General features: G+C 40.7%; 2 protein-coding genes and 1 long non-coding RNA gene across 4 annotated transcripts; 1 reads left to right on the plus strand and 2 right to left on the minus strand.

The window, feature by feature from the left end:
* The first annotated feature begins 3,874 nt into the window (after positions 1-3,874).
* LOC124259988 (target of rapamycin complex 2 subunit MAPKAP1-like) lies at positions 3,875-22,027 on the plus strand. 2 transcript variants are annotated; one of them, XM_046694216.1, is made up of 12 exons: positions 3,875-3,947; positions 6,894-7,054; positions 7,942-8,039; positions 9,812-9,928; positions 11,468-11,613; positions 12,376-12,545; positions 12,746-12,919; positions 13,137-13,246; positions 14,028-14,135; positions 14,527-14,661; positions 16,563-16,694; positions 20,439-22,027. In XM_046694216.1, exons 2-12 carry the CDS (start codon positions 6,900-6,902, stop codon positions 20,633-20,635), a joined length of 1,542 nt encoding a protein of 513 aa, XP_046550172.1. In that variant the 5' UTR covers positions 3,875-3,947; positions 6,894-6,899; the 3' UTR covers positions 20,636-22,027. The 2 variants fall into 2 exon arrangements, with proteins under 2 accessions (XP_046550172.1, XP_046550171.1); XM_046694215.1 differs by having other exon boundaries at positions 3,890-3,978.
* A 2,536-nt stretch (positions 22,028-24,563) lies between these two features.
* LOC124259974 lies at positions 24,564-30,262 on the minus strand. Its single transcript, XR_006893970.1, has 4 exons — positions 30,214-30,262; positions 27,965-28,082; positions 25,310-25,424; positions 24,564-24,794 (listed from the first exon to the last, which is right to left on the minus strand). It is a non-coding gene; the product is annotated as an uncharacterized LOC124259974 (long non-coding RNA).
* A 20,510-nt stretch (positions 30,263-50,772) lies between these two features.
* LOC124259992 (mucin-2-like) lies at positions 50,773-60,986 on the minus strand. The gene is made up of 4 exons (XM_046694221.1): positions 60,916-60,986; positions 57,511-57,605; positions 55,177-55,282; positions 50,773-52,136 (listed from the first exon to the last, which is right to left on the minus strand). Exons 2-4 carry the CDS (start codon positions 57,596-57,598, stop codon positions 51,020-51,022), a joined length of 1,311 nt encoding a protein of 436 aa, XP_046550177.1. The 5' UTR covers positions 57,599-57,605; positions 60,916-60,986; the 3' UTR covers positions 50,773-51,019.
* Positions 60,987-71,309: the final 10,323 nt, after the last annotated feature.

Consider the following 71,309-nt stretch of genomic DNA (forward strand, 5'->3'; position numbering starts at 1 on the left):
ACACCAGAATTGTGCATCACACTTTGTACACATGTGGGGAATCGAACCCGGGTTTTCGGAGTGACGAGAGGACGTTTTTATCACTAGGGCATTGGCCTTGACCTACGCCACAACTAGCACAACAACCCGTCCGCTTCTCCCCTGGTGACTATTCAAAATGAATACCAAATATGAATTTCTCATGTCCGCAGAGCAGAGCGGGGGGCGACACATACTGCTGTCCACCTTGAGTAGGGGGACCGAGTAGAGAGGACAGAAGGCCCACGAGACAAAAGGCTCGGTGTCCCGTTGGGATAAACCGACCCCATTCCCGTTGGTCCCGTAGGGACGTTCCGTATCTATCTGGGCCCTCGACTCAAGGCCCAGGGGGTCTGTCGAAACCGGCACCCGGGAACTCGGGCCGTCCTCAGCCCCAAGGGTAAGGTCGGTCACGGGTAAGTCGGGGACGTCAGTGACGTCCGGGACGAATCCGGAGGTCCCGGGCAGCGGGGAGGTGGCCCTGAGGGCCCCTACAACCGCCACCACGTCGGAGAAGGACCGGTGGTCCGTCGCCGACGAAGAAGAGCACCCGTTGGAGAGACGGCGTTCGGAAAGTCGCTGGGAACGAAGGTCCCGTTTCCGCGTCGCCTTCCAAACGCGCCTCTCCAACTGGGTCCACTGCTCCGGTGTCCGATCCTTGCACACAGCACAAGTCGACGACCAAGAGCAGTGTCGGCATGCTAAACATAAGGGGTGAGGATCATCTGCCTTCAGATTAATCCCGCACCCCCGAGCTTCCATACCCAAACATTTCACAGAAGTACGTGATATTTTTAGTCTAAGACAAATAGAGCAAACTGGGCTGCTAGGGGTACAATACCAGGGGTGTGCTCCGTAGTAGCCAAAATTGAAAAGAGGAAGTTGCGTGGTTAGCGCTAGTTTTTAGAGATATCGTGACGTCATCTAACGCGTGACGTCACCCGCCACGGACGAGTGGTGTGTTGCCTCGAGCGCAGCGCTAGAACCATATGGCTGGGAAAATCTTTATGTTTCCCGGTTCGCGGTAACAAATTTCGTGTATTTTGTAAGTTTGGCTAGTATGGGCAAATTGAAAAGGACTCATGATATTAGGAGTAAGTATTGTAATAAAAATCATTTGCAGCGGCCCGCAAATCACACTCCGGCGCAGTGATGACTTAGCATAACATCACTGCCACAGGCTAATTTGCATATCACGTGACCGGACTTTTCTCTTGTTTGTAAACAAACGCGCTTATTCATAATAAGAAGAGACTGGCCTTACGCAAGCTTTTCGGCGCGCTCTTCACAATGTTTTACATTGTTACATATATATGCTTCCACAACTACGACAGTAAGGTTTTTGACACTACATATTTATATATCAAACTGGCTACATCCTTTGCGTATATATATGTGATGTATGTATGTATGTATGTATGTATATATATATATATATATATATATATATATATATATATATATATATGTATATATGTATGTATGTATATATATATAACCCACTAATCCCATCCATTCGTCCTGCAAATGACGTTAGTGCCAAATCAGGTTTTGCACGTGCAGTCGATCACGTGATCTTCGCATCGAAGGTTTCTTCATATGCACGTGTTTGCATTGGCCTCAAGAATTTAAAAAACTCTTTTAAACCACAGTTCTAACGGTACTTGAAATGCCATGATTGTCAAATGTGCAACGTGAACGTGCGGTTGGCATGTTGCAAGCGGGAAGATCAGTTATTGACGTCGCAAGAGCAATGGGATGCCGCCGTCGTACTGTGTATGACTTGCGAGGTCGTCTACAACAAACTGGCACCACTTCTGATCGCCCAAGGTCGGGTCGTCCACGTGTGACTTCACGAGCAGAAGACCGTCAAATCGTCCTACGTCACCTGCGTGACAGATTTCTGCCGGCAACACGAACCAGGGCTGAGATGTTTAGAGGTCGACTGCCCTCACAGACCATTCGAAATCGGTTGCGGGCTGCCAATCTCCATTCTCGACGTCCATATCGTGGGCCAATATTGACGCCGTTTCATCAACGTCAAAGTCTGCTGTGGGCCCAACGTCACCTCCGATGGACCCAGAGAGACTGGAATCGACTCGTCTTTAGCGACGAATCCAGGTTTACCCTCAGATTCGCGGACGGCAGGCATAGAGTCTGGAGACGACGTCGTGAACGGTATGCCCAATGTTGTGTACAGGAAGTCGACAGATTCGGGGGCGGAAGTTGCATGGTGTGGGGTGCTTCCTGTGGGAACAACCGTTCCCGACTTCTGGTCATCCGTGGAAACCTCACAGCTGCTGCTTACCGTGACCAAGTGCTCACCCCTGAACTCGTTCCTTTCATGGCGGCTCATGGCCCAGGTCTACAGTTCCAGCATGATAATGCTCGGCCGCATACCGCGATGTTGACACGAAATTTCCTTCAAAACGCTGGAATCAACGTCATGGACTGGCCATCGAGGTCCCCTGACCTTAATCCAATAGAGTACGTTTTATATATATATATCCATCTGTATATCCCTTTTGTTTCCCCCCTCTTTCTATCTGTGTGCCTGTGTGTGCGTGTGTGCGCGCATGTGTGCGTGTGTGCGCGCATGCGTGCGTGTGTTTGTGCTGCTGAAATTACTAGAAGGATCTTCCGGATATTAAGCTGTTGATTCGCAATAAGATCCGGATCACAACAACAACCAGTCTCAAACATCATTTTCGGGTCATTGCATATGCTTTAAAATTCAGAAATTTGATAAATGCTTTTCAGTGCATGAATTATGAGATTAAAGTTATTATTTGGTGTATCACTATACTGAGAGCGAGTTCCCATCCCTCCTTGCCATGTGATGTTCACTCAGCTATTCTGAACGCTGACTAATAACTTGGTATTCCACTGGATACATCTAAATACATTATTTACCGATTGCCATGGACCAGGGATACTCTACAACTTATATAGTCTCCCTGCATGGACAAGTCATATTATCATATACAACGGAAAAGATACGTCGAACAATTTTTATAGACAAATCTCAATTTTCATCATATATCTACCTTTCCCCAAAGAAGGTGAGGTGAAATTGGGTTTAACGTCGTGCTTGAGAATAGACGTGTATGCGTGTGTATGTGTATGTGCGGCTGCTTGTACTAGCCCAGACTGAAGCTGGTTTTATAGTGCTAGCTCACTGAGATACCATGCCGCAGTGAAGCATGAATACCCCACTCAGACACATTATACTGACTCCGAGCCGAACAGTCCTTGTTGTACCCATTATGCCGAGCGCCAGACAGGGACCAACAAGTACCATATTTTAACGTCTTTTGGTATGACGCGGTCCGGAATCGAACTCGCGACCTTCCGCTCTCCGGGCGGACGCTCTAACCACTACACCACGGAGGCGGTCTTTCCCCGAAGAAAATCAGCTTGGGTCGAAGACTTGGTCATGTTCGAATATTAGACAGGAATCTCCCCCACCGCCAGCCTCCTCTTTTCCCAGGCTCTGCAGTTCCCTTGCAAGAAAATTGTCAATTTCTCTCCCGTCAAGAGAGCGGTTGGGTGGCCTAGCGGTTAAAGAGTTCGCTCGCCACGCTGAAGACCCGGGTTCGATGCCCCACATGGGTACAATTTGTGAAGCCCATTTCTGGTGTCCCCCGACGTGATATTGCTGGAATATTGCTAAAAGCGGCGTAAAACCATTGTAAGTCAGTCATCGCTTCCGTCAGACCCCCGCCGTGATGTTGCTGGAATATTGCTAAAAGCGGCGTAAAACCAAACTCAGTCAGTCAGTCCGTCAGACCCGACCCGACTGTAAATAAACCCCCCACGTGCAGTGCTATTTATAGATCTGTGACCCGGAAGTAGACTAGTTCAAGATGGCGGCGAGGAGGATGGTTAGAAGGGAACGAGAATAAGTTTGCCTGATTAATCAAATACAGGTTTGCAGAAGTACTATTTCATAACATTCAGGTTGGAAATTTTTAAAACTTTTATTCTTGATCAGTCTAAGAGCTAGAGTTGAACTGTTTTCATAGCTATTACACTGTTATGTATAAATACGGTACCTTTCACCGTCACCACATCAGCTGTTTGTGTTCGGAGTGTTAGACGGACGGATCGAATATTTACTGTTACGGTAGTTCTGTATCTGTCTGTCAAGACTGAAGAATAGTAGTTGAAGCTAACTGTTGTGAAAGAGCGGCACTATCAGGGACTGGACTGCATGCCACGCTTTGCAGTACATGTTTATAACACCGTAAAACATAGTTCATATGAATAGACTCGTATTCCAGCCAAGGCCTACATCGATCGAGCACACCTTGGTATAGTCCAAAGTCGTCTAGTTATATGCTGGACTACGTAAACCAGGGAAATCTTGTGGTAAACGTGTTATTGTCTTGGAAACGAAGTTTCGACGAAATAATAACCATGATAACAGTCTACCAAGATCTGCTGGCCGCCTTTACCATGTTATGTCCACCGGTCCATTATCCATAGTGTATACCTACTGCTACGACATGTTGTACCCCATTACTTCCAAACGATTAAATTTGTACTTTTTTAAGTACACCAGTTATATCGATTGAAAATGTATTATTTGCCATTGTTATTAACATGTGAACTAGTGGTGGTCCGATTAATTGAAATAATTGAAGATTGGTCGCGAGTGACTAAACGACCAAGAAATCGAACATGTTTTCTCATAATCGAGCTCAACCAATCTTGGAACACTTGTTTGCATCAACAACATTTTTCACAAGGTTGCTTTTGTCTGTGTCATTAAATTTACATTTCATAAGCACAACAAGCTTGTTCCAAGTCATGGTTGAATGTATCTTAAAGAATCCAGGAAATCTGTGTTCCTAACATACTAATAATCCTTTAAATATGCTAATGGATTTTGTTTAATTTGCAAAAAAAAACAAATTACTACATGTTTTTTCTTTCTTTTTTACAAAGACAACAGGAACATTTGATAAATGACGCTAACCAATTATTTTCCATGATTGATCGGTTGTAATGGATCAACCATCAATTATGATATTTTAACCAATTCCCAACACTAATGTGAACATGATAGGGTCGATATAACAGCACAAATAGGGACACCAGAAATGGGCTTTACACATTGTACCCATGTGGGGAATTGAACCCGGGTCTTCGACATGACAAGGAAACGCCTTAACCACTAGGCTACCCCACCGCCCCTTTTTTAACATGAACACAAAAACTTACTGTATTCAAAATGTTCAAAAGTAAAATGCTTTAAAGCAAGACTGTAAATGGCGTCGGAGCAAGAATGTAAATATTCAAATGTTTTGTAGTTAGCATGACAAGACATGATAGGATTTTGGTAAAACATTATGAAGATGTGAATCATACCTATGACATATTAACCAGAGGATGTTCAACGTACAGTACAAGTCGGTTATAGGGCTGGGACGATTCACCGAAGCACCGATACATCACGATACATTTAAGTTTGATACAGCTATCGTATCGTTGACTGGTGTATCGATACTAAACGATACACAACTTTTTTTCAAAACAGTATAAAGTTCTTATCTAGAGAAAAATACGCAAGTATGATAGAATAATGTGCTTGTTTATTACAATAGTGTTATTGTTATACACAAATACCTTGAAATAGATCATTTTAAATCTAAATTCTGTGTCATTCTTTCAAGGTGTATGTATCGTGATAGCAGATACGTATCGTATCGCAGGTAAAATATCGCGATATGTATCGTATCGTGACATAGTGTATCGTCCCAGCCCTAGTCGGTTATAGGTTGCAGTTTTGCAGCTTTTGCCTTATATGCACCGAGTCAGGCACACAAGTCGACAGGGCTCCAGATAATTTTTCAACATCAGGAGTACGTACTCCTTATTTTTTTCAATATAGGAGTACTGGAAAAACTTAAGAGTACATTTAGAGTACTGAATGGAAATTAGTAATCAGTATTCTTGTGTTTCGTTTGGTATAGGCACCACAACATTGCTACTCTTGTGTAAACAGGTCAATAAACAATAAAACAATACCTTTTCATCTAAATACGTCTGTAAATGATTCGTACACCATTGCTGTGGTGCGTATCTGCTACGTTTTCAAAATTATTTCCTATCGTATCGTGCATATTTTTTATCCGTACATACGTCGATACGGCCCTTATCTGGAGCCCTGAGTCTATACATACTTAATAACTTATCAACCTTGTACTAAAGTATGATTGGTTACGTATATACTGTGCCCATGAATATCCAGGTTAGAATTGGTCTTCAGTAACCCATGCTTGTCGTAAACGGCAACTAACGGGATCGGGTGGTCAGACTCGCTGTCTTGGTTGACACATGTCATCATATCCCAATTGCGTAGATCGGTGCTCATGCTGTTGATCACTGGATTGTCTTGTCCAGACTTGATTATTTACAGACCACTGCCTTATAGCTGGAATATTGCTGAGTGCGGTGTTAAACAACAACCAACCAACAAATTTATATACTGATAACAGAGATTGGTGCCTTGGGGTCCTTTTGTTCAATGCCCAGATCAACAACGCCAGCCCCTTATTATCTCTCCATGAGCATTCAGCATGTTCAGACCTTTTTCTCCAATACGATACCTATCTGCATCTCCATAGGATATGTAGCAGTCTGTATTCTCTGTATGAATAAGTGAAGCACTCAGACCGGCATTTCTGTTCATTGTAACAAACTTGAACAATCCTTCACTGTATCTTTCTAAAACTGAAAGAGCCATGTACATTAAAATTACTGGTATGTTGGCTTTGCAACATACAAAAAACTAAAATTAATATTTACTCATGTTAATATATTAAGTTATCTTTTTCATAAAATGACAGTTATTATATCTGATTTTACAGATCACCATGGCGATGATGGATGATGTAGATTTCCTCATCTCGCACATTCGGAACTCCTTTATTACAAGTGATGACACCGGCATGTGTGAGCTGATTATAGAGATGGACGAGGCGGAGCGGCCCAACACTCGAGCAGAATCATTCAGCACATACGCTCACTGGTAAGCAGTATTAGAACTCCACCAGATCTGTGTGACGCCACCAGGGTCATGAAGGGGGGTCAACTTGAATGTCACATCAACAAATTATCTCCCTTGTTATTGACACGGGACACAAAATCATCATCTCCTACAGGTTTATCTACAGTGATGAAAGTGGTAGGTAACAAGCAATGTGGCATATCCGTATATGATTGAATGTTACCAGCATAATAATGTTACTTTAAGGGTCAGCACGGTGGTTATTGTGTTGGGAATTGGTTCAAATCTCATAATTGATGATTGGTTCATTACTACTGATCAATCATCGAAAATAATTGGTTAGCGTCATTTATGAAATTTGTTAATGCACATAAAAATAAGGAAAAAACATGTAGTTCCTTTAGGGGTTTTTTGGCAAAATTTCACATCTCTAAAGGATGACTAGTATGTTGGGAACATAAATTTCTTGGAATCTTAAGATAAATTCAATCATGACTTGAAATGAGCTTGCAGTGCTTGCGAAATGTAACTGACAAAACCAACCATGTGAAAAATATTGTTAATGAAAACAAGTGTTCCAGAATTGTTTGTGTTCGATAAGAAATATGATCGATTGCTTAGTCGTTTAGTCACTACGACCAATCTTCGATTATTTCAATTAATCGGACCACCACTGGGTGGTTATTGTGTTCACCCATCGTGCCAAAGGCCCAGGTTCGATTCCCCACATGAGTGCATTGTGTGAAGCCCATTTCTGGTGTCCCCTTACTGTGATATTGCCGGAATATCGCTAAAAGGGGCTTAAAACCCAGCACATTCACTACTGTTACTTTCGAACCATGGTCAGCCTGACTCAGGTTGAACATGTGTTTATTTCCATGGAGGTCTAATACTGTTGTGTCCTACAGGAACACTTGTGACTCCCCTCCGAGCCCCGTGGACAGCGGCTTGGACACCTCCGATGAGCTGTCTCACTCCTATGACATTCTGCCCGACATGGACTATGGTAAGTATCAGGACTAGTTAGTTCACAGGCTTTTATAAAGAAATCAGTTATGAAAAGTAATCAAATTATATCTTAAATGAGGTATTGTTTGCATTCCACCGAAATACAAACTTCCTAACCATGATTAATAATAATTACAAAATTGGAAGACTTATGTGGCTACAAATTATTAACATTGTTCACATGACATAACATTTAACATAAGCAACAATATACATTCTCAGGGACCCGTGAAAATCCGGGTAATAATTGGTCTTCAGCAACCCATGATTGTCGTAAGAGACGACTAACGAGATCGGGTAGACAGGCCCGCTGACTTGGTTGACACTAGTGCTGGTATTGGCATACAACCTGCGATACGATACTTGACGATATTAAAGTTTATATTGCCAAAGTATTGTGCACTGAAGCTGCGATAGGATACGAATCCCGATATAAGGGTGGCGATATGATACGTATCACGATACTAGAATCTTTAATTCTAACACCAACTGTAAAGCATCTTAAGATCAAAACAAAACCATATTAAAGTATTTGGTCCAATTCCGCCAGCTTTTTTTAATGTTTATTCGGTAACGAGATAATTAAGTTTATATACAGACTTTGTGAATGTTAATAACATGCGATCGCTATGTCTAACACAGTTCTTGAAGCAAGAATTTCCGAGAAAACATTTACGTATGGAGAGAAAATATTTTAATCATCAAACAAAAGTAAGTCTTTTTTCTTGACAGATATCGCAATTTGGCAATATTCAAAGTCAAACATCAATGTATCGTGGACCATTTGAAGTATCGTATCGGGATATACGGCAATGTAAAACTTTATATTGATTCACTGTATCGGGGACCCATGGATCGATGCATATGGATTAATCGTCACACCACTAGTTGATACATGACCCTCGGGGCGCGGTGGGCGAGCATCGGGCGCCAGGCTAGTAATCCAGGGAGCTTGGAGGTGCCGGGATCAAGCCCACCTGTGACCGGGTGTAAAAAACCTTGGAGTCAACTTTGTGTGCAGACTCTTTCAGTGTTGTCACAACCCCTAGTGTACAGTACACAACCCTGTGCACTTAAAAGAACCCACGAATCCGTTGGTAGATGACCAGATAGTGGCCACATGAATATGTGCAAACACCTAGTTGCGGGTATGGCAACGTGCAGTAAACTTGGACAAAGTACTGTGACTATGCGTCCCAGTCCACCCAGCTGTGAATGGGTAATCGTAAGGATGGAAAAGCCACATTAACTCAGTGCGCCTAGTAGGCAGCAAGAGTTATATACTCCCTAGGGAGTTGAGATTGAAAAATATGATGTGCCGTTGTGATGGATATCCAATGATCGAGGGAAAATAAAGCGCCTTTGAGCAGTTGTACTGGATATCGGCACTATACAAATGTTTGTATGTATGTCATCGTATCCAATTTGCAAAAATCGATGCTAATGATGTTGATGACTAGATCATAGATCATCTGGTCCAGGCTCAATTATTCACAGACTGCTACCGTATAGCTGGTATATTGATGTGGCACAAAAATCTGTTTCCCCACACAATCCCTTTGCAGGCTCAGCTAATGTAAGACCTTTGGGTCTACTTGTCCAACTCGACTCGGATGTTTTACTATTAGTTAAAACACGACCTGCTCTGCAGAACTTGATGCATTAATGAATTGAACGAATCTTTCTATATGCAGTTTTAATACTGTGTTACTGAGAGTAGAAGTCAGTTTCTCCCCACTATGGACATTATTCTAGGCTCTGTGCTTGCAGGTGCCCACCGACGCCGCTCCAACACGGCTCAGCGCCTGGAGCGCCTGAAGAAGGAGAAGCGGAACCAGTGTAAGGTGAAGACTATATCATGGAAGGATTCCCAGACAAACTACTCAGGTGAGCACCTTACAACAGTACAAGCCACGACCCTGTTAGTCCCAAACCCTTCATGGATGTCAATATTTGCCCCCAGGTTTTCATAAGAAGTTTCTGGGGTACAGGGGTAGCCTAAAAAGCATTCAGTGAAGACCCAGGCTCGATTCCCCACATGAAGCCCATGTCTGGTGTCCCCCATCGTGATGTTGCTGGAATATTGCTAACAGCGGCGTAAAAACCGAACTCACTCACTCATAAGAATTTCCAAAGTGAATACATGTCCAATAAATAGAAAGAAAGCTTTATCTCTTATTGTATTATCAGGGTGCCATTTTATTTAGTACCTGCACCGAGTGCAACCTGGCTTATTGGTTTGGCTGCACCATCAAAACTTAAGTTGCACCATAAAGTTATGTCACTGGTTCTAATATGTAACATAAATACTTGTATATCAGTATTCATAACAAGTACTCAGTATCGGATACATTCAACAGAACCAGATCCCATGATGATAAATGATGGATGATTCTGTTTCAATTTTGCAGTACCTTTATTTATGAATCTCAATCATATGATTTACTGATTTATGACTGCACAAATATCTATGCTTGTAACAAGTCATGCGGGGAGAAAAGTATTACTTCCACTCACTTTCTTCCCAATTAAAACACGCTGACAGCTATAAAATGTTGGAGGATTTATTGTTACCTGCACCGAGTACAACTTGTTACTGAAGGTAACCTGCACCAGCCATTGTTAACTTGCACCAGTGCAGGTTGTAAATAGCAAAATCACACCCTGATTACTATATTGCTTGTTTATGACTTGAGTTACTTTTCCATGATGCAGGTTTTGGTTTTCACATTTTTATGATGACTGAATTGAAGAAAATTAAGAGTCTGGTGATATTCCAAATTTTGGACAAATGGTGATTGTTTTCTCTCCGTTTGTCTGACAAGGGCATTTCGTTTCAAATCTTTAATATGCCCCTGTAATGATTCCTATTTGGGGTGGCTGTTTATAGCTCAGGGCCTGAAGTGATAAAGATAATTTATCACCATTAGTGGTAACTATCAAGGAGATTTTAACTTTTGCAAAAGTCATGATAGATAGTTAAAAATTATTGTGGTACTCTTGCAATACAGAGGGACCATCTGGAGAATATTTAAGTGCAACCAAAAGTTAAGTCTGGATATTGTCCAGATTGGGGATGTCGGGTAGCCTAATGGTTAAAGTGTTCGCTCATCACACTTGAAGCCCCGGGTAAGATTCCCCACATGGGTACAATGTATGAAGCCCATTTCTAGTGTCACCTGTCATGATATTGCTGGAATATTACTAAAATTGGCGTAAAACCATACTCACTCGTTCAAGTTGTCCAGATTAGCGAGATTCCCAAGAGTAGTGTCCCTTGGTTTCATCATATGCCTGTAGCCTGTCTAAATCTGAACAAAGTTGAAACATGTCTATCAACATGATTAATCTGTGACCACCCATAGACAAATGCAGCATTCAGTATAGTGTTCATGTTAATGTTGGCAATGTCCATCCCTGTACCAGCTGATGACAAGGGGCACCTGTTTGAGAAGAAGGAGGTACCACCACAGGAGCGCACCAGGAAGGGCAGCTTCCTCTCTCAGCAGCTGGACACTCATGGAATGAAGGGAGATAACCCATTCACAGAATATGCCAAGTTTGATGGAAGGGTAGGCGTTATGTTTGTTGTATCTGAAAAGGAAAACACTTTGGTGAACTGAATTTTTAGTGTATAGAGAGAATTCATGTCAATTCATAGATATTTAGCCTTTGTTGATTTTACTGTTTAAGTTGAATTTCTAGTAGATAAAAGGATTTTGTTTGCTGCCTGACACCAATTATTAACTTATCATGATCTAGCTGAATATTGCTTAATGTTGCGTTAAACAGTGAATAAAAAAACAAACCTTAAACCCAGTCATGGGAATTTGAAAGGTCACTGTTTTGATGCAATGTAATATACTCTTAATTCATGTAATCCGATCCACAGCTAACATAGTGTTTGTTTAGTTCAATACATTCTCATCCCTGTAAACCCAGGTTCATGATGCGGAATGTTCAAGTATAGTGGAACACATTAGCAAGATAAGTTCTGGGTCTGGAAATAGCAAAATTATTTGTGGTGTGTACATTAAAAGCATGTTACTAATAGAATTTCCCTCTTTGATGCTCATGCTGTTGATCACTGGATTGTCTGGTCCAGACTCGATTATTTACAGACCGCCCCCATATAGCTGGAATATTGCCGGTTGCGGCATTAAACAACAAACAAACAAATATTTGTGTATATTACATAGAAATAATCATCATGAGTTACCCATCAACAAACCAATAAATAAGAATGCAAACAAAATACAGACATTCTAATTTCAGATTGTCATATATCAAGGACACATCAAGTTATTGAAAGGCTTTCATTTTGAAAATTTCAGGCGAGTGCAGGTATTGCAACCAAAAAAATCGACATTTTCCTTACTATGGCACCAGCAGATAGTAGAGCCTATCCAATGCCAGTGGTTGTCGTGGCAACAGCTAAAGTGGAGGAACTAATTGGTCTGATTTGCTGGCAGTATACACACGAGGCCCGCGAACCCAGGATGATGTGAGAACAAACTTTCTCGTATAACCTCTTTGAATAACTTTTTAGTAATTCTTTGGGGTTAAAAAATTCCGAAAATGTACTAATTACTGACATGCCTGTTTAGCAGAGATGATTTGAATCCTCTGTCTGTCAGATAATATTATGGTTTCTCTTTAACATCTCAAATAGATATGTGTTTGTTACGATGTTGCTGGTTCCAGAGAGGACACTGGTGTCTACTGGCTGCACATCGCTGAGGACGACGGCGAGGTTGACATGGACTTCCCCAGCCTCGACAAACGGGAACCCGTGTCAAAGTTTGGATTCTCAAAGCTGGCATTAGTGGAGAGGGCACCTGCTCACCCAACACCAAAGAAGTCTCTTGTAGTCACAATGTGAGTAAGCAAAGTCACTTATAGTCACAGTGGGAATCCAATTCAGTCATAAGTAGTGGGTTTAAAATTCACATTAAATTAACCCATTGCCCAAGTTATAAGTAGTGAATGCAGTGTTAATTATGTTGATTAAAATTCACATTTAGATTGTAGGCATAAAAACAGTGATCGTTGATAACTATGTTGAAAACCTCTTGTGTATTTTGTATGTTTGTAGAAATGTTCCGAGCCGAGGATTCAACAAGTTCCAAGTCGAAAACATGCATGTTCCTATGAAAGACATCCTCAACAAAGTTCTCAAACGACGCAAAATCAAAGTAAAGCCAGGTAAGGGAGGTACTAAAATGTGAAGCTGTAGAGAAGATACCAAAATGTGAAGTCAGGTTGTGAATAGGGGTGAAACAGTATACCACGGTATTAGTAGAGCTGCAGTATTTTGCCTTGGGTTCGGTATACCATAATGCGATAAAACAAAAACAGTATTTTTGGTTTTTGTACCGCCATTTTTCTATCCAATCATAAAATGACAGTTTTGTTAATTCAAAATAACAAAGATTATGGTTATTGTTTTCCATGCTATTAAAAAATGTAAGCTTTTGCTCACAGGGGCTTGTAATGCTGAAAATGATACGTCCTAGGTCCAACACTCGTTCACTCGTGTATTGTTTTCAGCTATACAAGCCCCTGTGGTTTGGCTTTTGTTGTCAATTTTCTGCATTATGATCATATCTCATATACTGACGGAACCGAAGGCCTTGTACTACAATACGAACCGTCGCGTGGTAAGAGCGTACCGTTTCACCCCTAGTTGTGAAGATATAAGAATGTGAAATCAGGTAGTGAAGATCCAAAATGTGAAGTCAGGTAGTGAAGATACCAAAAGGTGAAGCTGTGTTGAAGATATCAACAGTGTGACGCAGGAGGGAGGCACCAAAATGTGAAGCCATGTAGGGGAAGTACCAAAATGTGATGCCAGGTAGGCAGGCAGGCAGGCAAAATGTGAACTTGGAGCCAGGTGTGCTGTTATACAGATTGTTGGATTTGAGAATCTCTTCTTGAGTCTCAACTCACATGTGGATTGACTGCACCATGTATCTCTGTGTTGCAGGTTTGAGTTACTACCTGGAGAAGCAGAGCGAGCCTGGGTCTGTGATTGATCTCGAGTCCACCCTGGCCGCAACAGACACTATGGAGTTTTGTCTCGTCAGGGAAAACAGTGAGTACAATACCTTGGTAGTATAACCTGTGTTGTTGATCCTGTGCTAAATGTGGTTGTTTGTGTTGTTGATCCTGTGTTGACTGGTTGTTTGTGTTGTTGATCCTGTGCTGACTGTGGTTTGTGTTGTTGATCCTGTGCTGACTGTGGGTGTTTGTGTTGTTGATCCTGTGTTGACTGTGGTTGTTGTGTCCTGTGTTGACTGTGGTTGATCCTGTGTTGACTGTGGTTTATCCTGTGTTGACTGTGGTTTATCCTGTGTTGACTGTGGTTGATCCTGTGTTGACTATGGTTGATCCTGTGTTGACTGGTTTATCCTGTGTTGACTGTGGTTGATCCTGTGTTGACTGTGGCTGCTCCTGTGTTCACCGGTTTTGATCCTGTCTTGTAGGTCAGCGAGGGGACTTAGAAGAGCTGTATCCTGTGGATTCCTCGGACGTGGCAGAGTCTCTGACCAGCCACCAGTACAAGTCCTACATCGTCAACATGGTGCATAAGCTGAGGACCAACACAGAGGTTCAGCTAGGTAATGTTATACCAACACTGACTGGGCTTCTCTCTACCTCTACAGTTAGACATCCAGTCATCATTAGTGTGGGATAAACACTGTAAAGTGTGCCTGTGCAGTAAAGTTGTCATTGTCTTTAAGTTTAACAACATTTTAATGAGTAGAGATCTAGTCATGTTGCTTAACGTTCGTAATAAAGAATACTAGGCTTGAGCAGCTGTAACTGGGATATGGTAATGTGTCCCAATCCACACAGTGTTTGTAATGTTACAACACAACTGTATAGTTTGTAGGTTTGTTACAACCTATGACAACTTTAGAGTTTGTAATAGGTTTACCAATGACGTTTGAGCTATGACAAGTGAGTTGATAGTTTGTCATAGGACTCAGCAATATTCCAGCTATATGTTTGTCATAGGTCTGTAAAATCATAGGTTTACAAATGACGAGAGTCTGGACCAGACAATCCAGTGATCAACAGCATGAACATGTATAGTTTGTCAAGTAGGGAACCAAATGACATGTGTCAACCAAGTCAGTCCATAGGTTTACAAAATGACCAGCTATGACAGTCCCGTAGGCTTTACAAATAGCTATACGCATAGGCTTTTACACAAGCAGTCAGCCTTTATGACAACAAAATGGGTATAGCTGAAGACCTATTCTACCCGGATCTTCACGGTATAATTACGTCATAGAGCTATGACAACTGTAGAGCTATGACAAGTGTATAGTTTGTCATAGGTTTACAAATGACGTAGAGCTATGACAAGTGTATAGTTTGTCATAGGTTTACAAATGACATAGAGCTATGACAAGTGTATAGTTTGTCATAGGTTTACAAATGACGTAGAGCTATTACAAGTTTATAGTTTGTCATAGGTTTACAAATGACGTAGAGCTATGACAAGTGTATAGTTTGTCATAGGTTTACAAATGACGTAGAGCTATTACAAGTTTATAGTTTGTCATAGGTTTACAAATGACGTAGAGCTATGAACGCTTTACGGATCAGGTCCTCATGATAAGTCAGTTTTAGCATGGAAACAGTTTAATTTTTGCAGCGTCCTTAAAGCAAATTTTAGACAATGGACAGTAACGATTTACAGGGCTACAGATAAGGGGCGTACAGGCGTAATGTACGCCTCAAAATCAATTAAGTACGACATAATATAAGATTTAAAGCGTATCGTGAACGCACATAAATACCTTTGTACGTCTAACATTTAATTTCCGTGAGTATCGTGCAAATGGAAATCTATTTCGGATAAATACTTGTCAAGTTTCTTTTGCAAAACACGATTTTACACATGAGGAAACCCCGACAGTAGGAATCCCTTGCGTTGCCATGCAACGATATGCGTCACTATTTTTCGATTGGCTAAAAACTACACTGTTCCTATTTATATCCAGTCGGACCTGACATTTCACGCATCACACGGTTGCTCAGTTATTTCTCACGCGTCTTCAAATACAAATACATGGTTGGAAATAGTGATCGATGAATCGTCCAGACAAACCACATCACCAACTCGCTCACACAAAAACATGTCAGTACTCCTTCAAAATTCTCAGTACACCTCCACTTGCAATATGATGTGTAAGTACACTCGCACCCCCAAAAGTTATCTGGAGCCCTGGTTTATGGGGAACGTTTTTCAGTATGTCATTAATGTTCTTTTCCCTCAATGTTAACTTGATAGCTTAATTCAAGACATTTACAAATTATTGTGCACCATAGTATCATTCAAATGAGATCTATTACTTTGATATGATTCCACGCTATGTTAACATCAATTCAGCCAAAGAAACTTGCTTCACAACAGATGTGATTTCAATATGATTGCTGCACCCCCATGTCAGTCAAGCTCACAATAAATGTGTATGTCACTGCAGTTGTCTCCCTTTGTTGCCTCCAGGTGTTAGTGGTGAGAAGGTGGAAATAGACCCAGTCACCAACAAGGGCACAGGGAGGCTGTTCAAGCAGAAGGCTGTTACTTATGATGCTGACACTATTGCCGACTGTGATATTGTGGAAAATAGGTCTAATGGTAAGTATATTAGCATGTCATCATATGTGAGTGCATGGGAGCTCATGATGACAACCCCTTGAGTCATTCGTCACCACTCGCCCCTTTCTGTAACCTCAAAGGAGACTCGTCCCCCACTCGATACTTGTTATGTGCGAAAATACGACAAACCAATCAGAACGCGCGTAAATGAGCGCTGTGCTTTGATAAAAATAATCCCGAGTACTTAAATCGTTTATGGCATTATGCCATTGTTTAAAGAATCATGAAAAATATATATCGTCATATTGAAAGTATAAATGATGTAGCTAAAAGGATTTTGCTGGCTATTATGAAGTTTTTAATAAGAATCATGCGATTGACGGTGAGAGATTCAAATACACGCACATGCGTTTGTTGACATAACAGCTCTCATGGGTCCAACTGAGTGTATTTCTGACGAGCTTGCGGGCTTGTTATGGAGATTGTACGTGCGCTTCGACCAATTTTCAAAACAATAATATCGTATTTGTATGTAACTAATCAAACTTAATCTTTAACATTGGGCTTATATTTCATAGCTCTGGGGATATTTTAGTCTGACTGTTTTTGGTCATTCATATTGTTTTCAGCGAATTCATTTGAAATTCCACCTGGGGTGCAAGGTTACACAAATGTTCAGTTTGAGAAATATTTCAAAGTCATTTTTGAGTATCTGCTTTGGGATTTAATGTAGCTAAAAAAATATTATTTTATTTGTATATTCAATAAAACAATTCCCATTCGTGATTATTAAACCTTATTTAGAAAATTGGAAATATAAGGTGAACAGCTGGTAATAATTACATAAGAATATGTCTTTCACAAATATGTTTTTCTCCTTCTTTTAGTTGTATCAAAGAGGTTTAATTCTTTAACATAGATAAGAAAAAAACAACAGAACAACAACCTAGCAATGTACATGTACTTCGGTGATGTTAAGAAACATTGGAATCAAACGGATAGAGTTATCGTTCTTGTTTAAAGTAGTTCTGATGTTCATGCGCCAATATGAAATCCTTCGAGAGGGGCACGAGTCGCTATTCGGCTTGTCCTGGAATAACACGAGTGGGTCACGAATGCCCCATGATTGTCTTGTCCAGACTCGAATATATAGATCAAATGTCATACAACTGGAAGTTTACTGCGCAGAAGATGCAATGAGAGGGTCTTAATGACAAGAGTGAATGAGTTTAGTTTTTATGCCACACTCAGCAATATTTCAGCTATATGGCGCCGTTTTGTAAATAATCGAGTCTGGACCAGACATTCCAGTGATCAACAGCATGAGCATCGATCTGCGCAATTGGGAACCGATGACATGTGTCAACCAAGTCAGCGAACCTGACCACCCGATCCCGTTAGTCGCCTCTTACAACAAGCATAGTCACCTTTTGTGGCAAGCATGGGTTGCTGAAGACATATTCTACCCCGGATCTTCACGGGTCCTTAATGACAAGATGTTATTTTTTGTCAGCCATTATGTTTTAACATAATGGTGAAAATAGTGAGTGGGTGAGCTTAGTTTTACGCCACTTTAAGTAATATTCCAGCAATATCATGGCATAGAACACCAGAAATGGGCTCCACACATTGTACCCATGTGGGGAATCAAATCTGGGTCTTAGGCATGACAAGCAAACACTTAAGCCACAAGGCTACCCCTGAGCCCTGGTGAAAATAAGAAATGTCATTAAGTGGAGGCAATTATGGCTTTTGTGGCATTTACTCTTTAAGATTTTGATGACGTAACATGGTCTTTTTGCCTAAGCCTAGTGATATTACATTTAAGCGTCGCTTTCTTTCCTTTGGACCAGACTTTGTGACATTTATTTCTGCTTGTCACCACTCTGATACCTAGGGATCTTGGTCATATCAGTCACTGTATTGTCCAGTCCACACACTATGTGCAGGCCACTGGCATACAGCTGGGATTTTGCTGAGATGGGCTAAAGCACACACACAAAGTGTACCTGACCAACCGTGGAAGGTGTATTGATGACAACTTCCCTCCATCCTATTAAGGTGTTCAAGTTCAGTTTGAACTGGATTGATATTATGAACATTAATTGTCAGTGATTCCAGGATTTGACGAGCTGACCAGCAAACATTTTTACCATCATGTTTTCTTAAATTGAAAATAAGGCCATGTCCAGGGGCTCCTTTCATGAAGCAACCTTTACTAAGGTTAACCTTAACTCCCATTCTTTAACATTGCACTAAGGTTACCTTAGTGACTTACGATCACCTTAGTGCTTTGTGAAAGGAGCCCCAGTACTAACTTCTGTTTCTTAATTGGCTGACAATAGACAATGATGGAAAGTGCGAGGTTTGTGTTGCAGTTTCATGCTGAACAACGGAACTCAGAGGCGGATACAGCTTTTTGAGAATAGGGGGATGCACAGTTCATTTTCACCTGTTAAAGTTTTAATGGTCATTTAATAAACTTTCTGGATCCGCCTATGCAACTGATTTTGTATTGTCAGCACTTTTTTGTGTTAATGCTTAAATATGTCTTTGAAGCTATTGTTGTTGATTTTTTTATTTGTAAGAATTGACTTCAACAGGTTTTTTTACATTTTTGCATGTCCAGAGCTGCAGATAAATTTTTGGGTCATTGAGTTATGTACTCCCGTGTGTTCATCTCAATTGGGTATCCTAATTGTCCTTTGAGTAACCAAATAAATTGTACCCACCTCACTCAAACTCAATTGGGTATTTTGCTATTTTCCATTAATTTTAATCTATAAGAAAGTTTAAATGTTAATGTTTGTTATTTATATTTATTCTGTAATATGAGAAACTGTAAGAAAGACTCCAAGTTGCCAAGTTCCTGAAATAGAACCTCTCAATATACCTCAGTTATTTTATCAATCCACCGGTACGAAAGCTAAGATTTGAAATTTTTGTGTGTACGCATGTAAGATCACATTTATTGAGTTTTTACAAAATTTCAAGCGTACTTGTACACAATAGACTTAATAGGAATTGAGTTTTCCCATAAATATTTGCGTAATGTACGCAGATACGCAGCTTATCTGTACCTCTGCAATGTCAATATCACTATATGCCACACAGGACACTGTGCCCGCCTGATGTACATTTAGACCTATATAAATGCAAGAATGCATAGCAGTCACTTATTAAAGAGGGGGTGGAGGGGTAGCCTAGTCATGAAAGAGTTACCTTGTCATTCGGAAGGTTTGATTCCTAACATGGGTACAGTTTGTGAAGCCCATTTCTGGTGTTCCCCTCATGGTGATACTTGAATATTGGTGAAAGCGGCATAAAATAAAACTCACTCATTATATATTACTAGGGGTGGGTATTGCAGAGAATTTTCATATTGCGGTATATTGCAATGCAAAAGCATGTATTTCAATACGTATTACAATATATTGCATGAAGTATTTTTAAACAAAAAACTACTTATAATCGAGTTAATTCTTGATTTATAGAGCAAAAACACAACAAAATCACTAGGCTTGATTAAGCTTTAATAACAACTTTTAATCATGATAAAATAAAAATGTGAATAATATTTGGCACAAATGAAACAAGGACATATCCGAAGATTTCCGAGTGTTACGAAGTTTTCCGAATGCAAGTCAAAATACCAGTTTTCGATCAGCGTATCGCAATACGTATCGTTTTCATGTCTGAACCGGTAAATACCAGTAAACCGGTTACATTGCGCAGCCCTATGTATTACATATATGTTCTATTGACGAGATGTTCTGTTTGTAGGCAAGTGCGTGTTTCGGATGATGTACCAGACCAATCATGACTACAAGCATCATGACTTCGAGGTGGAAGAGGAGGTGGCCAGTGAAATTGTTCAGAAAATAAACAACATTCTCGAGCTGAGGCTTAGTCAAACACGTAAAGACTTTGTGGCAATCAGAGACAGGAAGAGGAAGCGAGACTCACTCAGATACAGTTGATACTGGGAGCTGGACGATAGACAGGCAACATGCTGACTCATCATCTCATGGAGGACCAATTGTAACCTTTGAGATAATGATTTTCTTATTAGACCTCGGATATGTATCTAACATACTGCTAGTCATTTTACAGGCGTTACAAGGTCACAGTTAGAAACATCCACTGATTTATTCTGTTGCTGAAGGGATATTTTTGGAAGCACTTCGCATGTAACCACACAACTCTGGATGACATGATCTTCTAGTATATTTGACATATAACATTTCGTAAAATAGTTAGTTCTCATTTTGCACACTTTTATACAGTAAATGGGAACTGTTAAAAAATCTACAAAAGTGTTGATAAATGCTGATTCTGAACTGTCAAAACAGAATTAAAATAGTGAGTGGTTCTAAGGTTCTAAATGAAAATATAAGGTATCATTTCCATCGTGTGGTTGCCTCAGACCTCAAGACATGGTATGTTTATCTTTATTCTCAGGGCAGAGGGGTAGCCTAGTGGTCTAAGCATTCCCTTTCATGCTGAAGACCCTGGTTCGATTCCCAACATGGGTACAATGTGTGAAGCCCATTTCTGGTGTCCCCCGCCATGATATTGGTGGAATATTGCTAAAAGCGGCATAAAACCATACTCACTCACTCATTCTCAAATTTCCTTGATGTCCAGGGTTCACATTTCAGTAAATCTACAGTAAACAATCTCAAAGTAAGCACCCTTGATTGTCATTAACATTTTCGCGACCAGTCAGACTTCAAAATAAGGAAAATGGGAAATGACTCACTTTTAATAGACACAAAGACATCCTTTCTGTTAAAAAAGAAAGACTTTTTCATGCTGGTCTGTTTTTCAAATTGAATTTCTGGCCAACAATATTGTAAACATGTTGATGTCACTGACCTGTGTTCTAACACAGTCTAAGTAAACTTAGGCTCAGTATTATTCGTTACACTGCTATACTAACAAAACCTTGGAAGGTAGACGGTCGCGTCAGGTAACCTTTGAGCGACCTATGACCGTCCAATCAAACGCGAGACGTCCGAACGTCTTTAACCAGTCAGACATCAGCTACTATTTAGGGTTCGTCGGGACTTACAAAATGTATTTTCTCTTCCCCGGTCGCCAGCACTGATCTCGCAACAAATGAAAACCCGCATAAAACATAGATATAAGACCTGCAGAATGTACGCTTTTGGGTTTCTGTTGACGTGGTTATCATTAGCTAATATTTCCGCAAGCTGACATCCTTGAATACTGACAAAAGCTATTTTCAGCAAGTGTTTACTCACTGTTGCGTGCTTCATGTGCATCACTCGGAAGCGATCGTACGTAAAATACGAGTGTAGCATTCGGAATCGTTCGGGTAGAAAACTTTTTTCGAGGTAAAAGTTCAAAAGGTATGTGCGAATGTCAACTTTCGCGATTTGGTAAGCTGTGTTCTGATTGGTCAATTGAAAAGGTTACCTGATGCGACCTTCCACAAGGTTTTGTTAGACTCAGTATAACAGTGTAACGAATAATACTGAGCCTAAGACTGTGTTCTAACTCACATTCTTATTGAAGTTCTTGAAAGGCAACATGAATATATGACACGTTTTTTGGATAACAACTTCTTTTTATTCTTTCTACGACGTTCAGAGCTAATATTCTTGCTCCTAGCGAATAAGTATCGAAACGTCACATACCTGCTTGATGATGATACAAGAATCTGTATCGAATTCTACGAATGATTCATATGATGAAGGAATGACCTGAATAAAGACATAATTCATCCATAAAGTTTGTCCTTAAGGATGGGTAATTTGAGATCGGAGAACCACTAATTTGATCAAGCCGTTAAATTCTTTTCATTGTAATGTTAGACCAGGAGATATGGAGGCTGAATACTCTGTGACAGTTGCTGGAAGTAATTTTGTGGGTAATCTGAGCACATGCTATACTGTATGGACCAGGGCTGTGTTTGAAATGTTATATTATATTGAGATATTTCGTTTCAGAATGCCTTTCATTTTTAAACAGTGATGTTTCATGCTAACATGAACATCTACTTAATGGATGTGACTTTGGTATATAGCAAAATATATATTGAAAATGTCTTTGTGTGATGTGTGTCCTGTGAAATAAATACATCTGTGATTACAGTTACCCCAGTAATGTTGTTATTCACCATCCTCGGTTATCCAGGTGTATTATGATAGTGGGATAGCTTCGAGGTTAAAGTGTTCGCTCGTCACACTGAAGACCCAGGTTCGATTCCCTACATGGCTACACTGTGTGAAGTCCATTTGTGGTGTTCTCCCAGTGATATTGCTGGAATATTGCTAAAAGCTGTGTAAAACCATACTCACTCACTCACTCAAACAGTAAATACCCTTGACCCATATTGCCACCAAAAGTTGACTTAGATGTGATGAGGAGGTTCAAGTTTCTTACCAGGAATGCATTTATATTCTATGTGCCATTCACACTGCACACAATACGAAGTGGCAGTTATTGGGCACATCACAAAGTGACCAAGAATGTTAGAAATTCTACATATTTTGGGGGACTTTTTATTAAATTGTGTGCTCAGTCTTCTCTTTAAAAAGAAATAAACAATACCTAGTATTCATTGTTTCTTCATTATAGGATGGTGATGCAATACACTTGATAGAGATATGATAAATGTACACTACATTCTTGGGGAGCACGACTAGACCAGTCCTGTAAGGTGCGGCAGTTCGCTGTGCGGAGTTGCGTCCCTTGAGCACACCAGACACCTATGATCATGGGTTTGAATCCTGGAAGGCCCTGATCCCCGTTTAACTTAAATGCTAAACGACTGCGCCCTACATCGCTGCGGGCTTTCGTCCCCCCATAAAACTGACATTGTGCAAAGCAAGTGGAATATTGTTCTAAGTGGGTGGAACCAAACTGACTCATTCTTTTTGATTTCCGTGACATTTACGTAGATAAATTCTCTCTGATGTTGAAAAGTGTCAACTGTTTTATAGTCGGTGAAAAGGAGACCGAATAACGCCTTTCTTTATGTTTACTAATATGAAACCCTTATATTACAGCGCTAGTTAGCTAGTTGTTAACTTCACCGAAATCCTGGTATCACACCCCACACCCACACCCACACCCACACCCACACCCACACCCACACCCACACCCACACCCACACCCACACACCCACACCTACACCCATACCAACACCCTTCCAAGGCAATAAGTTGGACTTGTTCAGTTGAAGGAAGCTTTCTTTTCTGAAGCATAACTCACAAACATCTCTCAGGAACCTTTCATATTCTCATTGACCCGAGAATATCCGGGTTAGAATTGATCTTCAGTAACCCATGCTTGTCGTGAGAAGCGACTAACGGGATCGGGTGGTCAGGCTCGCTGGCTTGGTTGACACGTCATCGGTTCCCAATTGCGCAAATCGATGCTCATGCTGTTGATCACTGGATTGTCTGGTCCAGACTTCATTATTTACAGACCGCCATCATAGCTTGAATATTGCTGAGTGCGGCGTAAAACTAAACTCACTCACTCATATTCTCATTGGGCATGTCTTGAACTGGTGCATTTTGTAAAACAAGAATATTGATTTTCTTTACAAACGGCTGGTGTGGATTAATGTGATATCTGTCTACCACAGTGAAGATCAGAGTGATTGTATGAAACAAACGCGTCACCATAACCAGTTCACGAGACCTGTTATTATCCGTGAGTGAATGCCTTGTTCGAATCGGTACATGGCCAACTGGAATGGACTTGGCTCAAGGACGCTGGTGATTCAGACACTGACAGCGCGGAGTGGTGCTCATAACATCAATCACTGGTTCGTCTGGTCCAGACACATATACATGTCCCCGTCGAATAGCCTGAGAGCAGCTGATTGTGGTGTTAAACAAAGAAAAGAAGGGTACAAATAGACAAAATCAATCGCCATAAACGTAAGTTTATTTGAAGTATCAGCATCATGACCACAGGACCAACCAGCTGGGTGCCTCATGTCTATCTGAAGACTTGGCGCTCAATCCTTGCAACCAGCTGGGTGCCTCATGTCTATCTGTCTTGGCCGCTCAATCCTTGCATAGTAGTCGATCCACTATGGAAGTAGTCTCTCTCACCAGTGTATTGCAGTCAAGTGTGATAACCGTACACATCAATGTCCTGGAATATAGGCAAGTATACCATCAGGTTATTGTTTAGAGAGACTGTGATTTCTTCAATTCAGGGACGGTTGGTCAGTCCGTGTGCTTGTGTCTTCGTGCGTGCGTGCGTCTTTACGTAATGCAGCCGAGATCAGGACTGACTGACTGACTGACTGAGTTTGGTTTTACGCCGCTTTTAGCAATATTCCAGCAACATCACGGCGGGGGACACCAGAAATGGGCTTCACACATTGTGCCCATGTGGGGATTCGAACCCGGGTCTTCGGCGTGACGAGCCAACGCTTTAACCATTAGGCTACCCCACCGCCCCATCCGAGATCAGGAAATCCCGAGACGCCTGAGCAATAATCTAAGCAACAAGCATACCTTGAAATGCATCGACTGATTCTGACCTCACTGCACCTTTATCGTCTCCCGACACTCATAGTCCACAAGGGCTGCCGTGGTCATCATAGTCACGTCCAGGCGATGCAGGACAGAGATTTAATGCTAACAGCGCTGTGGAAAACTTACTGTGAAATACACGCGTTGATTCCACCGTCAATACACGTGAGCGTCACCCCGCAGTCCTTGGCCTCATACGTCATCTGATGTCCGATCCCACGGTTCATCACGTCGCATTGGTTACCTGGAACACATAATACACTGTTTCTGGGAACTGAACTTTATTTACACTCAGGCCACTATCAGCGGGGTGTCCTCCCATTACACAGACAGGCAGTTCGCAGACGCCTTAAAACAACATTTACGATTCAATGAACGGATTAGCTACTACCTGTTACCTATACATTATAATGGAATAGTCCAAATAAAAACGCATGAACAAAGTGAAGCTATATTTACTTTGAAAGATAGCCGAAAAGACACTCATTCGAATTTTTATTGCTGCAATATGAAAACAGTTGATTTTCATAAACATGTCGGTTTAACCTTCTCGTCAAAAGGGAGTTGGCATCATCATACTGAAAACATTGTCAAAAAATATCTGAAATGACTGGAGTATTTCCTACTAAACACCAGTTTTTATTCAGGATTTACTCCCACCTACAGTAGGCAACCGGACAAGCTATGAGTTAAGAAACTCTGATACAGTACAACCAGAAATTATTGAGAATTGAAATATTGTAATTTTTTTTTTTTTTTCACTCATTACTCACGTATTAAATGTGAATATTAGCAGAACATAACTCCAGATTCAAAGACAGGTGAACAGTTAGTATTTTGTCAAGTCACCATGGGCAGCAATGCAGGCTTCAATGCGGCGGGGCATACTACTGATCAAAGAAGTTAGAAAACCGTGGTTCATGCTGTCCCAGTATCGGACCACCTCTTCTTTCATATCAGCAATGTTTGTCAGATTTTTCTTATTGACACTTTCCTTCATAAGTCCCCAAACATTTTCTATTGGATTTAGGTCAGGGCTATAGCTTGGCCAATCTAATAATGTCATATTTTGGGTCCGAAACCAGGCCTGTGAATGCTTTGAACGATGTTTTGGGTCGTTGTCCTACTGGAAAATCCAAGAACACGTGAGCAGATGGAAGTAAATGTCCCTCGAGAATATCTGTGTACCGCTCACTGTTCATATTCCCTTCAAATACACAGAGGGGCATTGCCCCTAACACAGATATGCCACCCCACACGTTAAATTTCGGACTGTACTTTGGGCGCTGATACAAAGGTTTTTCAGTTTGTTTGGTCCAGAATTTCAGTGTATTAGGAAACAGCCTCACAGAACTTTCATCTGAGAAAATCACATTGTCCCTGTTAAAATTTCTATGCTGTAAGCACCAGTTCAACCTTCGCTCCTTTTGTTCAGGTGTCATGATCGGTGATGGAATTCCTCGACTTTTCTGTCAACTCATTGCATGCAGCTCAGTTCTAATTGTCTCCTTACAGACAGCCACAGTTCCTCTATCAATCATATCCAGCCTTAAGTTTTCTAAACTCCTTCGTTTGTTTTTAGAAAGAAGAATACCAAGCCGCCTCCTGTCACCGACAGTCAATCCTCTGGGCCTATCTGCGCCTCCCTGGTGCTCAATGCCATATCCAGTTGCAATATTTTTCAAAACTCGATAAACAGTGGACAAAGGGATGCCTGTTCTACTTGAAATCACTTTAGCTGAACTGATGTCCTTGTTATAATACTCTAAAATCAACTTCCTCTTCTCTAAATCATCCATACTGAGGATCATTGAAAATGTCGTCTGCTAGCAAGTAAACAAAGGGGGATAACTCTTCACAAACTAATGAAAAAAGAATTAACGGAGTTGTCTCTCTTGAATGAAACCAAGCACTTGATAGCTGGTCAAGGTTGTTTATACTAGAAATCCAATTAAACATATTCCCAAAATTCTCAATATTTCTGGTCACACTATAATTTCTGACTCGCCCTACTCTTCTCACTAGACCAGTGGACGGTTCCATTATACCCGTAGGTGTTGCCCTAATTAACTTTCTAGTTCAGTGTCTGTCAAATGGGTGTCTGTCAAATGGGTGTCTGTCAAATAGGTGTCTGTCAAATGGGAGAGAACCATCAGCGGCATTAGAGGTTCAACATTTACAAGATATAGGGTGTACAACAATATTCAGTTGTGAAACGTGTTTGTGTTTGTGACATACAGGTTTTAACACATTGTGGATAAAGTTCGTAGTTTTCGACTAATGAAAATTAATTTCATTTCAGTATAAATTGTTTTGTGAATCAACTGTTTTCTCTCATTTTCGAAAACTTGAGAGATAAATCAATTTCAAATTATAAATCTACGTTTAAGTAAAAGTTGTGAATTTTTGTGATCCTCAGCAAAGTGTGAGTAGTATTTTACCCACGAAGTGGTAAACAGATCTGTCGACGTGTACCATCTCCAGTTATATGGGTTTTGGTCTTTAACATCGTACTCGACAATATGACGCCTGTAAATAAGGTCGAGTCAGGACCATCGAATCCAGTGCATGAGCACCGATCTACTCAATTGGGAACCGATGGCATGCATTAGACAAGTCAGCGAGCCTGACCACCCGATCCCGTTAGTCGCCACTTACGACAAGCATGGGTTGCTGAAGACCAATATCTAACCCGGATCTTCATGGGTCCTCATAATGATACAAACGTACTCAGGACGAAACTTTGACAGTTTGAACATGGACATACATATACAATGCAATTACCGTTAACTTTCACTCTCATCCCCGATATGAGGCAATATCGTGAGTACGACGTGACGACGCACCACAGACACGTCAAGAGGAGACAACTCAGAATGTTCATCTTCACGGATCAGAGTCTCTGAAGTAAAAAGACAACCAGATCAGGAACAATTACACTCTTCAAAAAAAGAAACGAATAGGTAATTTTGAGAATATTGGTCTCATGTAGCTGCGAAAAACACAATACAAATATATTATTTCTTCCAAAAGCGTAACCGGTAACCGGTACTTACCGGTTATCTGATATATACATTATCTTGCACCAATATGTGAAAGTAATTATGAATTGGCTGTATCTACAATATTCACCAACATCAGATATACGAGAGATATACGTTACATACTCATAACGTACAGCTTCTGTTTTATCTACACCATACCTTGTATAGCAATACTGGGAAAACATATCCAATATTTTGGACACTTTTCAAATGTTTGGGTTAAAAGACTGCCAAAAATTCATTAAGCCGAAAAGAACTGGATTACCACTCACAACTTGCAAATATAGCATCTAAATACTTCTATGGCGAAACACGTAACTATATGCCACCATTTTTTATGTTTACAATATAAATCTTTTGTGAAAACTAGAATTTTGGTTTAACCTAAATTTACAGTTAAACAGCAATCTTTTAGAAAATTATTTTACGACGTTGCTGTAGACCAGAGATCGTTTAAAAAAACAAACAGTACATGATCTGTAGTATGAGAACTGACAGGAAGGTTCAAGATTTCCGGGTTTCAAATTCATTGTCACTTGGTTGAATAATAATGGACTTAATACGCGTCCCTGTCGAACCCAGAATGATCGCATGTAAATGGGTACAATGAAACCGAATTATTCACTATGAATCAGGAAAATAGTCTCCTCAAACACTACGCTGCAAAGATCTCAATATAAGGAACCGAAAGGACCAATGTATTTTTAAATAACTCCAGTTCTGTCATTTATTCCGAGATATTTATTGAGTGAGTGAGTTTGGTTGAAAGCCGTTTTGAACAGTATTCCTTGTATACCACGGTGTTCACCACTTAGATGATGCCCACGAGGTTGGGAGTGGTGTTTGCAGACTTGAAATATAAAAACAGCCATAGGCGGTTAGATCCCTTCTACAGTGGACTTTCTATAATCCGGCACTCACTGAGACCGGGAAAAAATGTCGGATTATACAGAGTGTCGGATAATTCAGTGTCTCCTTGCTTGAATACTTTTCAAACAGTACCATCCATTGTAATTGGCTTATATCATGAAATTAATGTTTAATATCTATTTTCTTGGTAAAAACAAGGGTAAAAACAAATCCACCTGATTGTATCAAGGACTGGTATAGACTTGCAAAGTCCAGCTGTCTTGTGACAGATAATTCAATGTTTAAATGATGATAATATAGAAGAACGCTGCCGGGATCCCCAACATATGTCGGAATTCACAGGTTGTGGGATAATTCAGATGTCGGATTATACAGTGTCCACTGTAATTAATCATTAACGTATTCCTAGTAATATATTTTAGGACACCGTATTTCTAACATCTACCTAAACTGAACGATCTTCTTCAAGAAAAACGCATTTTGTATCATTGTAGGCTGAGAAATAAGGTTTCACAGATTTTCTGCCGACATATTGTATCGGTAGTAATGAAAACTGTTATAGATCTGTTATATGCATATGTTATAGATAATACTTTATCACAAAGCAATAGTCATGACCCCTAACTTATATTGTTCAGGGCCCCATTTCACAAAGCTCTCGTAAGCCTAAGATCTCGTAACTTTTCTCGTAGCATTCGTACCTCATATGTTACAGTATAGGAGGTACGAATGTTACGATAAAAGTTACGAGATCTTAGGCTTACGAAAGCTTTGTGAAACGGGCCCCAGCATAGTATCAAGGTCACGATCCACAAAGCGTTCGTAACGTTACGACCTGTCGTAACTGTATAGTTTATCAAAACCTTAAGAATGTCGTAGCGCTACGACCTGTCGTAACTGTATAGTTTATCAAAACCTTAAGGATGTCGTAGCGCAATGAATGTTTTGTGAATCGGGACCCAGCTCTTTAAACCAATCATGAAATGTCATAAAAAGAATCTGGGTATAAAACCCTTGAAAGAGATTAAGACATAGGGAGCCGACGAAGTATTTGTTTGCAGTACTGAAATGGAACAATCTCATCATGAGTGTACGTTCAATAGGAATGTATGTACCAACCTCCAGTTGCTGTGTGACACTCGGGCTCCCTGGAACAACTGCAGTGAAGGAGTTACTCCATGTGGAGTTGATGAGCTGTTAGAGCCAGGTGGGTGTGTTTACTCCAATAATCCATACATTGATTTGTCTCAAGTGTGACTCTTTTAAATACCTGTTTTTATTTACAACGTACATTTGACTTCAACACGAGGCATCTGTTTATGATATTGTGGTTCTGGTCTGTTCTGGGCTGCCATGTTAGCTCTGATATGTTGGACTTGAAGAGATGTCCTGTGGCCTTGAAATGCAATCTGTATGTTTTGGGGTTAAACATATACATATGGATCATGATACATATTTCTTATGAAATGTGTACTTATTTGACAGAGTCATTGCGTCCACAAGCTGATTTATCGATTGTAGGTACATTGTCACACGTGAATACTGTGTCGTGGCGACCCAGACAAGGAGTAGAATACAGAAGCCTGGGGGACAGCCAGGGCACGGACAAACAAGAAGAACAGAAACCTAAATCATGACAAGGACACGGATGTAGACAAGAAATAAAACACACCGGAAGCATGATAGGAACACAGATATTGACAAGAAAAAGAGCCCCTGATACCTGAAGGCTGACAAGAACACAGACAAAGAGGAGAACACAGACACCTGTAGTTTGACAAGAACACAGACTCCTGAAGGTTGACAAGGACACAGACACAGACGTGGAGGATAACACGGAAACATACACTGGCAGCATGACAAGAACACAGACAAAGAGGAGAACACAGACACCTGTAGTTTGACAAGAACACAGACTCCTGAAGGTTGACAAGGACACAGACACAGACGTGGAGGATAACACGGAAACATACACTGGCAGCATGACAAGAACACAGACAAAGAGGAGAACACAGACACCTGTAGTTTGACAAGAACACAGACTCCTGAAGGTTGACAAGGACACAGACACAGACGTGGAGGATAACACGGAAACATACACTGGCAGCATGACAGGAACACAGACAAAGAGGAGAACACAGGCACCTGAAGCATGAAACGTGAACGTGGACACAGAACAGACATAATACATGTTTGGTATCTTTGAACCATTATAGTTATCATGAGTGCTGCTTTAAACAACATTACTGAGGTATGATAATAATAATCAATATTTTCTCACATTTTTACATTATAGTGAGTGAGTTTAGTTTTACGCCGCTTTTAGCAGTATTCCAGCAATATTACGGCGGGGGACACCAGGAATGAGCTTCACACATTGTACCCATGTAAGGAATCGAGCATGGGTCTTCGGCGTGACTAGCGAACGCTTTAACCACTAGGCTGCCCCCACCGCCCCTTTTAACTTTATAGGTTTTAATGATTTCTTTTAAGGTTACAGATGATGTATAGAGGGGGAGTGCAATATTCCAGCTATATGACGTCGATCTGCAAATAATCGAGTCGCATTTATGTGATTGCCATCATGAGCATCGATCTATGCAACTGGGATACGATGACATGTGTCAACCACGTCAGCGAGTCGGACCACCTGATCCCCCTTGTCGCCTCTAATGACAAGGACGGATTGCTGAAGACCAAATCCAACCGACTAGTGATGGCATTAACTGACTGACTGAGTTTGGTTTTACGCCGCTTTTAGCAATATTCCAGCAACATCACGGCGGGGGACACCAGAAATGGGCTTCACACATTGTACCCATGTGGGGATTCGAACCCGGGTCTTCGGCGTGACGAGCCAACACTTTAACCACTAGGCTACCCAACCGCCCCGATGGCATTAACCACAAGGCCCTTGATAGACTCAGGTTCGTGGGGAACACCTTAGGTGTCACCCATGTAACTGGCTGCACCTTACTTGGGATCATTATCATTATTATTGGGATTGATATCCATCCATCAAATTAGCGAACCTGACCACCCGACCCCATGCATAAATGCGTTGGCGATTGAGTGATTGAATTTAAATCAAAGTGTCATCGGCATTATTTCAGTACAGAGCGATGACAAGTTGTAATATCTACAAGCTAAAATTATATGACAATCATCGGCTAACCTTTACATATCGTAGGTCTTTGACATGTGCGGACATGTCCTGAACTTTAAGTAAATCGCATTCTCTCCATGTCAACGGATGACAACGGTTGGTCGAACCCTTGAGGACCCGGGTTAGAACAGTATACAGTACACAACCCTGTGCTCTTAAAACAACCCACGAATCCGTTGGTATATGACCAGATGGTGGCCACATGGATACGTGCAAACACCTAGTTGCGGGTACAGCAACGTGCAGTAAACTTGAACAAAATACTCTGACAATGTGTCCCAGTCCATCAAACTGTGAATGGGTACCTCGTAAGGATGAGAAAGCCACAATAACTCGGTGCGCCTAGTGGCTGCAAGAGTTGTATGATCCCCAGGGAGTTGAGATTGATGATACGATGTGAGGTTGAGATTGACATCCAGTGATCGAAGGAAAAAGTACCAGCGCCTTGAGCATGTACTAGTTGCGTGGATATGTGCGCTATAAACATATCCAGTGATAATAATAAATAACAATTGGTCTTCAGCAACCCATGCTTGTCGTTAGAGGCGACTAACGGGATCTGGTGATCATGATCGCTGACTTGGTTGACACATGTCATCATATCAAACTTGCGTATATCGATGCTCATGATGTCAGTTACTGGATTGTCTTGTCGAGACTCGATCATTTACAGACCGCCGCCATGTAGCTGGAATATTGCAGACAAGAAAACAAACAAAACAGGTTGGTCGACCTGACCCAGAGGTGACCTGTCCTGTTTGACTGCAGTGCACACTTATCACGTGACGCGGAAAGCACGTCACTCAAGGACCATCAGCCTGCTGACAATGTGACACCATCTGGACCTTGTTCTACGAGACGACTTCAGAACGTGGAGCGACGTCAATCGATACTGAAGTAGGGACTTAGAGCAATCCGAAACGAGGCACACTCGGACAATCATGTGCAATGACAATGACTATAAAACATGTAAAAGGTCACGCGCAAATCAACATTTTGTCACATGTTTGTCGACATATTGGAAGTAGGGAAAATACCGAGACTGAATGGTGCCAATCTCAGGGTCACCATAGACGTCATTAGGCTGGAGAGAGTCAGTCTGCAGGTGCACGTGATATTCAACTCACACCAGTGTATTATGATGTAAGCAGTGTACCATTCCACGTTTATGGGATCGGTATAGGGCCTGTAAGTCTCGCGAGGCGCTACTTCCGGTACTAAGATGGTTCCCGGCTCCCTTTGCGCGCCAAATTGCGATATGCGAGGCGGAGCCCAGCTTACTTCCGGTACCAGATTTCCAGTGACAAACGTATTTTCAAGAACCAGTTCTGGTTCCACATTGCCCGAGGGCCAAACAGGACTGTACTAGACCAGATCAAGTGTACAACCATGCTTGTCTGTCACATCAGCTGACTGTCATAATAGTTGGCTAATCTGGGGATGGTTAGATCGGAAATTTGTTATTCCTGCAAAGGTTATCGGTTCCTTACTGACGACCATGAGGCCATTCGAAAAGGTATGAAACGTTGATTGTCAGCAGAAGAACAAAAGTCTCGCGAAGTGCCGTGACCTGCTTACGTGCCCTATACCTGTTTGAATTAAATCCAAGATTTTCCGAGAAATGGTAGACCAAGAGTTACCGACCCTGCATAAGATTGCTACACCTGGGTCTTTCATGTAAGACGTCACTGAGACAACCGGACATGAACCTGGTATTAGGAAATTATTGGACCAAACAATCCGGGATCGTCTACGGACTTTGGAAATTAGACCCAGAAGGCCAGGATTTGTCCCTGTATTGCTACGTTTGTATTGGCGACAACATGAACAAATGGTGGCGGCGAACCAAAATGTCTTCTCGTTATGCGATATAATATCTCAAGCAAATGTGACACTTACCTAATGTTTAAAAATACCGAATTCTATCTATCATGTTTAAATGTAGAAAGGTATAGAGTAAGTTTAGCACGATTCCGATGCTCATCTCATGAATTTTTAATTGAGCTTTTAATTATGTAATTCAAATGCAATTGAAGACGAGTTTCATTTTCTTCGTGTATGCCCTAACTACAGTAATCTTCGAAGCAAATATATAAATGAAAAATGTTATGTCCATTCCTACAGTTTTCCCTACTGCTAAACAGTTCAAATACTAAAGAAACTGAAAACCTGTCCATGTATATTTCCTACGCATTTGCACATAGAAAGCATATTGTTCCTGAATGTGTATTAACAAATGTATAAAGTGTACTATAGGCCTAAGGCCAGTTGAGTACCGGAATAAAGATTGATTGAAATGTACATATTGCACTGAATTGCGTTCGGCAGTCAACAGTCCAAAATGGGATTGTGTTTAACGCAATATCCTATCCTGAATGGTGGTGGATCACAGCACAAATAGCTCATGCCACTGCTGACTTCATAACTGACCCGTCATAGACTTGCCGATAGAGCGTCTGTGGGATGAACTCGATACACCAGGACGTCAAGGCACATCTGTCAACGATGTTGAAGAATGCTTTGACTTGGTCAGTCTCAGTGCCTCTTAGGTGTGGTATAGTGAGAACAGCACACGGTTGTTCAGGAACGTCTGTGTTCTTGTCATGCTTCTGGTGTCTGTGTTCTTGTCATGCTTCTGGTGTCTGTGTTCTTGTCATGCTTCTAGTGTCTATGTACTTGTCATGCTTCTAGTGTCTGTGTTCTTGTCATGCTTCTGGTGTCTGTGTTCTTGTCATGCTTCTGTTGTCTATGTTCTAGTCATGCTTCTGGTGTCTGTGTTCTTGTCATGCTTCTGGTGTCTATGTTCTTGTCATGCTTCTGGTGTCTGTGTTCTTGTCATGCTTCTGGTGTCTATGTTCTTGTCATGCTTCTGGTGTCTGTGTTCTTGTCATCCTTCTGGTGTCTGTGTTCTTGTCATGCTTCTAGTGTCTATGTTCTTGTCATGCTTCTAGTGTCTGTGTTCAGACTGTATGGACTTGAACAATGATGGATCAGTATATTCTCTTCCATCACCGCTGTATAGATGTACTGTCCCAAAGTTCCAGCCGGCGTAAACCTTTCTCTGAAAGCGGCCTTTTGGGACGGCTAAGAACATTATCCGGTCATTATGGCCTCCATGAGTGCATAAAATTCCTTATGAAGAAGGCCCCACCTCACAGGGTTTCCTGATATTGATTATGGCTGACATCAATGTCAGGCCAAAAACTAAATGTTGTTTTTCATCGCCACTTAAAAACGAAAATATTTGGGTAGGTCGAATATTTGTTCGTTTTTATTTCGTTTACAACCCCAAAATAAATTCAAAATTATACTTAATGAGAACAAAAGTATATAAACATATATAAATATATAAAAAGAATTATTATTATGAATGGTCATGACGTGTTAGAGTGATTGGGTGAGCTTAGTTTAACGCCGCTTTGAGTAATATTCCAGTAATATCACGGAATATTTCCTACCACCACCAAGATCTGCACCCGAGGCGGCTCCGCTCAGGCTCGCACCCCAAGCTTCCACGCTCACCTCGGCGAACCTCCTACTCCTTGCGGCGTGACTGCCACGAGGGGTTCTTTAGTGCCGTGAAATCGGCTTCACACATTGGGGGAATCGAACCCGAGTCTTCAGAGTGACGAGCAAACGGTTTAACCACTAAGCCACTCTACCGTCCCATGACGTGTTAGGAGAAATGTACAGCTTTGGAAAGGTAAAACACTGAGTAACTTATTGAAATTGAAATTAAGGATTGGTCAGTGATAAGAAACGAAATTCTTTTTCACCAAGCCTGAAAATAATATTTCGTGTCACACCAAAACAACATTTAATCGTGTAACCATGCTTCAAAACAGCATTCATATGTCAATACAAGCACAGCTGACGTGACAAGAACGACAATTCATGAAGGTACGTAGTTTTTATCGTACACCAGCGTGTTCCTGGCCGATGGAAACTCCGCCATAATAAAAATAAAATAAACACAACAGCGCTGCATGATATGGATCGGCTTCACTCAAAGCGGTCGTCATGGCAGATAGCCATTTTCTTTGACAAATATGGCCCTAAAAGGTTCCAGATTTAACACCGGTCAATACAGGTTTCACTGTATCGGGGATCAAGTGTGGAAGTCAGTAATACAAGATGTTAATACGCCCTGATCATCAATACATATTGCCAGTATGCGATCGTTGAGTCTATAAAACACGAACTGAGTGGTGTTTATTGTCAGTAACAGATGGAGATTGTTGTGTCTTTTTAAGAAATCCTCCTTCAAAACTTAAAGCTGGCTCGCCTTCAGTACCACAGTCACACCGCATTAACACGTTCTGTTTCTCTGTGCTGTAACATAGGGCTCAGGTACTGTAGCTTACCTGTAACAGCTAACATAGACCGCAACTCATCAAAACCTACCGTCATCATTGATATTCAAATATTATCTGCTTTCTGTGGCGGCCATGTTGAAAGTCGTAATCGAAACCTCGTGAGTACAGGTTTCAGCTTCATTGGTGGTATTGGGTTTTGTTTTTTGAAAGGAATGATGACGTTGGAGAAAGAATACGTCGACGGTGGGGAATAGCTAATTTCGAATATCGGACGGAGCAGATTTCACAAGCCGTAAAAGGAAAACGAACGGTGAAAGGTATATGAAGAGATCCGTGAAAATCAGGGATGACACCAGGTGTTGGCAGCAAGAAATGCTTTTTCAGACAATCAGAACCATGGTTCACAGTTCAAATTCCTGTCAACGTCACAATTGTAAAATATCGAAATTTACCATCCAAAACTGTGTTCCACAGGAGATATCGCTTGTGTAAGATCATATGATATCTCCTAGGAGATATCGTTTTGACAGTAGATTTTGTACAATGCCCTGACAATGCTATGACGTCATCAACCTAATGACGTCACAATGCTGTGACATCCCTGCACTGCAAGTCTAATGATAGTACAGTGTTGAGAGATGTACATTTTTCAATAAAAACTAATGAAGAATGATTTTTGATGATAAATAGAATCTCACCCTCGTGTCTACTGATATCAATTATATCAACACTCGTTGATAATGGTAAAAATATCCTCGGCAATCCTCGGATATTTGTAACTTTATCAACTCGTGTTGATATAATTGATATCAGTAGACACGAGGGTGAGATTCTCTATATACCAACATGTATGTTGAACCCCACTACTAATAACACAGACCAAATTTTATTACATTTTAAGTATTCAGTAGTAGCCATAGTTTTCTTTTAATGTGTTTGTGGGGGCGGCCTGAAACTTCAGAAGGTTGAAACGTCTTGAAGCAAATGTGCTCTCTGATGGGCCGTATTGGCATTTGTTTTCAAAACAGTCAGCAGCAAGGATTATTTTGTTATAACTTGGGGTAGAGCAACGATATAAGCCTGTGTGCGATCGTGGGTGACTCTCACAACAGGGCCTCTCACAGTGTACCAATGTATGGGGGAATCTAACCCGGGTCTTCAGCGTGACGAGCGCGTGCTTTAATCACTGCACTACCGCCTTGTGAGCTCGTGGGGATCATGAAGAGCGTGTTGAGTGTTTTTGGACAACTGGTTATAAACTACCGGTCAAAAGAACGTTATCACATTTAATGTAATCGTATAAAAAACTGCTGTTAGGTTTGTACCGAAGCAGAAAACATTTGCCAAAACGCAACATGGTCCCGATAGCAAGCAACTGTCCGAAAACCTCGTACGAATATATCGTGCATTTTTCAAAACGTGATAAACGTAGCTGTGGGACATTTGCATGATTAGGGCATAAATATACCAAGACTTATGCAAGGGCATCGAGACAGGGCGATCGGTATGGCCAATATGGAGGCTTCACAACGTCAGCTGGCAAGAACCTTCAACTGCAGTCAGGTTGCCATCAGCAAATTGGTAAAAGGCTACCAGCAAACAGACCAGATCTAAGACCGCCCATGATCGGGAAGACCAACAGTCACGACAAAAGACCGCTACATCTGTCAAATGCACCTCTGGAACAGATTCGTGTCGGCGACGTAAACGGCGGCGTCAGCACTAAGACCCATCTACACCGTCATCGCAGACTGCCATGGGCAATAACTACGTTGGTTGCAGCATCGTGACTGGGAGAGGGTGCTCTTTACAGATGAAAGTCGGTTCAGTCGGTTCAGAAACGATGGCAGAGTTTGTGTTTGTCGACGTGGAGGAGAGCGACTGGCGCCGAACTGCGTTCAAGAAGTTCATCCGTTCGATGGAGAAGGCGTCATGGTAAGGGGCGGCATTTGTGGCCAGAACAAGACTGGTTATCATCCTAGGAAATCTGAATGCCATCCATACGGGGATGAAGTGTTGAGACCTTTTGTGGTGCCCAGCCAAGGGGAGTCATTTTGCAGCACAACAACGCAAGGCCTCACACCGCCAGCATTGTTCGAAAATACCTTCACAACGTTAACGTCAACGTAATCCTTTGGTTAGCGCAAACTCCAGACATGAACCCCACTGAGCATCTCTTGGATCATCTTGATCGTCAGCTGAGACAGCCTACCGACAGGAACTTGAACAGGCACACTTGGACTTATGGAACAGAATTCCTGCTGATGTCATCCGCCGACTGACGATGTCAGTGAGGAGAAGTGTGTTGGCGTAGTTATCGTAACTTTCACATACGTCTTTGTTTCGATTTTATGGTCAAGTAAAGTAGGTGATATCTTTCTTTTGCTCCCAGGTTTAGAAGACATACGTTCAGGATTGGCCGATGCACCATTGCCAACATAGGTCGTGTGTCACCCATTATTTATCAAATTGTACACTTGGAAAAATGTATTGTAACATCTGTCATTTTAATCCCCATCATATCATAATTACTGTTTTGACACACCATACGTTGATTTTAGATATGGACGTGCTACGATCAAAGGCGAGTATCACGTACAAAACGTGTATCCGTCATTAACAAATATCAACTTGCTGTAAACTGTCCTTACAGATCGATAACTTAGAAAACCAATTGATTTCGCTGATAAGAAAACATGGGGTCTCCTCAAATGTGCTCAAAGGTAACACGTTACCGGCAGGTTGAGTGCTGGCATGTCATTGAGGACTGCTGGAAGTTTTTCCGATGACAAACGTTTCATACCGGTTTTCCAATGGTAACTTATGGTGATCAGTTGACAGGTCGGCGACGAGTGACAACCACTTGGGAGGATACAGCCCTTCTCAGAATCTCAAGTCCACATAGTGTAAGCTAACAAAGTGCCAGGCAGCAAGTTGTGAAAACTACCTATAAAGCATGATTGAAATAGTGCCTGTAAGTTGTTCAGGCACTTCGCGAGACCTTAGTTTTTCCGGTGACAAACGTTTCATACCTTTTCCAATGGTCTTATGGTGATCAGTTGACAGTAAGGAACCGAGAATCCTTGCAGGAATAACAAATTTCCGATCTAACCATCCCCAGATTAGCCAACTATTATGACAGTCAACAGCTGTGACAGCCAAGCATGGTTGTACACTTGATCTGGTCTAATGAAGTCCTATTTTGCGATTACGCAATTTGTAACCAGAACTGGTTCTTGAATATACCTTTGTCATCGGAAATCTGGTACCGGAAGTAAGCTGGGCCCCGTCTCGCAATATCGCAAGCTTATTACCGGAAGTAGCGCCTCGCGTATTGTGTTGACATTTCTGTAAACGAATAACGTACATTCCCTTGTGCACCTGTGCACTTGGGAAATGTGGACGTCATACACTGGAAATGGTGGTATGTCTTATCACGCAGCTTGGTACTGATGTTGAACTTTTATGTTTGCTGTTTAACGCCACGCTTACTTCAAGGCAGTATTGAAAAATTCGAATCTGGACCTAATTGTATAGATACACCGATATATACACTTAGGAGACGATGACAAGCACCAATCAAATCGTCGAGACGTACCACCACGTGCCGTTGGTCAGATCTTGCAATCAGTGTTGCTTGCTGATCTGCCCTGGATAATACTTTAACCTGTGTATCTTTCAGGGTTTGCTAAATACATGAAATAATCCGGGAAAGAATTAGGCTTCAGCAACCCAAAGTTTTCATAAGACACGGTGAACGAGATCGGGTGGTCAGGCTTGCTGACTTGGTTGATGCAAGTCATCGTATACCAGTTGCGTAGATGGTATATGGATGATAACTGTATATGACTTGAATATTTAGAGCAGTGGCGGATCCAGGGGGGGGTGGGGGTGGGGGTGTCTTACCCCCAACCTATTTTGAAAATGACTTAAGACCTCATTGAAGATTATGTTTGCGTTGGCGGAGCCAATGCGGGGTTCAGGGGGTTCGAACCCCCTGAAACCACCACCACCCCCCTTTCATAATTCCTGGATCCGCCCATGTAGGGACTGCCTTCATAAATCTGTAATATTGTAGAGTGCGGTGTTAAACAACAAAAACAAATACTTGATACGGTAATGTAATATAGAGTTCCGTATTAGAATTGGTTTTAACGACCCAATCAAAGCTTGTAGTACCAGGCTGACGCATGCCAGAATTCCAGTTCCGTAGATCCACTTCATGGAAAGAAGATCAGTAATGCAATGGATCCTGACCAGTGACCAAATGCATAGATCGATGCTCATGATGTTGATCACTGGATGTTTTGGTCCAGACTCGATTATTTACAGACAGCCACTATATAGCTGGAATGTGGAGTTCACGAACATTTCATGAAAATGCCTAAAATGATTCACAGAGGAAGCGTGCTTGATGGGCAAAGTATATTACGTGCGCTTGTGATATATGATCATTCAATATATGATGGGTTTTAGGATCAAACACATTATTTTCATGGGTCTAGACCTAGTGAATGTATATTAAAGTATAAGAATGCATAACTGAGCCGGGATAAAGTGGTTGAGCTCCAAATCATAATGTAAAGAAGTAAATATTTGAGAATGAGTGTCTTCTGTTTCAGACTGTAAATGGTTATAATTTTACTCTTGCGTTATTCACTCTAGCGTAAACTGTTTGATGCACAAAGGAAAATCAAGTGATTTTACATCGTCGCTCAGTCGAACAGCCAGCCGCCTATTGTTATAATTATAGAGTTGTCAATGAAATTTGTGTTAGGAAACTTGAGTGGAAAATATCTCATGATGATATTGTTACCCGTTTCCCACACATCTATTGATATTCTCATACAGTATGGGCCTGTCGAATTCCACTTTGTTATATTTGAAGTCTGGTCACATATGTAATATTGCTGGTTATAGGACATGAAATATCAGGGTGTACGGAACATTGCCCACAGGAACTTTGACCACAAGGAGCTCAGCCCAGAGGAACGTTGACCACAAGGAATACTGCCCATAGGAACGTTGACCACAAGGAACTCTGTCCATAGGAGCTTTGACCACAAGGAGCTCTGTCCACAGGAACTTTGAACACAAGGAGCTCTGTCCACAGGAATTCGCGACTTTAACCACAAGGAGCTCAGCCCATAGGAACGTTGACCACAAGGAGCTCTGTCCACAGGAACTTTGACCACAAGGAGCTCTGTCCACAGGAACTTTGACCACAAGGAGCTCTGTCCACAGGAACTTTGACAACAAGGATCTCAGCCGACAGGAGCTCTGCCCACCACAATTCTTACAGGGAAGGAATTTTGCCCATGATAATAATAATACAACATTATATAAAATAATAATTATTATTGTCTTGAACTACACAGAAACAGTATATAATATAGCGCATTGATGGAGTAACAAATATACAGCACTTTAACAGTTTTAGTTCAATATAATACAACTAACCATTTTAGTTCAGTCTAAAGGTGGCACCAACAGACTTCAGAAATTCTTCCATTGTATTTTTTCGTTGCTGATGTGGTCAATGTATAGTTGTTTCAGTCTTTTATGAAGAGTCACAGTTGAAATTCGTATTATCATTCGTGGTGGCAGGTCTTGTGTTATCCGGAGTAAAGCTGTGGGTACCAAAGCTTGATCCTTTTGAACTGATTCGATTGCCACCACAACACGACCAATCATTTCATGGTTCCATGCTTCACAGCTGTTGTTGGTACGATGGCAATCTTCAACAATGACTACGCGAACATTCCTGGTGGAAACAGTGAGTTGACAGAAGTAAGGTAACAAGTATTGCAGTTCCTCAGGGCACTCAGGCTGCATCTCTGACAACTTCACAACGCTAAAGCATCTTTCATCCCACAAAAAACCTTAATGTCCTCGTCATTTTTGTATAGTTGTGAAAGGCCTTCTTCCCGAGTGAGATGGTAGAAACAACCTGGAATGTGGACATGCTCACCAAAGATATATCTGACTGCCTTGATCACAGCAAGCTCAAAGTCTAGATTCATGTGCAAGGGAACACAGTTGAATCCCAGCTGTTCACACTTGTCTGCTGTGAGGAGTTCTTTATACTCATTGAAGATGGTTATGGTTAGAATGTACAATGTGAATTACCCCCCATCCTAAATTTTATGTACATACAAAGTGCCCCCCCCCCCCTACACACACACACACACCCGCAAGCCGTATGTCATGACGACCCCTTAGTAGATGTGTGCAACATTGATGACCTCCACCCTACCTCCCCAGAACAAAGTGGGTGACACACACACACGCACACGCACGCACGCACACACACACACACACACACACACACACACACACACACACCGCAAGCCGTATGTCATGACGACCCCTTAATAGATGTGTACAACATTGATGACCCCCACCCTACCTCCCCAGAACAAAGTGGGTCACACACGCACGCACGCACGCACGCACACACACACACACACACACACCCGCAAGCCGTATGTCATGACGACCCCTTAATAGATGTGTACAACATTGATGACCCCCACCCTACCTCCCCAGAACAAAGTGGGTCACACACGCACGCACGCACACACACACACACACACACGCACAAACAAACAAACAACTACCTTTACATTCATGGTGAAGTGCCATTAATGTATGATCTCTTTTAAAACTATATATCCTTAGCAGTGTAAGTATTCAGGTGTGTAGGTAGTAAGGTAAGTATTAAGGTACGAAAAACATGACATTGGAGGCAAAGGTCCCTCCCGGTAAAAATTGTGGTGGCCAGAGTTTCTGGAGAGCAGAGTTCCTGTAGGCAAAGTTCATTGTGGGCAAAGTTCCCCAGGGTAAAATTCCCGGATTCGAATATTAGTCACCCTACATCTCCGTGCTGTATATTGGTAGAATACTTTGTCTATGGGGCAACCAGACTATAAATGTGGGGAGTGTTTGTCTGTGATAGAGTCGTATCTGTGATAGTGTCGTATCTGTGATAGTGTTTCATAACCACATGCCCACGATATGGAAAGAACCATACAACGGATGTATCAGAAGTCAATCGAGTCACATTGGCGTCATTTTCAAGATGGTGGCACTTTGGATGAGTGCGGTGTTAAACAACAAACCAACCAACCATTTAGAAATACCTGTGAAAATCCGGAGTTCACACCAACCCATGCTTTTTGTTAAAGGCTAGTATAGATGGAGTGCGTCATCTCTAAATGAGCCATTAACAACAAACACACATCCATATTATAGACAATATTTCATGCCCGCTTGTCTTTGGAGAGTTATATATATCCTGCTTTATTAGGATTCATATTGTTGTGTATGTATGTCTTTATGTAAAGGGTCGGTCGGGTAGCCTAGTGGTTAACACGTCCGCTCGCCACGCCGAAGACCCGGGTTCGAATCCCCAAATAGGTGCAGTGTGTAAAGTCTGGTATCTCCCGACTTGATATTGCTAAAAGTGACGTTAAACTAAACTCACTCACTCACGCATTCACTCTTTATGTAAATATTATGGATTGTTTACGCCAAATGAATTCTGTTTCAGCTGAAAATCCAGATTAGTTATTTTCTGGATTAAAGTGTTATATTGCATCAGTAATAATTACCTCACTGTTTTGGTGTGCATGGCATGCTTACGTTTCACCTTTTCACGAACACAAGGTGTTATGGCTGATTTGCAGCGAATCTTTCACATACCTTTTATCACTTTGATTGTGTTTTGTCTTTTGTTTGCAAACGCCGCAATCAGCAGTTGCCCATCTGTCTGTAAATAATCATGTCTGGGCCAGACAATCCAGTGATTGACATCATGAGTTTTGACCTACATAACTGGGATTCAAACACAATTATAACCAAATGAGCAAGCAGAGCACCCGATCCCGTTCGACACGCATGGACTGCCCAAGACCAGTTCTAACCGGGATCATGGCGCTCGTCGCCATTTTGAGATATTGCAAATGAGACGTTAAATGTCAGCATACATTGAATTTCCTAACCTAGGGATTTCGGGTTAAAATAGCTATCAAAAACATGTTTATCGTATATCAGCGGCGGTAAACGTTACTCATTCTTATTTGTGGTGTGTGTGGATTATGACTGGATTATCTAGACACACACCATCGTGATACACCTGCAATATAGCTTTGTGCAACATTGAATACCAAATATGACCTGTAGGCTGCTTCTTGAAGTTACCGTTATGTCAAATACCGTTATGTCAAGTACAAGAACAGCTGCCTAGCAAGCAATTTTTCGAGTAAGCCCGATAGGTTGCAAAGCTTTATATTTAGATAGTATTGAGGTCTTGCCCAACTTTCATTTTTTTAGACCTGAAGTGTTATAGTTTGACGTTTGATGATTTCAATAACTTCAAAATGTTGTCTCAATATTTTGAAATCATAAAAAGGATAACTTTGTGTAGTCTACCGTTAATTCAGACAGAAAAAGCATTTGACTGAAATGTGATTTCCTCATTAGGGGGATTACCACTTTTTAATTGTTCTGATATTTCAAATACGAATTCGTCAAACTAACTAAAACAACAGTTGACTCTGTTAAGGTTTATTTTTTTAATTATAAATACAATTTCTGGTTTAATCTTGAACAAAATTAGAAACATTAAATCTGTTCCAAAAAATGGTTAACAAACACCAAGTCTGATCAGATGACTGTATGCGAGCTTTCCTTAACGTCTTTTGTGTAATATATGACATTTTTCGAGCCCATTACGACCAGGCTGTTAATGATTACAGAATAGTGCCGCTTTTTAGCAATAGTCCAGTAATATCAAGGCGGGGGACACCAGAATTGGGCTTAACACATTGTACTTATTTGGGGAATCAAACCCGGGTGTTCGGCATGACGAGCGGACGCTTTAACCACTGGGCTACCCCACCGACACTTTACATAAAGACATACATACACAACTATATGAATCCTAACATAGCAGGATATATACAATTTTCCAAAGACACACATGACGGCAGTGGCTATAATATGGGTGTTGTTGTTTAATGGCACACTCAGAGATCTCCATCTCCATCTATACTAGCCTTTAATGACAAGTATGGTTGGTAAAGATTAGTTGAACCACGGATCTTCAGAGGTACCTCTAAATGGACTAAACAGATTGATGAACCACCACAGGTATCAATAGGAATGTTGTCTACGAACGAATCAAATCTTCGTGCAACCTTAGTCTCTAAATCATCGTAGAATCAGGAATCTGAAAAGCGTATTTTTGAGAAACAAATTCGTGTGGAATTTAAATAACAGGAAGAAAAAACATTCAAATATGAGGTCGTCCGAGTAGGTTTACCCCGACGAAGTCAGTCTGGTTTAGAATAAGACGAGTGGCACAAATAACATATCTTCTACTCTTGCATACTTTGCTACATAGTGAAGAATAATAGAAGACTTCACGTGTTGGAAGAACTCTCTGAAAAGCCTCGGATATTTGTAACTTTATCAACTCGTGTTGATCTAATTGATATCAGTAGACACTTGGGTGAGATTCTTTATATATGCACCAGCCACCAAACATGTCTACGTGTACTGTCCTACTCTCTTGTCTTTTATGAAATGAATTATAGCACATTTTGTGTTGAAGATTATTTTATGTATATTACACTCTCCATCAATCTGCACAATATATACCCGTAAAGGTCCGGGTTAGAATGAGCCTTCAGTAACCCATGCTTGTCGTAAAAGGCGACTAACGGGATCGGGTGGTCAGGCTCGCTGACTTGGTTGACACATGTCATCGGTTCCCAATTGCGCAGATCGATGGTCATGCTGTTGATCACTGGATTGTCTGGTCCAGACTCGATCATTTACAGACCGACGCCATATAGCTGGAATGTTGTTAGGTGCGGCGTAAAACTCACTCACTGTACAATATATGCATCTGGCCTCTCAGTATATGTGTAAATACCGGCTGATAGACGCACCATTCCCTGGACGGTGCTGGAACCTGGAGGTGGAACGGACCGCTTTTCACGATGAAGCCAGGGTTCGATTCCCATTATTGAATACAATGTCTTTAACCCATTCCTGGTGTTCAAACCCAGTCTGCAGCAACTATTCTGCCCTGGATTTCTCTTTGTGGAAAAAACCTGTTGATTCAGAAAACCTTATTACACACTTTCCCCGAATTGACGATGCAGACGTTTCTGGCCCGCAAAAGGGACGCAACTCTGCATGGCGAATTGCCGCCATGATAAGAACACGATTTGTCGACTGAACATGCGGCCCCCCACTTTGCAGGGGAGGGGAAGGGAGTGACATAAATTTGGGTGGGGATGCAATATCGACCACCTCTGCGTTGTGTGTATCGTGGTCTTCTAATGAATCCTCTTCACGCCAAAGGAAGTCTAACGTTTGTACAATACCGTTGTTTGCGTTTGAAACAATTACTGTGTTCTTATGACCTTGGACTACGGTTTCAGCAATCTTCCAAAACATCCCCAGCGACCTCAACTACGGATACTTGTTTGGGCTCATTAAACAAATACCATGACTTCCCTCTGAATACAGATCCAGGCTAGAATTTGTCTTCAGCAACTCATGCTTCTCGGGTGGTCAGACTCGAAGACTTGGTTCACACTTGTCGTATCCCAACTGTGCCAGATCGATGCTAATGACGCTGATCACTGGATTATCTGGTCCACACTCGAATATTTACAGACCAACGCCATACAGCGGGGATATTGGTGAGTGCGGCGTTAAACAACAAACAAATAAAGAATCTTACGATCATGGTGCCTTTCATACTGGTGATCTATAGCCCGTTTTAAATTTTGTGTATCATGGTCTATAAGTTACATATTATATTTGTCTACGAGTAGCTTTTAAAACAATTTGTGATATAGGATCTGTTTTTGTACTGCCCTTCGGTGACAGCTTTTAAGTCTTAGCCTACACTGTTCCACTCACAACATGGCTGAAATACTGCCGACATGACTTTAAAATTTAATTCACTCACTCACTATTGCTATCGAAAGGGCAATGTCGCTTTTCTTTCAAGATGGAGTTCAAGAACATGTTATGCAAATGTCATAAAACGACAAGCAATGGAAGCGGACTTGCAAAGTAAGAGATTTTACGTGCGCATCTGATACATGAGAGCGATTGACATTCAATAAATTATACTCAGATGAGTTTTAGGATCAAACATTATATTCTCATGGGGTGGAGAAAGAAATAACGTTCCCTTTGTCTTGCAAACCATATTGAATGCATATTGAAGTATAAGAATGCATAACTAAGCTCCAGTAAATGCATATAAAATATAAATGTTTAAGCTGAAAATCGTTATGTAAAGCAGTTAATATTTGAGAATAAGTGTGTTCTGTTTCAGATTTTGAATGGTTTCAATTTTACTCTTGCGTAACCTGTGACGTACACAAACGAAATTGTAATGATTTTACATCGTCGCTCAATCGAGCAGCCAGCCGCCAATTGTAATATGGATTTGTCAATGAAATTCATGTTAGGAAGTTTGAGTGAAAAATATCTCGCAATTGAATTGTTACTCGTTTCCCACACGTATATTGATGTTCTCATACAATATCAGCCTGCTACATTCGAGTATGTTATATTTGAAATATGGTACAAAATTCATGGTCACATATGTAATATTGCTGGTTATAGGACCTGAAATCGATAACCTCATCTCTTACATTACTGTGAATATTAGTCACCCTACATCTCCGTGCTGTAAGTAGGTAGAATACTTTGTCTATGTGGCAACCAGCCTGTAAATGTGGGGAGTGTTTATTGTCTGTGATAGTGTCGTATCTGTGATAGTGTCGTATCTGTGATCGGGTTTCATAACCACATGTTCACGATATGGAAAGAACCATACAATGGATGTATCAGTAGTCAATCGAGTCACATTGGTGTTATTTTCAAGATGGCGGCTCTTTTGGTATCATGTGGTCGGTCATGTGACCGGATGCGTAGCCATTTTGACGGATCTTGCTTGACGGAACGGGATCTAGCCGGAGGTGGGAAAACGACAGGTTGCAGGAATCGGAAGGTATTCGGCGGGCTGGTGGAGAGATGACGGGAGGGCAATGGAGAGTGTTTGGGGGTCAGCGGGTGAAGAGTGTATTTTTTAGTATGTGTTTGTTCAAGCATTCTTTTGAGATGATTCGGGGTGGCCCTGAAGAGTTCCGTTGAATAGTGACTCACCCGGACGAGTCGTCTGTTTTGGTGGTGGGGGTCGCTGGAGGTCGTGATGGAGTCTTCCATAGCTTCTACCAACTGCAAGACACGCTGGCATTGATTTTGGAAGAAGTCTGTAAATGACCTTGGATGATTGTTACCTTGTCACTCAACAGCGTGAACAGGAGATCGCCTGCAGTTTAATACACTTTATTTCATGGGAGGTTGACCTGTCATGCAACTGGGGCTGGACGTTTTAGGGTCTTGTGGGGGCAGTTGATACTGCAATGACCTTCTTTGTTCCAGTAAACAGCAGGCATATGGACAGTCGTATTAACTGGGATGGCTGTCATTGTTTGCTGCTTAGTTCTGTGGGCATCTGCAAAGACGATCTAATGGAACACCATACACTGTACAGTTCACCATAGGGCAGTTCAGATAACTACAGTCATCTGTTTGACACAGTTACGAGGATGTCTGTACACTTTGAGTCTCTGTAAGCAACTGTTGGCGAGAGCTGGAAAAGATTGAGCTTTTATTGCCGGTACATGACGTTAATTTGGCGTCAGTGGCGTCACCGTCGCCCCAATTGTCTCACGCCACCATGACGTCATGCCGTTTTATATACCTCGAGCTCAGGATGACCTTGTCAGTTGCAGCCACGCCGGCACCTTCTAATATAAAAGAAATGGAGGAAGAAGAAGAAATCCGTAACTCATTACTTGACGCGGACTGACCGAAGAACAGCCAAGAAGTACTACGACAAGCACCTCAGGTTCAGATGCTGAATCTCACGTCTCACTTTGGAACTTAAAGGAATTATTTGTTTCTATCAAAACTATATAAGAGACTAATTGATGGTCTAAGTCCGTCGTATTCTTAAACATTTCATATCAATAATTATCTGCTGCGGGTGAGAGCTTAAGAGCTTTCGAAATTATCCCTTAAATGTATATACATCGGAAGAAACAACTGACTGACGTAACCAATCTGTCTATCTGTATGTATGTATGTATGTATGTATGTATGTATGTATGTATGTATGTATGTATGTATGTATGTATGTATGTATGTATGTATGTATGTATGTATGTATGTATGTATGTATGTATGTATGTATGTATGTATGTATGTATGTATGTATGTATGTATGTATCTATGTATGTATGTATCTATGTATGTATGTATGTATGTTATTTGTGCCACTCAACCAAACTGACTTTGTCTGTGTAAACCTACTCGTTGCCGGGATGGACGAGCTCAGAATTTAATGTTTGGTTATCCTGTTATTTAAACTCCACACGATTTTGTTTCTCAAAAATACACTTTTCACACTCCTGATTCTACGATGATTTAGAGACTAAAGTTGCACGATGATTTGATTCGTTCGGAGACAACATTCCTATTGATACCTGTGGTAGTTCATCAATCTGTTTAGTGAATCCATTTAGAGGTACCTCTGAAGACCCGGGGTTAAAAAAATCTTTACCAACCATACTTATCATTAAAGGCTAGCATAGATGGAGATGGAGATCTCTGAGTGTGCCATTAAACAACAACATCCATATTATAGACACTGCCTTCATGTGTGTCTTTGGAAAATTTGTATATATCCTGCTATGTTAGGATTCATATAGTTGTGTATGTATGTCTTTATGTAAAGTGTCGGTGGGGTAGCCCAGTGGTTAAAGCGTCCGCTCGTCATGCCGAAGACCCGGGTTTGATTCCCCAAATGAGTACAATGTGTTAAGCCCATTTCTGTGTCCACCGTATTGATATTACTGGAATATTGCTAAAAACCGGCGTAAAACTAAAATCTCCCACTCACTCACAATGACACTAGGACTACATTATCTAAACACCATCGTGATACATGTGTACAACATTGAATACCAAATATGACCGGTATGTGATATGATGAAGTTACCGTTATGTTACGTTGATCAAGTACACAGTTACCATGGCAGCGTTTGAATTTTCGAATTCGAAATTAAATTAAGAAAACACTTGTTGCTGTTGAAGGTTTATTTGATTAAAGGGGGCCGTTATGTGATTTCTTTGAAATCATAAATACCATTTTAATTTTAATCTTGAACAAAATTAGAAACATTAAATCTGCCCAGAAAGACAGTAGATATATATTATTAGAAAACAGTAAAGGACACCAAGTCTGGTCATATGACTGTATGCGAGCTTTCCTTAACTTCCTTTGAGTAATATATATGACACGTTTTGAGCCCATATTGACCAGGCTGTTAATCAGAAATGATTACAAAGTTATATTTTCGTCAAGTATGGCGAACAAAATAGAAAATTTCTTGCCACGTCGCATTTTTGATGCGATGTACTTCAACAGCTGGCTGTTGTCATTTTTCGTCTTCTTCCTCTTTTCCTCGACTGTATTTCTTCTCTTCTTCAACGCTGATGTGAATGATCTACCAACCTCTTCATTTTTCCACTCGTCATTAAGCTCACGCTTCTTCCTAACTAACGTAGGGGATGTCGTTGTTGTAGTTGGAGGAGCTGTTGTAAAATCAGCAACCACTACATCCTCCGTTGTGGTCGTGTCCGGGTCTGCTGCTGCTGCCCTTGTTGTTGTAGTTACTGGAGGCGTTGTAGGTGCCGTTTTGCAAGTGGGAGGTGTTGTAGGTGCCGTTGTGGAAGTGGGAGGTGTTGTAGGTGCCGTTGTGGAAGTGGGAGGTGTTGTAGGTGCCGTTGTGGAAGTGGGCAGTGTTGTAGGTGCCGTTGTGGAAGTTGGAGGTGTTGTAGGTGCTGTTGTGGAAGTGGGAGGCGTTGTAATTGTCGTTGTAGTACTTGGAGGGAGTGTTGTAAAAATATCAATCACCACGTTCTCCGTTGTGGTCGTGGCCGGCTCTGCTGCTACCGTAGATGTTGTAGTTACTGGCGGTGTTGTAGGTGCCGTTGTGGAAGTGGGAGGCGTTGTAGGTGCTGTTGTGGAAGTGGGAGGCCTTGTAGGTGTCGTTGTGGAAGTGGGAGGCGTTGTAATTGTCGTTGTAGTACTTGGAGGGAGTGTTGTAAAAATATCAATCACCACGTTCTCCGTTGTGGTCGTGGCCGGCTCTGCTGCTACCGTAGATGTTGTAGTTACTGGAGGCGTTGTAGCTGTAGTTGTTGTTGTTGGAGGGACTGTTGTAAAATCATGATGATAAGTGTCTTCTGTCGATGTAGTTATATCCTCCGAGCGTTCACGTCGGTATATTAGGTCAACAAGTCGAGCGGACACAGACCTTGGGGAACGTCGTGCAGGTTGATGCAGGTCACGTCGCCTTCTCTTTGTTGTGCAAGCTAAGGTAGAGGTGCTGGTTTCTTGCACTAGTGCGGAACATTCCTGGTCGATGGAAAGGCAACTTTGGTCCGCCTGGCTTCTGGAAAATATAATTAAAATCGAAATGTTCATCAAATATGTAAAATATTTCAGATTGGGGTAAGTATTCTCAACAGTGTTAGCCTTTGGACTAACCTCTACATTACTGGCGTGGTGGGCGAGCTGGCTAAAGCGCCAGGCTAGTGATCCAGCGAGGTTGAGGTGCTGGGATCGAGCCCACCTGTGACCGGGTGTAAAAACCTTGTAGTCAACTTTGTGTGCAGACTCTTTCAGTGTTGTCACAACCCCTAGTGTACAGTACACAACCCTGTGCATTTAAAAGAACCCACGAATCCGTTGGTATATGACCAGATGGTGGCCACATGAATACGTGCAAACACCTAGTTGCGGGTACACCAACCTGCAGTAAACTTGGACAAAGTACTGTGACTATGTGTCCCAATCCACCCAACTGTGAATGGGTACCTCGTTAGGATGAGAAAGCCACAATAACTCGGTTCGCCTAGTGGCTGCAAGATTTGTATACTCTCCAGGGAGTTGAGATTGATAATAGATGTGCCGTTGAGATTGACATCCAATGATAGAGGGAAAAATACCAGCGCCTTGAGCATGCACTAGTGCGTTGATATGTGCGCTATATAAATATACTATAATAATAATAATAATAATAATAATAATAATAATAATAATAATAATAATACCCAATAGGAACCAAGGAATACGCAGGAACCACGGAATACGTAGGAACCACGGAATACGTAGGAACCTCAGATTCTGAATGTCCCTTCTCACTGGGTTTCATTTTCAAGTTAAAGGAATTGTTTATATCAAATATATTCAGAGACTAAGCGTTAGTCGTATTGTACCCGTGCGGTAAATCGAATAAAGGTCATTGTAACGAAAGGATGCTTTAACTCAAACTGGTCGCTCGTCATGACAACCGCTTGTCACTGACCCAAGCAACATATCCTTGTCCCAGTAGACGATCATAGTTCGCATGTCGATACCCACACACTCTTTTCACGCTTTGGTAGTCAACTGCAGATCATGCGTAAGGGAATATATTAAAACAGTTTGTTGCTGGATGTGTATTATAATCCCCGAGGAGCTTCTAATGACGTCATTGCCGAGGTAATGTAATGTCATATTAGGTATCGATACCTTCACGAGAGACGAGGAACCAAGGAATACGGTGGAACCAAAGAATACGTAGGAACCAAGGAATACGCAGGAACCACGGAATACGTAGCAACCAAGGAATACGCAGGAACCAAGGAATACATAGGAACCAAGGAATACGCAGGAACCAAGGAATACGCAGGAACAGGTAGGAACCAAGGAATACGTAGGAACCACGGAATACGTAGGAACCAAGGAATACGTAGGAACCAAGGAATACGCAGGAACCATGGAATACGTAGGAACCAAGGAATACGGAGGAACCAAGGAATACGTAGGAACCAAGGAATACGCAGGAACCACAGAATACGTAGGAACCAAGGAATACGTAGGAACCAAGGAATACGCGAGAACCAAGGAATACGTAGGAACCAAGGAATACGTAGGAACCAAGGAATACGCAGGAACCACGGAATATGTAGGAACCACGGAATATGTAGGAACCAAGGAATACGCAGGAACAAAGGAATACGCAGGAACCAAGGAATACATAGGAACCAAGGAATACGCAGGAACCACGGAATATGTAGGAACCAAGGAATACGCAGGAACCAAGGAATATGCAGGAACCAAGGAATACGCAGGAACCAAGGAATACGTAGGAACCAAGGAATACGTAGGAACAAAGGAATACGTAGGAACCAAGGAATACGTAGGAACCACGGAATACGTAGGAACCAAGGAATACGCAGGAACCAAGGAATACATAGGAACCAAGGAATACGTAGGAACCAAGGAATACGCTGGAACCAAGGAATACGCAGGAACAAAGGAATACGTAGGAACCAAGGAATACGTAGGAACCACGGAAAGTAGGAAGGAATACATAGGAACCAAGGAATACGTAGGAACCAAGGAATACGTAGGAACAAGGAATACATAGGAACCAAGGAATACGTAGGAACCAAGGAATACGCAGGAACCAAGGAATACATAGGAACCAAGGAATACGCAGGAACAAAGGAATACGCAGGAACCAAGGAATACATAGGAACCAAGGAATACGCAGGAACCACGGAATATGTAGGAACCAAGGAATACGCAGGAACCAAGGAATATGCAGGAACCAAGGAATACGCAGGAACCACGGAATACGTAGGAACCAAGGAATACATAGGAACCAAGGAATACGTAGGAACCAAGGAATACGCTGGAACCAAGGAATACGTAGGAACAAAGGAATACGTAGGAACCAAGGAATACGTAGGAACCACGGAATACGTAGGAACCAAGGAATACATAGGAACCAAGGAATACGTAGGAACCAAGGAATACGTAGGAACAGAGGAATACGTAGGAACCAAGGAATACGTAGGAACCAAGGAATACGCAGGAACCAAGGAATACATAGGAACCAAGGAATACGCAGGAACAAAGGAATACGCAGGAACCAAGGAATACATAGGAACCAAGGAATACGCAGGAACCACGGAATATGTAGGAACCAAGGAATACGCAGGAACCAAGGAATATGCAGGAACCAAGGAATACGCAGGAACCACGGAATACGTAGGAACCAAGGAATACGTAGGAACAAAGGAATACGTAGGAACAAAGGAATACGTAGGAACCACGGAATACGTAGGAACCAAGGAATACGTAGGAACCAAGGAATACATAGGAACCAAGGAATACGTAGGAACCAAGGAATACGCTGGAACCAAGGAATACGCAGGAACCAAGGACCACGTAGGAACCAAGGAACACGTAGGAACCAAGGAATACGTAGGAACCAAGGAATACGTAGGAACCAAGCTTCTAATACTTCGAGATAACCGTATGTGTGGCGCATCACAGTTCGACACAAAGGGGTGTGAATCTGCGTGGTTATATCACATTATATCTATATAACACATAACACACATATAACATGCATATAACACATATAGTCCGCCACCTACCGACATGCAGACACCTTCCCCGAGGTACAGAACAGCCAAATTCCACATTGAGTAACATCATGTTGTCCATCCGTCAGGTCAGTCGATGGTGTCTTGCACATTACACCTGAAGATGATTTTTAGTTTGTACTTAATGGCATGCACTTAATGATAAGGGCAAATAATGTATTTTGATAAGAACTATATCTAAAAGTGACGTCAAGAACAATATCATAACGGTATGCACCAGGTCTTCAGGGCTGCCCAGAAATAGGTATGTCATTGGTGCACTGAGCTGTAATGCACTGATGTAAGCTGCGTAACTTCACTGACTGAACACAGATATAACATGCAGAGCAAGAGAGAGAGAGAGAGAGAGAGAGAGGAGAGAGAAAGAGGAGAGAGAAAAGGAGAGAGAGAAAGAGAGGGAGAAAGAGAGGGAGGAAGAGAGAGAGGAGAGAGAGGAGAGAGAGAGAGAGAGGAGAGAGAGGAGAGAGGAGGAGAGAGAGAAAGGGAGAGAGAGGAGAGAGGAGGAGGGGAGAGAGAGAGAGAGAGGAGAGAGAGAGAGAGGAGAGAGAGAAAGGAGAGAGAGGAGGAGAGAGAAGGAGAGAGAAAAGGAGAGAGAGAGAGGAGAGAGAGAGAGAAAGAGAGGAGGAGAGAGAGAAGAGAGAGAGAGAGAGAGAGAGAGAGAGAGAGAGAGAGAGAGAGAGGAGAGAGAGAGAGAGAGAGAGAGAGAGAGAGAGGAGAGAGAGAGAGAGAGAGGAGAGAGAAAGAGAGAGAGGAGAGAAAGAAGGAGAGAGAGAACGAGAGAAAAGGAGAGAGAGAGAAAAGAGAGAGGAGAGAGAGAGAAGGAAAGAGAGAGAAGGAGAGAGACAGCTTGAAAAGTTAAATGACCCCATAAAATGTTAATCCTTTGTCAAATTCGACAAATATCTACAAATCTCAAATGGGTAACCTGTTATCAACAGTTGGATGATATACCGTCGATGACAGGGTAAACCTTTACCATCTTCTAAATAACATTTCAAGGGGTTAAGCGCAGTAGTTGGAACAGTGAAACAAGTTCACGTGTGGTACGTGATGAGCGTTAACTTAGACCAACCCTACTTGATCTCAGTGTTTCATTTAATCATTTAATTTGAAACTATGAGCGTTTGTTAAACAACGTTTATCCTAAGTTGAATAAAATTCTGAGGTTTAAATGTTCAATTGACAAGGTAAAATTTCGAGCATTCGCAATCTTATTTTCACTGTATTTGATTTACCTTTCTGTTTAAAGTGAAATTCATCGGTACGTTTTCACTGCAAACACTATAGTCCCTCATCAAATTCGGCGCCAGTACCATTCACCAAGGCAATATTTCCCCATGCACCACTGACATATCTGTAATGTTCTTGACAGCTGTCGACGGTGGCCATGAAAACCTATTCCATCTTGTTGTGATATTGTTCAATGGGTTTTTCTCAGACATTTACATAAAAATATCTTAAATCAATGTTCTCAGTATGTGACAGAAACGTTCACAAAGGTATTTTTAATCGGTTGTTGTGCTCTAAAAAGGTCTTTGAAACACTGAATGAAGTACACGTAATTACCTTAAGCTGTTTATTGGAAATTGCAATGTTTTGTTACCGTAGCAATCAGACAACCTATGGATAACAACAGCTGTAACACTCAATAATCTACACCGTTCAGTGTAGATGTCACAGTTGTCGAGAGTGTAGCCATGGTTATACCTACAGAGAAGGATATGTTGTTTTCCATACCTTTTGTCTACTCTGTTGTTCGTCAACACACTCCGGCACAGCGATGACTAACATAACATCACTGCCACAGGCTAATTTGCATATCACGTGACCGGACTTTTCTCTTCTTTGTAATCAAACGCGCATATTCATAATAAGAAGAGACTGGACTCACGAAAGCTTTTCGGCGCTCTCTTCATAATGTTTTACATTGTTACATATATATTCTTCCACAACTGCGACAGTAAGGTCCATGACAGTACATATTTAGATATCAAACTGGCTGCATCGTTTGCTCTCCATCAGCTTCGATGACAGCACGTGGAGCCGTACAACCTATGTAAACAAAGGATCGCTACGCAAATCGAAATAGTGTTACATGTTTTTTGGATATTTTCTCAGTGAAACTAACCATTCTATTAAAGATGTTTAGTTAGATGTGTAGACTCGTCAAAAATAAAAGAGTAAAAGAAATCTGTACATTATATTGAATGGACATTGCAAGATGTGACGAATCGTCACATTTTTCTGGCCTGTGGCAGAGGAACTATGCTGGCTTGCCGCATGGAACTCTGGGTAGGAGAGTGGTTCGTCAACTGTCTCACCTACCTTGTGTCACAACCTCCAGCGTCGGACTGACACAATTCTCGCAAGTTGCAACAGTGAAGAAACACAAGAGAAGAAGTATAACCATCATTGAGAATCTGAAACAGAAAACATGCTACGACTTGCAGAGTCTTTTAGTTTGAGACATTAAATTACAGCTTTGGACAAAATCCTCCACCACAGGCCCTCGTGGTGGTTGATGTTTGTTAAGGAGACATTTACAAATGGTGCTTTCTTTTGAGAAGCCATTGCTGGAAAAAAATCTTACTTTTCTTCCAAGTCAAGCAGTCGATGAAAGTAAAAATTCCCGAAAATGTATAAAGAATATAGCAGCGTTGACCAACCAGATGGCTTGCTTCGACCTCACCGGTTTTTTGCGAATATATCGTCAGCCATTTGTGTCAAGGTCGTTTAGTTGAGGGTCAAAATCGGGTTTCAATCGACTTGCAGAAATAACAATAAAGAACTGGTAGGTGTCATGAGTAGTGCTCGATAGGCCAATCATCCATGATTATGTTTACATTAAGTTTTAATCGATTTCATGCGATGGTAGCGTAGCGATCGGCAAAGCAGTCGGGTGGGGTGCACCGAAGTGTCCGGCCTTGTCATAATGTATTGTACTGTGAAGCATTTCGAGTCGGGGGTCATCTCAAAAACAATATTATTTTAATCATTAATCCTCGCAAAGATACGAGGGCCTGTGATCTCCACCGCATAAAGAATACCAAAGCATGATGTAATCGCATATCCTGCCTTCAACAACTCAGGCTCTTGGTTGTTGGTACATGTCATCGTATCCCAGTTGAGTAAATCATTATTCATGATGTCAGTGAATTTTCTGGTCCAGACTCGATTACTTACAGACCACCGTCATATACAGTTAGAATATTGCTCAGAGTGACGTTACACAGCATATTTCTATTTTCAGATGAAGATTTGTGTAAGGTTATCAAGGAAGAGTTAGATTCATTAGAAGGCCAAATGACATTTAATGAATTTCAGAAAAGAACTTGCAAACTACCAAAGAATAACAACATCAGACCTATCTTTTTGGAAGGATATATCTTCCTTCATTGAGGTCCATGATCTATAGTTATCTACTGCCTATTTGTCTGTCACACAAAAACAGGTGTCGTAACCTGCAGACCAATTTCCCTTATGTACTAACCATACAGACTTCTTTCCTCTGTCACTGCTGAAGGATTAATTCTGTTCTCCCTTACCTGATTAGTACTGATCAAACTGGTTTCATGTCTGGCGGACACGCGGGTGATAATACAACACTGATAGATGATTTGAAGAACTGTGCAAAATCTAACAACATTCCTTTAATGTTGTTCTTTATAGTCTTCTAGAAGACTTTTGATTCCGTTGCGATTCCAACTTTTATTAGCAAAACTTTGACTTAGGCAAGGACACCGAAACTGGTTCAATATTCCATGCGATGGTGCCAATTCTCGTTTAGTTACCAACAGCACATTGTCTAATTGGTTTTCTGCTGAACGTTGCTGTAGTCAAGGTGATCCGCTATACCCTTACATCTTCATGAAACAATGTGAAAAATGTGAAGTTCAAGGAAGGTAACACAGTATGCAGATGAGAGAGGGATTATATTAGAGTGAGTGAGTGAGTTAAAATTTAAAGTCACATCGGCAATATTTCAGCCATATCGTGACTAAAGCAAATTCTATTTTCAAGATAAATACACATAAGTTATAAAACCCTGTCAACGAAGGACGGTAAAATGACAAGGATTATGTTAGACATTACCGGTGACACATTAAACACGTCTGCTGATATGTCAGGAGTAAAAATACATTTTGACAAATCTCAGGTAATATAGATACTTACCATGAATAATAGTCTGGCGAAGTATTTCCCCTGTCTAAATATTTAGGGGAATTCAGAATATTTTAAGCTACTAACAGATATCTTTCAACAGAATTAAGTCTCATGACTGACGAAAAATTGAAAATAGACTTCTTCTTTTTTTTAAATCAATTAATGATAAACAGACTGATGAAAAGATTCTGTAGTCATCTTGGTAGAATTGTTATTGTCAATGCTTTAGTCATTTCAAAAGTAAATTATCTATTTCTGACACTCCCTAACCCTATTAGCCATTTGGAACTAAAATGTTATTTTAATTTCTTTGGCGTGGGAAACCAGATCAGATTAAAAGAACTTTTATCTGTAATCACTGAAAGATGGCTGTTTTGGTATGGCTGAATTTCCTTTCCGCGTTTATTCATTAAAGCTACCTTGGATGAGAAAACTATTGGACATCATAAATGGAACACATTTCGTTTACAACAATGACATCACAAACGGTAAATAATTATCTTTTAATCTAAATGGTTTGGTAAAGGTGTCAGCCAACTACTGGACTTTATTAATCCCAAAGGGAACATAAGGACTTGAGCAATTCCAATACACTTTTGAACTCGATGTCAATATCTTCATTATCACAGACAGACAGACAGACAGACAGACGGTTTATTTGCGTAATATCGGCCTAGTGGCCTATAATACAGTTATACAGTTGTATAAATCGATGTACCGTGGTCAAATGGATCCAGCTCTTGTTTGGAATACATTATGCAGAAATAAAGCAGTGAAATATATTACCTGACAGTTTCTTGATTTGAAAATAGATTCTAAAGTTAGTGGACCTTTATACACTTTTCGAAGTTGTACCAAATATTTTTCTCGCCAACATTCGTAATATTTACAATAAAAAAAGACATGATTCTCGTCTTCAACTTCCAATGCATTACATACAGTGCACAAATATCCTGTTATATCTTCATTATCAATGGCTAATCAAGGCTATAAAGAAATACCTGAGTAAGTTGAAAATGGGTAAGCCCGCATCTTTTGCTGAAACTGATAATACTGTAGTAAGGGAAACTGCTGTCAGTAGTACATAAGAAAGGCAAAGAATGTTATTCTATTTTGAATGTGTGTGATCCTTAACTTAAACTGTAAGGGGCAGGGGGAATGTGTTCCTGCTGAATTACAGTGGGAAAATATTAATAAAACCACTTAAAACTACTTTAGATACCAAACTGAGATGGTTTCAAGCCAGAATTATTCACAGGATATTATCAACTAAACATTTTTATACAATCAACTTCACTGATTTTATTATCTGTTTTATCTATTATCTTTTCGAGTCCGCACCAGACAATCCAGTGATCAACAGCATGATCATCGTTCTACGCAATTGCGACATGATGACTTGTGTCAACCAAGTCAGCGAGCCTGACCACCCGATCCCGTTAGTCGCCTTTTACAAGATTGGGTTACTGAAGACCAATTCTACCCCGTATCCTCACGGGTATTGCCGTACCCTAAAATACACATGCAATAAACATTAAATCTGATACAAAGACAAGGTGTACTCACTTGCTTCCTTCTTCTGGTGAGATTGTGTGAAGTACCCGTGTTCTACTTATAAAGCCCGCACTAATGGCGCCATCTGGTCACAGTTGCGTGATCGTATATCAGGTCGATAGATCAAAATACAATATCAAACGGCATAGCATGTAGGTATATTTGTGCAAATGTCTCCCGTCGCATCTGCACGATATAGAATTAAGCTGGCGTCTGTTTTGCCACAAGTCGCAGATCAATATGTCTGGATGCCGTTGTACAAAGCGATCTTAGCGCTAAGGTGACCTTAACTCCCATACTTTAACACTGACTTAAGGCCGCCTTAGCGCTTAGGTTGTTTTGATCAACACCACCCTTGTCCACATTGGCAGACGTTTTTTGTTACGGAATATAAGAAACTAATACATAAGAAATTCAAATATTTCACGTATACAACAATAGTGATTTTGCACCGCTTTTAGCAATATTCCAGCAATATCACGGCGGGGGACACTAGAAATGGGCTTGGCTCATTGTACCAATGTGGGTAACCTGGATTTCGGTGGACGAGCAAACGCTTTAACCACTATGCTACCCCACCGCCCCTTGTACAGTATGACATTGGGAGGGATGACACACTGACATACCCCGAGATGTGTCGGGTTAGAACTGATCCCCAACTACCCATGCTTGTCGTAAGATGGTGGATCTTACTGATTGACGGGATCGAAGACAGTCTTGATGCAGGAAATCGTATTCCAATTACCCGTGGAGATCCGGGTTAGAATTTGTCTTCAGTAACCCATGCGTGTCGTAAGAGGCGACCTGGATCAGGAGGTCAGACTCGCTGACTTGGTTGAAACATGTCATCGTATCCCAATCACTGGATTGTCTGGTCCAGACTGGATTATCTACAGACCGCCGCCAATATAGCTGGAATATTGCTGAGTGCAGGGTAATACTAAACTCACTCACTCACGTATTCCAGTTGTATAGATCGATATTCATGATGTCAATATTTGGATTATTTACAGACCGTGGTCATTTTGTTCGAATACGTGGAATAAAAACCCAGTGATTGATCTGTCTGTTAATCATTTTATAATTATGTTTGATGCCGTTCACACGCACGTTATATGTCTATCGATGAGAGACGAGATGAGAAAACAGACATCAATATCTGAAAAATAATATTGCCGAACCAAGCTTGTTTAAACATATATTTAAATAAATAAATATTAGTACAAATGCGAAGAATTCATTAGGTCCATTTTGAAAAGGCAATGGTTAACTTTAAATCAGATCGTCGTTTTGAGTTCTTCGATAAGCTTCTAATAAGGCCATATATAAAAAATGTCCTGTTCTCGTTACCACCCGACCCAAAAATTCGACCCAACCCTAAGATTTTGTCTGACGTTTGAGAAATACTGATCCTTGTATTCGATAATCGTTGGGATAAAATACAACCCTTGTGATAAAATACTAAGATTTATGATATGACTTAATGGATCGGGTGTCCATGCTCGGTGTCTTGTTGTCAACGTGTCAACGTATCCGACACACAGCAAAAATAACTTAGTTTCCGTTCTTGCGGAAACCTAATTAATACTGGGTAATGTAGGTTTCCGCTAGGTTTCAGTATCCGGAAACAGACAATGCGAGTTTCCGCATAGTTTACAAAACTGAAACTAACAAATCTAGGTTTCCGTCAAGTTTCTACAACTGAAACTATCATTATGCGTTTCCATTTAGTTTCAGTTCGCTGAAACATTCATAGCAAAATGACTTAGTTTCCGCTATTGCGGAAACCTATTGAATACTGGGTAATGTAGGTTTCCGCTAGGTTTCTGTTGGTTTCAGCTTAGATGAAATGGCAAACTTAGCTTTGTGCTGTTACATTGGGGGACAATATTTACTTACTGTTACATTTGCAAGATAATTTCTATATACAGAATCCAGCTAGGGTCCGTGCAGGAAGCAAAAGTACTGTACGTTCCCGTAGTCCCTAGTATGTTGATCAACCTTCAGGTGTTGGCAATCTATAGCCCATTTTTATACTGTACCGTTAAAGTGTTTATGGTTACATGCCAGTTTTTAGTGTACATTTGTGATAGACTAGTTATTTTACTGTCCTTAGAAGACAGGTAGGTATATAAGTTTGTTTTATTTCATGTACACATTTACAAATTTAGATTTACGACTTTCACGATATGGCTGCCGATGTGACTTTGTAACTCACTACCATTCTGCATAACTTGTGAATGTACCATTTATTACATTGTACACGAAAAACAACAAACACAGTAACACAGTCACTGATATGATTCATCTGTTTCATTATTTTGAATAGCTCACATTTCAACAGAACCCAATAATGTATGTATGTATGTATGTATGTATGTATGTATGTATGTATGTATGTATGTATGTATGTATGTATGTATGTATGTATGTATGTATGTATGTATGTATGTATGTAATGTAATGTAATGTAATGTAATGTAATGTAATGTATGTATGAGAGAAGCCACATCAAGAGGGAATCTTCAGCATTGGAGAACACAACTTCTGTATGAATATGCAAATACAAATATGTCAAAACCCTACAACATTTTATGCATATGATGAAATGATGTCTACTAGTGCAGGCATAACATACTTGCTGTGGTATTTATTAAACAGATTTTAAATTCAAATTCAAATGTTTATTGTATGAAAGGTCATGGGCCCATATACATGAAGTGTACATTTGAAGCTGCCTCAATGTATCTTAACATATACACACTAACAATCTCACATAGTAAAGACTTGGCAACTTGCTGACAATCATGAAGCTTCTATTGCACTCATACTGAGCTGACAGCAATCCTCTGATCTGGTACATATGAAGCAGAGCCTGAGTTGAGACATTTGTTTTGCCACACAGAGAAAGGGGAAATATAACCAAGTTGATTACAACAAGGCTTGAACCAGTCCACAACCGCAAACAGATGGTGTATGCTCTACTTAAGATCTGTGGGTGAATATGAAGAGTCCTGGTTGATGTCTGGCACAACATCGTTGCCATGCTCATCGTCCCACACAGACTCTGCATCATCCTGCAAATACAATACATACAATGCTTAGTAAAACTACAAAACAGCCAAAGTAACACATGTATACATATTCAAAAACATGCACAGTGGTATATCTGATCACAATGAAATTATAAAATTAGAACGACTAATTTGTAGATGTACCCAAAAGATTTTTTCACAATCACAAAGGAAAGATCTGTAGTATACATGTATATTGTATCTTCCATTGGACATGTCACTTATTTGATTGATTGGTACCAGAAAATAGTAGCCAACCCAGTATTCTGAAGCAAATTGTGGTAATATTTATTACTGTTACTGTACTCATATTCAAGGTAACATCTACTACCAAATCGCCAATTGAAATCTAAGAATAGGTAAAACGGTACATACATATTTTAAATAGATACGAATCATGTTTAAACACTGAATGTAACACCTTATTATATATGTGATCTTATTCATTTCAAATTGAAATAACCAACTCAACTGAGAAAAGCATACAAAACCTAACATTTCCCATGAATGAAAAATCGTGGGTATTTCTTAGTTTTATCAACCCTCTAAAGAAACATTCACAGCAATATAATAACATAAAATATTATTTTTTAATGTGACCTTTACTTTAATTTAAAAACTGTAAAATGTGTAACACAACTTATTCACTTTCAGTTACAGTTACATATTTGATATACAATAATTAAATATATTCATTATTGATATATGATGGATAACAAAGGGACAGATCAAACTGAAGTCGTTAAGTGAAACCTATGAAGTGAAGTATCTTTGACGACTAACCTGATGAGAAACTGCCGTCCATTCCAGACGGATTCCTCGTTTCCTTGAAACAAGCGACTGGCAGTGCGGACAGAAAACTGGTCTTCTTCTTGGAACTGAAAAACATATCAACTTACAATTACACTGGAATCCACGCACTGTTACATTTTGAGTGATTATATTTTTCACAAAGATAAAGAAATTTATTCTATGTATCTATTTAGTGTTTACTTGTTTTTGACTAAATGCTGATGAATAAAAAATATTGTTTTAAGATTTCCTTTAATGAAATTAGGAGCATGGTAGGGTGTAACTATAAATGATTACCAAGCCAACCCTCTTGTCAATCTCCAACAAGTCCCTAGATCCACAAAACGTATCTGTAAATTGAAACAATGATTCTTTTAGAAATGTTATACGTGACTTGTGTCAATGCATTGTAAGGCTAAGAGGTTTAAAAATTGATTACACAAATTATTACACAAAGCTATGAGTGTAAAATATGTAATAATTGTTTTAATGGTTATAAAATGATAAAATAGATGAACTGGTATAATTGGATAAATACCGCCATATAGCTGGAATATTGCTGAGTGCGGCGTAATACTAAACTCACTCACTCGGATATATTGAGCTGACATTACATATAAGCTAGCAATATCGACTGCAAAATTAGATAATTTAACTTATAATACATGGGAATAGTATATCTAGGTGTAGAACTGAAAAGAATGAACATGATATAAGCATGTCTAATACACTTGCATGTTTGGAGCTCAATGGGTAAATTACTTACATGATGAAGTTTTACGTCCAGCAAAAATATTTTCGTATATTGCCTACTCCTGACAGGGTTTTGAAAAATCACCTATTTGTCACTAACACAAGTTCTCACGAGTAGGACTCATGAAGCTCGATCAGGGTGCCGTTCCACTAACCGATCTTAGCCCTACGCCAATCGTAAACCCCTAAAATCCCAATCTTAGCGTGACGTTACGATCGGCATACTGTTCCACTAACCAATCTTACTCAAGTCAATAGTAAAGTTAAGATTCAAAGTCTAAGTTGCTCATGACCAACTTAGGATAGCTAAAATCAATCGTAGAGAAACCAAAATGGTGGCTTTCCTATTCTATGTGAAAAATAAGAGCGAGCATTTCACCGTGAGCGTCCCCTAAAATCCCCCATGAAATGAATTTGTATATTTCTGTGATGTAAACAAACATCAAGGGCATCATTTCTAAACTTAAAAGCTATGGCATTGATGGATCACTTTTGAATTGGTTTGAAAGTTATTTACAAAACAGATCACAAAAAGTCGTCATTAATGGATACAGTTCCGATTATAAACCTGTACTTGCTGGCGTCCCACAAGGTTCCGTATTGGGACCCTTACTTTTTATTGTATACATAAATGATTTAGTAGATGGTATAAAAAGCCACATGCGTTTATTTGCTGACGACACCTCACTTTACGTAATTGTAGATGATCACGATACTGCCGCATCCTGCCTGAACGATGATTTAAACCGTATCTCTAGCTGGGCAGACAAGTGGCAAGTTACCTTCAACCCTGATAAAACCGAAACAATCAATTTCTCTCGTAAACATAAAAACGACACGATTCCGACCTTGAACATGAACCAAACCCTGATACGAGAAGTGGGAAGTCATAAACACCTGGGTATAACTCTACAGAGTGATTGTGGATGGAAAACTCATATTGACGATATTGTTAAGAAAGTTAGCCCCATGATAAATTGTCTTCGAAGTTTTAAATATCGCCTCTCCAGAAAACCGCTAGAAACCATGTACAAATCGTTTGTGATGCCGATATTTGACTACTGTTTTCATATCTTGGATAATTGTACAAATGATCAGTGTCTTATTCTTGAACGGTTACATCTAGATGCACTTCGTACAACATGCGGCGCAGTTCGTGGCACTAGTCATCATAGGTTATATATCGAAACAAAGTCTAAACCATTAAAAGAAAGGAGGCGCGACATTAAACTAATACATTTTTACAAGATGAATAAAGATCTCGCACCTGACTACCTCTGTGACCTTGTCCCTAACTTTGTCTCCGAAAACAGTCAATATAATCTCCGTAATAAATTTAAGTTACAAACAATAAATTGTAGGACTAAAATATATGAAAAGTCGTTCCTACCTGACACAATTAAAATTTGGAATTCATTACCTGATAATTTAGTATTTGCTAACTCAATCGGTGAATTCAAATCTCTGCTTAAAAATGATGAATCAAATAATTATCTAGATCTAAATTATGGCAGTCGATTCTGTCAGATCGTACACTGTCGACTTAAGCTCGGCTGTAGTGATTTGAATGCGGATAAAGTAAATAGACACATTTCTAACAACCCTGGATGCGCTTGTGGATACCACAATGAAGATTCTGTTCATTATCTTTTTACATGTAAGTTATACACTGCTATTAGAAATAATACCTACTTCTATGTAAATGGCCACAATCTCCAAACTGTGTTATACGGAATACCTCCGGCAAACAACAACGTCAATAAGTACATAATAGAGTCCCTGCATCAATACATCTATAAGTCTAAACGATTTGACAAATTATACTAACAATTATATACAATCAATTAATGAAGTGTAGCTGCAAGCTCAATCTTTATAAGCACCTACAACGCACATATATGATTTAATTTGTCGGTTTTTGTATCCAGTTCTTGTGTTTTTGTTTAAATGATATATGTACTGGTGAGGTATTGATATAAGCAGAGTTCTGCTTGTTTACCAAACCAGATTCTCTAGGAATAAAAATATGTTTAAACCATGTAAACAAACACTGCACTGAAGCCTTGCAAATGTCAGGCCAGTCTGACCACTGTCGTCATGGGAACACAACCGTACAACAATATTGCAACGTCATGGTTAAGAATAGGGACAGCCGTGAAGTGAACAATGTTCTGAAGCAAAAAAGATACAAATATGTTTGATTTCACTGTGCATATTTGGTGGGGGATTCTAAAGGCAGGCCGCGTGTTATTCAGGCACATATTAAAAGCTCTGACAGAATTGACATTTTTAAAGTCCAGACTTAAAGCCTGTTCTCAGTTTATTACTTATAATCTCGGCTGTAAATACTCTCGTGTAAATTATCTGTACATGGCGCTTTGAGCATGCCCCAGGATTTGGAATAGGCGCACTATAAATATGCATTTATTATTATTATATTATGCCTGATACCCAGCAGCGTTCACACGCACTTGCACCTGAAACCAAGGTGCTCACTACCCTAATATTTTGCTCTAGCTTTTTTCTCCACGTTTACACATGGTTGGAAAAATACCAATGAAGGCCCGGGTTAGAATATTGAACTTCAATAACCCATGCTTGTCGTAAGAGGCCAGTAACGGGATCGGGTGGTCAGGCTCGCTGACTTGGTTGACACATGTAATCGGTTCCCAACTGCGCAGATCGATGCTCATGCTGTTGATCACTGGATTGTCTGGTCCAGACTCGATTATTTATAGCTAAGATACATAGCGTTCACTAACATGAACGCTCATGTTAGTGAACGCTATGCATCTTAGTTAGATTATTTACAGACCGCCGCCATATAGCTGGACTATTGCTGAGTGCGGCGTAAATCTAAACTCACTCACTCATTCAGTTGGTTCGTAAACTACTTCCATCATTTGCTAGACTATGCAAAGGGAGATAACTCGTGCCTCGCATTCCTCTATCTCTCGCACGAAAGAGTCTCGATCTAAGCTTGGATCGGATCGTAAGATCGGGACCGGCTACAATCGGCCTAAAATCGGTTAGTGGAACGGGTGTAACTTTTAGCTAAGACGATTGTAAAATTGGCGTAACTTGCTAAGATTGATCTTAGATAAGTTCGGTTAGTGGAACGGCACCCAGGACTATTAAAGTAACGTGAATATGTTTTCAGATTTATTCACTGTTAATTATCTCTAGGCCTACATGTTGATGCTTGACACTGAGGAGGAGCAATTAGTGCCCATAATCCGATGAAAAGACCCTTAAGCCCATAACAGCCCACTGTTGTCACTTTGGGTACTCACATTCAATCTGCTCATTTCCACCTTTCACGGTCCCCTTTGATGTCGGCAATGTAAACAAATAAAACAATGGCGACCGGATCACGTCCACGCGAGACTACCTAAATTATTATAAAAACACACAGCTGACATTTTAGGTGTATAGTGTATGTTTATTTTGTTGTATAACGCGGAAAGATATTGTCAAACTGTAATGCTAGATTTAGATTAAAAAACAACAACAAAGTGTTTTTCCCGTGAGTCTTTGCGAGACGCCATTTTCATAGCCGCCTCAGTTTCCCTCAAAGCACTGGAAGAGAGAATTCGCTACCTGGAAAAGAAAGATGGAAATGGCTGCGAAAAACTCGCAGTACCACGACCCTGTCAGGTAAGACCAATTTATTTTGTTGTCAAATAACGTTTAATGAATTATTTACTTTACGTACAGAAATCTGGATTGGTAAACAAGCTAATCTATCGAATTACAGCCACTGGAATTCGTCACTATGCATTATTCGACTTACATGTTAATTTGGTGCAGCTAGAAATATGTCTTGAATTTATTTAATATCCGTTTGATATTGTTCATATTTTGCACATGGGTCATGAATCATCTCAGCTACAAAGACATAATTTCCGTTTTATTTTCAATTCAGTGCGTGTCATGGTTATGGCAATTTTTAACATGGCGGTCTATGGGGAAAGAATACGCAATGTTGTATATATATGTTGCTCATGTAACTACAATGCGGAAAATTATGTATCTGTGACCAAGATGATTTCCTAACAACCTGCAAAATTTGCCAACCAAATATGGAAAACTGAATTAATGAAAATTACACAGCTACACTAAAATAGCATGCAAGTCTATGAGAATTTTGCCGACGGACGTATATTTAAGTCCCATGACTGTATAAACTGTTTTGCTCGAACTAGCAAAAGGTTGGTGAAGTAAAATAAGTCTATCTGGAGGAAAAAATATACTACAATTTTGAAAAATATAGCAAATAGATTATATATTAATGGATTTGTTTTATTCATTTAGGCTGTTGTGAGGAAAATGTGTCACGACTACTCCTGGAGGAAAACATCACTCCTTACTGACCCCTTGTATGTGTTTATGCAGGGAGACTCTATATGGTCACATGAGTAACTAAACTTCATTCATGGTTTTATGTGCCGTACTACGAAACATAGACATAATTTCACTTTGAATATTTTTATTATTAGGGGTTTTCCCTAGATACAGATGATGAGTCTGGAGACTGTATAACAAATGATCAAGGATGGTCAGCAGTAACATGTGAAGGTAATTTTGACCTATCTGTAGTGACTTTCATTATAAATAGTAAAATAATTTCCAGTTAGAATAGTTTATGGATGTCAACGAGTTTTAGGTGTAAGCATGAATGCCTACCCCTTCGTCAAACATTAAGCATTCACATCACATAATAAAGACGTTGACATCCGTAAACATTCATGTCTTGCATTATTCACTTCTAAATACACCTCAAAGACTTAATGGTGTAAACATACAGTCACTACTGGGTGAATATACTTGTGCCTTCAACAATACGACTGACTGACTGAGTTTGGTTTTACGCCGCTTTTAGCAATATTCCAGCAACATCACGGCGGGCGACACCAGAAATGGGCTCAATACGAACTGTAAGAGATTGAATATAGCAATTTGATGAAAATCTATTACTAGTATCATTATTACTATATAGAAAATGCAATAAATGTTCATATATATATATATATAACGTATTACTACCTCTGGACTGGGAAGCATGTAACTTCAGAGCAAATTTTGTATAGATTGTGTGTCCTCTTTAGAAAATAAGATATTTCATTCGGTCAATGAAGTGTGATGAATTGCATAATTTGAGTTTTGAGAAAACTAGTGCAAAGTGTGATTGTTCAATTTAGTTCTCTTTTATTCAAACTTCCTTTTGGATTACTCATTTTAAATCATCCTTGGCATTGTCAGTTTCTTGTTGATTGATGTTTGTGTAATTTATCAAAATAACCTAGTAATTCGTTATTACCTGCCATTTTCAGAAACTTGCACAACGCCTAAACAGACTTGCATCTATCGATTGGCCAGATAGACGAAAGAAAAAGGTAGCTACGACACTCACCATAGACATGACATCACCAGTCGTGAGTGACGAAGATGACGTCAATTAGTTGCATTCCGTCCCCTTTGTCTGGGAGTCCAGCAAGCTTAGGGCATACACGACGACACTGGACTTGGAAAGAATCTACACCTCCACTGCTCTCGTCATGGCCAACGTGAGGACGAGGATGAGGCATCCAATCAACCGGAGGGATCTCCGCCCAGGGATGCCCCTTATTGGGCTAACTGACCAACTCTTGCAATATAATTGAATTTATTTTCAATTTCATAATGTAATTTTTATTTTATTTTTGTATTGTAAGCTGTATGTTGTGTTATTGTATGATGTATATCATAGTGGATGTTTGGCGATAGTTGTGACATAGAGTGTGTGGC

The sequence above is a fragment of the Haliotis rubra genome, unplaced genomic scaffold, assembly GCF_003918875.1.
Source record: "Haliotis rubra isolate DU_JTF1 unplaced genomic scaffold, ASM391887v1 Scf746, whole genome shotgun sequence".
Taxonomy (NCBI): domain Eukaryota; kingdom Metazoa; phylum Mollusca; class Gastropoda; order Lepetellida; family Haliotidae; genus Haliotis; species Haliotis rubra.

What these genes read in the sequence shown, in the direction of transcription:
- LOC124259988 (XM_046694216.1), top strand. Translation starts at nt 6,900, where the DNA reads ATGGCGATGATGGATGATGTAGATTTCCTCATCTCGCACATTCGGAAC. An exon ending in AAGTCTCTTGTAGTCACAAT is followed by an intron (nt 12,920 to 13,136) that starts GTGAGTAAGCAA and finishes GTATGTTTGTAG; the next exon opens with AAATGTTCCGAGCCGAGGAT. An exon ending in CAACACAGAGGTTCAGCTAG is followed by an intron (nt 14,662 to 16,562) that starts GTAATGTTATAC and finishes TGTTGCCTCCAG; the next exon opens with GTGTTAGTGGTGAGAAGGTG.
- LOC124259992 (XM_046694221.1), bottom strand. Translation starts at nt 57,598, where the DNA reads ATGATGGTTATACTTCTTCTCTTGTGTTTCTTCACTGTTGCAACTTGC. An exon ending in GCTGGAGGTTGTGACACAAG is followed by an intron (nt 55,283 to 57,510) that starts GTAGGTGAGACA and finishes AATCATCTTCAG; the next exon opens with GTGTAATGTGCAAGACACCA. An exon ending in GGGAAGGTGTCTGCATGTCG is followed by an intron (nt 52,137 to 55,176) that starts GTAGGTGGCGGA and finishes TATATTTTCCAG; the next exon opens with AAGCCAGGCGGACCAAAGTT.